This window comes from Macaca fascicularis, chromosome 5, assembly GCF_037993035.2.
Source record: "Macaca fascicularis isolate 582-1 chromosome 5, T2T-MFA8v1.1".
NCBI classification, from domain to species: Eukaryota; Metazoa; Chordata; class Mammalia; order Primates; family Cercopithecidae; genus Macaca; species Macaca fascicularis.
Window position 1 is genome coordinate 57887983 of NC_088379.1, and position 71460 is coordinate 57959442.

At 41.9% G+C, this 71460-nt stretch overlaps 2 protein-coding genes across 5 annotated transcripts in view; both read left to right on the plus strand.

Annotated features, from left to right (window-relative positions):
• The first annotated feature begins 1726 nt into the window (after positions 1-1726).
• Positions 1727-39635, plus strand: SDAD1 (SDA1 domain containing 1). Of its 3 annotated transcripts, XM_065544546.2 has the most exons (23): positions 1727-1904; positions 3661-3809; positions 10573-10677; positions 11142-11240; positions 14537-14647; positions 17292-17363; positions 17443-17543; positions 19212-19269; positions 19903-19977; positions 21565-21666; positions 22642-22711; positions 23622-23725; positions 25666-25723; positions 27170-27228; positions 27762-27838; positions 28953-29050; positions 29157-29233; positions 30067-30193; positions 31982-32079; positions 32218-32408; positions 32517-32601; positions 33792-33953; positions 38789-39635. In XM_065544546.2, the coding sequence occupies exons 2-23, from the start codon at positions 3804-3806 to the stop codon at positions 38834-38836; spliced, it is 1983 nt and encodes a 660-aa protein (XP_065400618.1). In that variant the 5' UTR covers positions 1727-1904; positions 3661-3803; the 3' UTR covers positions 38837-39635. The 3 variants fall into 3 exon arrangements, with proteins under 3 accessions (XP_065400618.1, XP_005555084.3, XP_005555080.3); XM_005555027.5 differs by lacking the exon at positions 3661-3809 and having other exon boundaries at positions 11067-11240; XM_005555023.4 differs by lacking the exon at positions 3661-3809.
• A 9002-nt stretch (positions 39636-48637) lies between these two features.
• The window catches only part of NAAA (N-acylethanolamine acid amidase), a 27136-nt gene continuing 4313 nt past the window's right edge, over positions 48638-71460 (plus strand). The window contains exons 1-9 of one of the 2 annotated variants that reach the window (XM_005555028.4): positions 48638-48907; positions 49521-49685; positions 53528-53654; positions 58794-58884; positions 63353-63429; positions 68018-68190; positions 68341-68403; positions 69479-69545; positions 70671-70699. In XM_005555028.4, coding sequence (XP_005555085.4) covers positions 48702-48907; positions 49521-49685; positions 53528-53654; positions 58794-58884; positions 63353-63429; positions 68018-68190; positions 68341-68403; positions 69479-69545; positions 70671-70699 — 998 coding nt within the window. In that variant the 5' untranslated portion in view covers positions 48638-48701. The remainder of the gene's footprint in view (positions 48908-49520; positions 49686-53527; positions 53655-58793; positions 58885-63352; positions 63430-68017; positions 68191-68340; positions 68404-69478; positions 69546-70670; positions 70700-71460) is intronic. The other variant, XM_005555030.4, reaches the window with a different exon arrangement.

Consider the following 71460-nt stretch of genomic DNA (forward strand, 5'->3'; position numbering starts at 1 on the left):
CCTTTTGCTTTGGCCTCCTGAGTAGCTTGGATCACAAGTGTGTGCCACCACGCCTGGCTGATTTTTTAATTTTTTGGTAGAGGTGGGGTCTCACTATATTGCCCAGGCTGGTCTTGAACTACCTGGCTCAAGTGGTCCTCCCACCTTGGTTTCCCAAAGTTCTGGGATTACAGGCTTGAGCTACCACATTGAGCCAGATTTTGTTTTGACAATGCTTTTTATGCCCTCACTAAATAACCTAACCAAAAATATTTAATTTAAATCTATGCTTTTTAAAAAACTTTTATTGCTTACACTTATTTCTTCACAAGTAACTGATTTGATAATTAATAAATAAGTCATTCTCCAAATGCAACTGAATAACATGGTTTGTGGAGCATTCTTTATTTTGTGTGCAGGTGTGATTACAGAGTTCTTTTATCTGGGGCTCATGTTATCATGGTCACAGATGAGGTTGGCATTCTGTAAAATTGCTTTGGTTAAGCAGAACACTATCATCTGGCTATTTTGCCAGACCAGCAACCAGCTACCAGCTGTTAGGCTATGTTTTTTCTCATGTAGTTACAATCAAGACTGCCTAGATTGAAATCTCATCTTCCCCACAGGCTATGAATTGCGGCAATCTCCCTGAGCTAGTTTCCTCTTCTGTAAAATGGAGATAACAATAGCACCTATTTTGAGGGCTGTTCTGAGGATTAAATAAGTTAATACAAGTGCTCAGAACAGTGCCTGGCACAGGGTGGGTAATTAGGTTTTTTTTTTTTTCTCTCTCTCTCTCTCTAATTGACAACACCCTACCTCATTCATTCAACCCTTATTGATTTTTCACACCTTGAGATTGTAGAAAGTATTCTCCTCTTCGAATTACCATGATCTGAATTAAAAACTCTGGCTGAGGAGTGCTTACGGAGCTTATAACGATGGTTGAACTTTAACGGATTAATTGCATTTCTTAATGGTCAACATGATCACATTTCATCCAGCACTCTTTTCCCTAAGGGTCACGCTAAATTGAAACAACCAAAACCAAATTGAGAACATATCTAAAATCATACACATTAACTTATATGACCCTCCTTTCTCTTTTTTCTCCTAAGAGGGAATAGTGCTATCTAGTTTCCATAGTTCTTTTCAGTTTTGTTTTGTTTTTTATACGGAGTTTCGCTCTTGTTGCCCAGGCTGCAGTGCAATGGCGCAATCTCGGCTCACCGCAATCTCCGCCTCCCGTATTCAAGCGATTCTCCTGACTCAGCCTCCCTAGTAGCTGGGATTACAGGCATGCGCCACCACGCCCGGCTGATTTTGTAATTTTAGTAGAGACTGGGTTTCTCCATGTTGATCAGGCCGGTCTCGAACTCCCAACCTCAGGCCCGCCTTGGCCTTCCAAACTGCTGGGATTACAGTAGTGAGTTTCTAACTTTATACAGTGGGATTAAAAACAAACTATTAATCCTCATTTTTGTGCTTCATATGGGTGTCGGGATGATGACATATGCTAATACACGTGAAAAAATTCACATTTCAGATCCTTTCAGAAACGCTGGGAAGTAGTAGTAGCATATGCCCAACGGCGAGGGGCGGGACACTGGGGGGATAGCTCTCCAATATACCACAGAGCATTTTGGCGACGAGAATAATTTTGACATTCTGAGGCTTCCGTAGCATAATTCGCTTTAGGAACCGCTACGGTGTCCCCTGCCTAGCGTCCCATGTGCTGTTTCCGGTCATACCCGGAAACACGAGTCCAAGCTGTAGCTGGCCGGCCGTCTGAATTTTATTAAAAGTGCTCGCCGCGACGCTAGTCTGCAGCCAAAATGTCCAGCAGAAACAACAACAAGCTGCCCACCAACCTGCCGCAGTTACAGAATCTGATCAAGCGAGACCCGCCGGCCTACATCGAGGAGGTGGGAGTGCGGCGCAGCAAACGCTAGAGGCCGGATGGTGGATAGTTGAGACGCCAGTGGGGGAAAGCATTAGAGTGGGGCTGGGATCCAGGCTCGCCGCCTATTCTGTTAGGTTCAGGGGTCCCTCCAGAGGAGAGAAGGGGTTGGGGAAGAGACATGCCTTACGGTTCGTTCCCCACCTCTTGAAAATCTGTTGCCCTTTGGATTTTCTACCTGCCCTGTAGACCCTGCTGCCGCTGAAACACCTTTAAAACCTCATTTTGTTTTAAGATATTTTTCTCCGACCGCACGGAGGTGGAGAGAGAGAGATGGGCCGCACCCAACCACCAACTTCCACTCGGGTTTCTCAACCTTTTTTCAGAAATCCCAAACTTGAATTAGTCGGTAACCCTTATTGAATCGTATGTTAGAATGCTTTCGATTGACGTCCGTTTCTGAGAGCCGGCTGTGTACCGTGGACTGTGCCAGGAAAGAGTGGGGGTTTCTCAAGCACAAGGGACAGACTCGGGAGCTTAGTATATGTAGTTAAGCCAGGATTCAAACTTACCGGAAACTGGCATGACTCGAATGTCAGAATTTGCTTCGGGAAAAGATTAGGTTGAAAAATTAGGCCCTCATTGTGATGGGCGTTGTACACTAACCTTATATAAGTTGTGAACATTAGGGGTGTTTGAACCCAGTACCGACAAAATGAAAGTGGTTTTGATGTATTAATCTGGCAGGTGCTTCCTTCGGACACCCATTTATCAGACAGGCATTAAACAGGTATCTCTGCTAGGTATTTACTGCAATTACATGTTTGTGCTTCTACCAGGTTGTGATTTGTTGAATGGCTAACACAATTACTCATTTTTTCATTGCCCTTCTCACTTCCCTCCTCCCCCAAATTTTCACATATAGATATTTTATGAGTGCTTTTTAACACATGGCAATCTCAGTGGCTTAGGTCACCAGTAGAGAGAGCCTCTCCAAGGATCAAGATAGTGGAAATAAAGAGTAGGAAACAAGTACAAGAAGTTAAGTAACATAGGCAAGACTTTGAGATGCTTAAAGCATTGTATAGCCATTCGCAAAGAAAGTGATAAGTTGAGAGTCCATATAATTCCGTTAGATAACTCGTCCTCCTGACTCTGTTGTTAACCAGTTGTGTAACCGAAGCGGGTTAATCGCTGAGCCTACATGGGTATTTTAATATGTAAGAAGGGGATAATAACTACCTCTTTAATTCGCTTAAGTATATATCCAAAATCACATATATAATACCTGCTGTGTGTTGTTATTCTAGGTGGGCATTGGGGTACAGTAATGAATAAGACAGGTAAGAAAGCATTCTTCTCTTGGACTTACATTCAAGTGAGGGTAGACTTACTATGGTAGAGACTATGAAGAAAGTAAAACTGGATGGGAATAGGTTAGAACTGGAGGCTGCTGGTTTAGACCCCGTAAACAGGGAAGGTGGCTCTGCAGTGATGATATTGAGCCAGGCAGGTCAAGAGCATTCTAGGTACAGGGAATAGAAAGTGCAGAAGCTACTGGTGGAAAAAAAGCAGAGAAGAAACCAGTGTAGCTAAAGTGTAGTCAGCATAGAAGAGAGCAGTGGAAGATCATGTAGGAAATGCAGGCAGGGATCAGATTATCCAGAGCCTTCTAGGCCCCGTTAACGAGTTTAGATTTCACTCTGAGTGCCTTGGGGAGTGATTGAAGAGTTTTAAGCAGGAGATTGACATGATCTGACTTATATTTATATTTTTTAAAGAGTTTACTCTGGAAGTAACATGTGGAATGGCTTGTAGAGGAACAACACTGGAAGCAGGGTAACTAATATAATGGATCTCAGAATAACCAGGCAAGGGATTGTGGTGTCACTGGAATTACGGACAAAGATTGGTGCTGTTCTACATGGAGGTAGGGCTAATAGAGCCTTCTGGTGGAGTGGATATGGGGGAAAAGGAAAAAAGATGGAATGAAGGATCACCCAAGTTTTTTATTTGTGTCTGGGTAGATGGTAGTGCCATTTACTGAAGTTCATTCATTTGACAAATGCTGTTAATCACCTGCTATATGCAAGGCATAATGCTGGGCCCTGGGACTACATAATATTGAGCTGTACCGATAAAAATTATATGCTCATTAAATGACATTCGAGTAGGGGGTGATAAACAATAACAAATAATATAGTATGTTAAATAATGAAAAGTGCTGTGAAAAAAAGACAATAGGAAAGTACTGATATATGCTGGGGGTGAGATGTTTATTGCAGTTTTAAATTGGATAGTTAGGGAGGGTCTTGAGATGGTAATCTTTGAGTGAACACCTGAAGGACATGAGGGAGAGCTGTGCATATGTGTAGGAAGAATGATCTAGGCAGAAGGAACAGAAGATATAAAGACTCTGGAGCAGGTATGCCTGGTAGGTTTCAGGAACATAAAGGCCAGTGTGGCTCCAAATGGGGAATGAGGAAAGGGGGTGAACTTGGGATTCTACCTCCCAATGAGATGGAAGCCTTTACGGGGTTTTGAGCAGAAGAATACATGAACCACCTTATATGAGAACAAGATCACTCTGACTTGAGGATAGACTGTATGTAGGAGGGCAAAGAGAGAAGCAGAGCCACCGCATAATAAGCTATTGGAATTATCCACAGCAAGAGATGATGCTGGGTTGAGTGGTGCCAGGGTGGTGGTAACAGGAGGTAGTAAGAAGGGTGATTAGATCCTGGATTGGATAGGTAGAGAAAGCCCTGGGGATTCCCAACATTTAGAGGCCAGTGAGTTTCTAAGTAACTGGGAAAAGGGACTGAGAAAGCAGCCAGTGAAGTTAGGAGGAAAACCATGAGGTGTTCTGGAAGCCGAGTATGGATGTTCCCAAGGGAGGGAGAGCCCAAGCATGTCAGATGCTGATGAGTCAAATAAGATGAATACCGAAAGTTGACCACCATTAAATTTAGCAACATGGGACCGGGCACCGTGGCTCACACCTGTAGTCTCAGCACTTTGGGAGTCCGAGGTGGGTGAATCACCTGAGGTCAGGAGTTCAAGACCGGCCTGACCAGCATGGCGAAACCTCATCTCTACTAAAAATATAAAAATTAGCTGGGTATGGTGGCGGGCACCTGTGATCCCAGCTACTGCAGAGGCTGAGGCAGGAGAATTGCTTGAACCCAGGAGGCGGAGGTTGCAGTGAGCCGAGATCGTGCTGCTGCACCCTAGCCTAGGCAACAAGAGTGAAACTCCATCTCGAAAAAACAAAACAAAAAATTAGTGACATGGATGTCATTGGCTACCCTGATATGAGCAGTTTGGGAAGAGGAATGGGTGCAAAAATCTGATTACAGAAGGTTTAAAAGCAATTGGAGTATGATTCTATGTATACGAATAGAATATGTCCAGAATAGGTGCATCTATACGGACAGAAAGTAGATTAGTGGTTGCCAGAGTTGGGGATAAGGGGTGTAGGAAATAACTGCTAATGGATTTCTTTTGGTGGTGATGAAAAACTTACGATTGTACAACTTGGCGAATATACTGAAGAACTGAATTGTACACTTTCAAAGGGTAAATTTTATGGTATATGAATTATATCTCAATTTAAAGGATTTTTTTAAAAAGGAGGGCAATTAGCCAACATATATGGATATATGGACAACTCTTTAAAGGACTTTTTCTGAAGAGAGAAATGGAGTAGAAGGTACAGAGTAAAGTGGAATCAAGAAAGGATATTTTTTTTCCAAGACAGAGTCTTGCTCTGTTGCCCAGGCCAGAGTTCAGTGGTGTGATCATGGCTCACTGCAGCTTCAACCTCCTGGGCTCAAGCAATCCTCCCACCTCAGCCTCTTGGGTAGCTGGGACCACAAGTGTGCAACCACCATTCCCAGCTGATTTTTTTTGTGGAGATGAGATCTTGCTATGTTGCCCAGGCTGGTCTCCAAGCTGAAACCATGCAGTCTTTCTGCCTCAGCCTCCGAAAGTGCTGGGATTATAGGTATGAGCCACCATGCCCAACCAAGAAAGGTTTTTTTCCGTTTTGTTTTCTTTGTTTGTTTGTTTTTAAGATGGCAGAAAGAACAGCATATCTATATACTGATGGGGCAGAACCTATTGAGGCAGGAAATGGGAAGTGGGGACTAGTGAAGCAAAGACCTTGATTGAGTGACGTTACAGGGTTTAGAATCTAATGCACAACTGGAGGGGCTAGCCTTAGATGGTGGCCTGATAGCTTTTGTAATAGGAGAGAAGGTAAAGTATATGGGCACAGGAGAAGATAGGTGGTTGAATGGAAATTATTCTCAGATTGCTTATACTCCTGGTGAAATTGGAGATAAGATCATCTGCTGAGAATGAGGACAGGGAAAAAGTGAGGTTTGAGGACAGAATGCAAACTACGAAATGGTTGTCCAGAAAAGTGGGAAAGTGAAGGGACTGGAGAAATGTAATCAGATTGCTGGAGTACATGCAGGGCTTATTTGAGGTTTGTAGTTACAAATTTATGCCTATAGGCCCAGCTAATTGGGAGGCTAGGGCAGTTGGATTGATTAAACCCAGGAGTTTGATGCTGCATTGAGCCATGATAGCACCGCTGCACAGAAACCTGGGCAACAGAGCAAGACCTTGGCTCTAAAAAAAAAAAACTAAAATGAAAAAAATGAAATGACACCAATTAGCCGATTTTCTCCAACCATGTTCAGCTCTGGGAGCGTAGCTGTAGAGAGGGAAAGCACAGGGTGGGCATTTTACCAAATGGGTATAATGATGAGAGAAATGGGCAAGTGAGTTGAAGTATATGCATTAAGGTGATTGTAGTGATTGATCATGGAATTGAAGCTGGATGAGAAGGGAAGTTGGGGTGGGGGTTAGTTAGGTGCAGTGGAAAGGTGGTAGGCTTAGTGGACTATGGATTCTGATGAGATTGAAGGATCGTTGGAGTTTGGAAAATAGGAGATGTGGTTGGAGAGGAATATACCTCTGGTTGAGATTATGGAGTTGTAATATAGTTATTGGTAATGACAACAATTAGGGTGTGACCATGGAAGTGAGTGCTAAGATACAGTAAGTTCAAGATGATTAGAGGAGGAGAAGTCAGGGTAATGAGGGACCAGGGTATTGGAAAGATCCTCCATGTGGATACGAAATCACCAAGTATTGTAACAGGAATTGTGATAGAGAGTGAGAAGACAGTGAGCAAAGAGCTGAAATGTTCAAGGAATGTGAGGATAGCCCTAGTCTTTAGATGACTACAGGGAGGAATAGTGGGTCTTGTGGCATAAGATTCAAAGCTGGGGGTGAGTACAGTTAAGGAGGAGAAAGGATGTTAATCTGGAGGGATATGAGTGCTCTGGAAGTAGCACTGATAAACGAGGATGCCTACTGACTCATCCATGCTGGGAGAAAGAAACGATATAGCAGTGTGTCAGGAGAAAACCACTGTTCCCATAGAGCATCCGAATGACTGGGCTGTTTAAAAGAGATTCAGGTGCCTTGGCCCCACCCCAAGAGTTTCAGGATTCTAGTGGTATGAGGATTAGAGTGAGGGGGATGAGGGATGGCCAGAGAATACTGGGCTCTTGTGGTGACTGATGCACATAACGGGTGTAATGAGATTAGTCCTGATCATCTCAAGGTGGGTAAATAGTGTTAGCTGGGCTATGGGTGGGGTAGGGGAAGAACTGGGGTAAGGATTTTGTCAGGAGCATGAGGAGTTCTGCAGCCCTCTCCTCACTCCTATTCAGTGGAGGTGTGGGGTCAAGAGAGAAGTGGTTCTGTCTGAAGCATGTAGGGGCTTGACTTCTGTTCTTAGCAAAAGCTAGAGGCCTGGCAGTTTTGTTGGGGAAATCAAGTTATATTTTTTGACCATGCTAAGTTTACGATGTCTGTTTAGACACCTAAACAGAGATGTCAGACGGGTGACTGGATATGTGAATTGGGAGTTCACTGGACCAGGTAGGGATGATGAGAAAGAGTGTGTGTGTGTCACATAATTTAAAGACATGGACTATGTATGGGTGGAGAGTAGTTAGCTGTAAGGCATGGAACTGTGGAACTGAGGCCTGGTGAATTCCAACATTTGATTATCACGTGGCTGGTACAACTAAACATAAGTAAATGAGTTGATGTACATGAGGAGCTTAGCACATAACAAATGCTGAATAAGTGGAAGCTATTATTATTTCCATGCGTCTACTGCTATTGGCTGTTAACACATCCTGTCTAGAACTCTAACATAAAGTTTTACTTGATACTTAAAAGGGGAGCCAGGTGCTATGCCTCACACCTGTAATCCCAGCACTTTGGGAGGCTGAGGTGAGAGGATCACTTGAGGCCAGGAGTTTTGAGTCCAGCCTGGGCAACATAAAGAGACCCCATCTCTACAAAAAATAAAAATGAAAAATCAGCCGGGCATGGTGGTGAACGTCTGTGGTCCCAGCTACTTAGGAGGCTGAGGCAAGAGGACCTCTTGAGCCCAGAAGTTTGAGGTGGCAGTGAGCTATGATTGTGCCACTGCACTCCAGCTTGGGTTACAGAGACCTCGGTTTTTTTTTGTTTTTTGTTTTTTCTTAAGGTACCAAAACAGATACATGGATCAATGGAACAGAACAGAGGCTTCAGAAATAACGCCACACATCTACAACCATCTGATCTTTGACAAACCTGACAAAAACAAGCAATGGGGAAAGGATTCCCTATTTAATAAAACGTGTTGGGAAAACTGGCTAGCCATTTGCAGAAAGCTGAAAATGAACCCCTTCCTTACACCTTATACAAAAATTAAATCAAGATGGATTAAAGACTTAAATGTAAGACCTAAAACCATAAAAACCCTAGAAGAAAACCTAGGTAGTACCATTCAGGACATAGGCACAGGCAAGACTTCATGACTAAAACACCAAAAGCAATGGCAACAAAAGTCAAAATTGACAAATGGGATCTAATTAAGCTAAAGAGCTTCTGCAAGCAAAAGAAACTATCATCAGAGTGAATAAGCAGCCTATAGAATGGGAGAAAATTTTTGCAATCTGTCCATCTGACAAAGGGCTAATATCCAGAATCTGCAAGGAACTTAAACAAATTTACAAGAAAAAAACAAACAACCCCATCAAAAAGTGGGCGAAGGATCTGAACAGACCCTTCTCAAAAGAAGACATTTATGCGGCCAACAAACACATGAAGAAAAGCTCATCAGCACTGGTCGTTAGAGAAATGCAAATCAAAACCACGATGAGATACCATCTCATGCCAGTTAGAATGACAATCATTAAAACGTCAGGAAACAGCAGATGCTGAAGAGGATGTGGAGAAATAGGAATGCTTTTACACTGTTGGTGAGAGTGTAAATTAGTTTAACCATTGTGGAAGACAGTGTGGCGATTCCTCAAGGATCTAGAACCAGAAATACCATTTGACCCAGCAATCCCATTACTGGGTATATACCCAAAGGATTATAAATCATTCTACTATAAAGACACATGCACATGTATGTTTATTGCGGCACTATTCACAATAACAAAAACTTGGAACCAACCCAAATGCCCATCAGTGATAGACTAGATAAAGAAAATGTGGCACATATACACCATGGAATACTATGCAGCCATAAAAAAGGATGAGTTCATGTCCTTTGCAGGGACGTAGATGAACTTGGAAACCATCATTCTCAGCAAAATATCACAAGGACAGAAAACCAAACACTGCATGCTCTCACTCATAAGTGGGAGTTGAACAGTGAGGATGCATGGGCACAGGGAGGGGAACATCACACATTGGGGCCTGTCAGGGTCGGGCCCTGTTTATGTTAGCATTAGGGAGGGATAGCATTAGGAGAAATACCTAATGTAGATGGCAGGTTGATGGGTGCAGCAAACCACCATGGCACATGTATACCTACGTAACAAACCTGCATGTTCTGCACATGTATCCCAGAACTTAAAAGTATAATTTTCAAAAAGGGGTTGGAGGGGATTTTGACTGGAGAGCTTCATGTACTTGAGATGTAATTTATATTTCTGACTGCTGATTTGAGTGCTCTGCATACATGGACATGGTAGTAGGGGTCATTTATTTTTATTTTTATTTTGTGAGACAGGATGTCTCTCTGTTGCCTAGGCTGGAGCGCAGTGGCATGATCATAGCTCACTGCAGTCTCAACCTCCCTGGGCTCAAGTGATTATCCCATTTCAGCCTGTTGAGTAGCTGGGATTACAGATGCACACCACCACACCCTGCTAATTTTTGTATTTTTTGTAGAGACAGGGTCTCCCTGTGTTACCCAGTTTGGTCTCGAACTCCTGGGCTCAAGTGATCCACCCACTTTGGCCTCCCAAAGTGCTGGGATTACAGGTGTGAGCCACTACACCCAGCAGTAGGGACCATTTAGATAGTAATTGGCAGAACAGGGCTACAGTCTGAATTTTGGGATTTATGTTTCTCTGTTCTTACACCGTGCTGCCTAAACTTGTAATGATAATTCTAAGGAAAGGGTCTTTAGATTATCTGTGATGTGCTCAGGTCTTTAAAAAGTGCACTTTGAAGAATGCAGATAAGGCAAAAGGAGTGTTTTTATATACTTTTGTAATATGTTTTTCTCCATGTGATTGTCAACAGTTTCTGCTAAGAATTTCTGCACTGAGAAAGTCATGTAGTAGAATGTGACAAACTTAAATTTTATTTTTCTACAGTTTCTACAGCAGTATAATCACTACAAATCCAATGTGGAGATTTTCAAATTGCAACCAAATAAACCCAGCAAAGAACTAGCAGAGCTGGTGATGTTTATGGCACAGGTAAGAATACAATTTCTTAAATAAAGACCGGTGATACACACAGTTTGCCAAATATTTTTTTCACTAATACTCAACCTTATTCCACTGTGGAATGGGAACTTAATTAAAATATGTTTCTAGCTTTCCCTTTTTGCAAATTTTATTTTCTCCCTATCATGAGTTAGAGAATGTCACTAAATCTTTTTGCAGAACTAACCAGGACAAAACTTTAAGACTGTTTTTTTTTTCTTCAAATTCTTCATAAAAGCAGGTACTAAATCATGTCATAAATATTACTAAGACTAGAGAAACTATAATAAGTGTTGGAGAAATTAACACGTAGAAGGAAAAGAAGGTTGTTTGAAACCATCTACTTCTATGAAACATAGCCTTTTACTCTCCTTTTGCAGAACATCCTAAATGTGTGCATCTGAATTATAGGAGAGAAAGAGAGAAACTTCAGAAGAGCCTTTGCTTTGTTACAGATTAGTCACTGCTACCCAGAGTATCTAAGTAATTTTCCTCAAGAGGTGAAAGATCTTCTCTCCTGCAATCATACCGTATTGGATCCAGATCTTCGAATGGTAGGACCAGTAGTTGGATGAATAAATTGTGCTGTGTTCATGTGTGCTGCGTTCATATATATTTAAATGAGAACAGCCTCTCTGCTAATTTTCTTTGGAAAATGTAAATTATTATATCGTTTCCTAAAAATCCTTCTATGGTTTCTCATTTATACTTAGAGTAGAACAGAAACTTAATAACCTGGCTCAAAGGTGCCTGCATCATCTGCTTCCTGCCTGTGTTTCTGATCTCCTATTGTTTTCAGCTACACTGTGATCTTTCTATTCTTCTAGCACACTAACCCTGCAGGATGCTCTTTAACCTTTTGAGTAGATGATTTCTTCTAGTCGTTCACATCTCATATGCATGAAGAATCCTAATTACAACTTGTCATTTTTATAATGCTTAAATTAGTAAACTTATCCATTAGACAGTCAGTTTGAGCATTTCATCATTGTCCCTTTAGTGGTTGAGGTTGAGTCCTGGCTGACATTCCCTTTACCAGGCCCGTGTACCCATTTGCCCTACTTATTGTGAATGTCAGCTACTGGTGGCCCTCAGCTGCCCTTTCTCTGAAACATTGTCCTCAGCTAAATCGGAGTCCTAGTGCCTGGGAGGTGTCCTCCTACCCCAGTAGCCCACAGCCCATTATCATGTGGTACAGAAGCCCAGTGCATTACCTCAGGGTGGCTCTGACTCCATTGCAGGTTGTGCTCCAGTGCTTTCCTGTGATGGTACTAAAGCTAGTCTCCAGTCAAGGACACATCCTTGTTTTGCTTTGCTTGTCTCTGCACTATCCTCTTTCCTTCATTTCCTTTCTGAGATCATACCCCCAACAAATCACTTGTAATAAATCAGTCTCTGATTCTAGGGAACCCAACCTAAGACATTTCCAAATTTAATATGTCTGCTTTTCAAACCTCTTTACAGCAGATAAGTACACAAATATGATCAGAAAACTTGCTAATATCCTGTAGCAAAACTTGTAGAAATGCCAAGTCTTTAGATTAATCTTTGTTTTCCATTAGATTTTCTCAGGTTTTTTATATTTCTATCATTTTTGTACTACTTTAGGATTTTAGTAATTTGATTAGGCCAAAAAGAAAAAGAATACCATCTCATACAAGCCAAGGTTGCAGGTTCTGGATTGTCAACTGATTGACACTCAAGTGGTACATGGGACCTGGCAGCACAGCCCAAGGGACTCCAAACTTGAACCCCTAGTCTAAAGGCTTTTACCAATGTCATGTTACTCTTGAAGTCCTTGTAGCTCATAGAGATTTGATATTTTGGGTATAGAGACTTAATGGCTTTCCATGTAATTAGGATTTAAGTTTTATTTTCCTGGCAGTACCCCACCAAACTGGTCTGTGGGGATTATTAAATTAATAAATGTGCCAGGTGTACCTGTAGTCCCGGCTTCTCAGGAGGCTGAGGCAGGAGGATTGCTTGAGGTCAGGAGTTTGAGCCTGAGGTGTGATATGAGCGTGCCTGTGAATAGCCACTACACTGCAGCCTAGGCAACATAACGAGACCTTGCCTCTAAATTTTTTTTAAAATGGAAAAAAATGTGTATGTATATTTCTTTATAGTGCTTTATGATGATTAGTAGGTTTTTAAAAACTAAAGGATATTTCCTTTGCCTGGAGATAAAGGATTGAGTCTGTATAGTTAGCATTGCTCTTTAGAGGAAGCGTTGAACACACTGGAAGAAGCTCTTTTTAATTGGTTATTGGGATAACCACCAATTCTTATCAAGCACTGTGCTTTCTTTCACCTGGTGTATTTGCTATTTTTCCAAGACTTTTTGAATCATTCCCAAGTTTTTGTTCACTCTGTCCTGCTTACACAGATAGAAACGTGGGATTTTTTTGGAAGAAATAAAATAGCCATGTGTGGTAATTCTTACCTACTGAAATCAACAAAAATCAAGTTATATGTATTCCTTTGACATTATAACTACCTTTTATGTACTTTAAAACTTTTTTGAGCATTATTATTTTAATTACTTTATGTTCAGATTGTCACCACCTGGCCGGGGGGAGCTTCTTAGTCCTTTTAGCAATTTCCCTGATTTTTAAAATTTATTTTTTTATATATATTTTTTTATTTTTTATTTTTAGATAGGTCTCTCACTTAGCTACCCGGGCTGGTACAATCTTAGCTCACTGCAGCCTCAAGCTTCTGGGCTCGAGCAGTCCTCCCACCTCAGCATCCCAAGTAGCTAGGACCACAAGGTGTGTGCCACCACACTCTCTTTGTAGAGACAAGGTCTCAATACATTGCCCAGGTTGGTCTTGAACTCCTGGCCTCAAGTGATTCTCCCACCTCAGCCTCCCAAAGTGCTGAGATTATGGGTGTGGGCCACCATGTCCAGCCTTGCCCCTGTTTTTGAAAGCATCCTTGAATTCTGGCAGAAATAGTTCCAAATTTATTCTTACCGTTTTTCCTGCCCCAAGACTTGGAATCAACTGTTCTTCAAGGATTGTATTTCATCTAATGAAGGAGAACATTCGAGGCCAAAATTTGGATGATAGGGCTACATGTAAGAATTGGTGTTAAGCAAGAGTGCCACTGCTGCTGGGCACTTCAGCTCATGCCTGTAATCCCAGCTACTTAGGGGGCTGAAGTAGGAGCATCATTTGAGGAGTTTCCAGGAGTTTGAAACCAGCCTAGGCAACATAATGAGACTCTATCTCTTAACAATAGAAAAAAAAATAATAATAATAGCTGAGTACCTACAGTCCTGGCTAATCAGGAGGCTGAAGCAGGATCACTTGAGCTCAAGAGTTCAAGACTAGCCTAGGCGATATAGCGAGACCCATCTCAAAAAAAAAAAAAAGGCGTGGGGGAGAAGTGCAACAACTGCTGTTGGGCCATTCTTAGTGCTGATGATACGTCAAAAGAATGCCTCATAAGGTCACAAACTCGCATTGATTATTCCAATTTAGTGTATTATGTTGTTATCCCACCTGTCTTCATGGATTCAGGGTTTTGCCATATGGTGACACGACAAAGAGATCTTACTTGACCTCCCTGTGGCCCTCCCTCAGTCACTATTTATCAATTACATAAACCTGTTTACTTCCTGCATGACACTTATTTTCTTAGATCCCACTTTTTATGTGCTTACTTGACTTGTCTGTCCTCCGTTCTGCTCTATCCCCAGTGTAAGCTCCATGAAGGCAGAGACTGTTCTGAATCCTACAATAGTATCTAGTTAGTAAAAGACATTAAGGTCTTGGGACATATATGCTCTATTTTCTCACCTTGTTAACTTTACCATTGTCTTATGGTATTTTTTTTTCTTCCCGAGACATTTTGCAAAGCTTTGATCTTGCTGAGAAATAAGAATCTCATCAATCCATCAAGCCTGCTAGAACTCTTCTTTGAACTTCTACGTTGCCATGATAAGCTTCTGCGAAAGGTAAAGAGCAAAAAAAAATTTCCCTGAATTTTCCTTGAGGCAACATAAAATTTTGTTGTCCCTTGAATTATCGATGCTTTACATTGTTGGATACAGTTAAGAATTACAATTACTTTAACAGAAAAAAAAAGCAACCATGTGTACATGCAGTATGGTGTTAATAGCCAGCATTTATTGAGTGCATACTTTGTGCCAGGCACTGCTCTCAGAGCTTTTGTGTATTTACTCATTTACTCACAAAGCCCTATGAGAGAGGGATCCTCATTATTATTATTCTTACTTTGCAGATGAAAAGGCTGAGGTTAAAGAGAGAGAGAGAGTAACTTGCCCACTCTCACACTGCTTCTTAGTGGTGGGATTGGATATAAGCCCAGGCTCTGGTTCCAGAACCCAAGCCTTTTACTGCTGCACCATACTGGCTGGCCAAATCAGGACATTGGTACTCACAGCTATAACTGGCCCACTCCCCCACACAAAACTTTTTTGTTGTTATTAACATGTTCCCACAAATTTGCATTTGGTTATATAACACTAGAAGCTGAAGATTTATGAAAGAAATTTAAGACGGAAAAACTTGGCTGGACACTGGCTCACATCTGTAATACCAGCATTTTGGGAGGCTGAGGTGGGAGAATCACTTGAGGCCAGGAGTTTGAGACCAGCCTGGGCAACATAGAAAGACCCCTTCTGTATTTAAAGAAAAAAAGGAAAGAAAAACTTAAGTTTACATTAATTAATTTAAAATTTTTTTCAAAGTATTAAGAGACTACCACTGTTTGATTTTAGCAGTCGTACTTCTTGGCCTAATGTAGGGGCCAGGCCTACAGGGTCTGTGGGTTTTTCTCCTCATGTGCGGAGACGAGATTGTAGAAATAAAGACACAAGACAAAGAGATAGAAGAAAAGCAGCTGGGCCTGGGGGACCACTACCATCAAGACATAGAGACCGGTAGTGGCCCTCGACGCCAGGCTGTGCTGATGTTTATTGGATACAAGGCAAGGGGGCAGGGTAAGGAGTGTGAGCCATCTCCAATGATAGGTAAGGTCACATGAGTCATATTTCCACTGGACAGGGAGACAGCTTACACCATTACTTCTGCATTTCAAAGACTTTTAGTACTTTCACTAATTCTGCTACTGCTATCTAAAAGGCGGAGCCAGGTGTACAGGGTGGAACATGAAAGTGGATCAGGAGCGTCACGCTAAAGCACAGCATCACAGGGGGTCAGTTAGGCCTCCGGATGACTGCAGGCGGGCCTGACTGATATCAGGCCCTCTACAAGAGGTGGCAGACCAGTCGTCTCTAACTCTCCCGGGGAAAGGGAGACTCCCTTTCCCAGTCTGCTAAGTAATGTGTGCCTTTTCTAGGCACTGACGCTACTGCGAGACCAAGGTCGGCTAGGTAACAGGCATCTTCCCAGACGCTGGTGTTACCGCTAGACCAAGGAGCCCTCTAGTGGCCCTGTCCAGGCATAACAGAAGGCTCACACTTGTCTTCTGGTCACTTCTCACCGTGTCCCTTCAGCTCCTATCTCTGTATGGCCTGGTTTTTCCTAGGTTATAATTGTAGAGCAAAGATTATTATAATACTGGAATAAAGAGTAGTGCTACAAATTAATTATTAACATTATTCATAAGTAATCATATCTATAAGCTATTTTTAGTACAACTGTTCTTATTATATATATTTTCCTCATTATACTGGAACAGCTGGTGCCCTCGGTCTCTTACCTCGGCACCAGGGTGGCTTGCCGCCCACAGTCTAATTTGTGGAATGAAAGTGGTCCATGGGAGCATGGTGTGGGCACCAGTGATATGTGCATTCACAGTATTTTCCTGCATGCAGTTAGGTGCTTAGTAAATTGGAGCATTTTTTTTAATAACACTTTTATTGAGGTATAATTTACGTAAAATTCATCCACTTAAAGTATACAATTCAGTGTTTTTTAGTGTATTGACAGAGTGGTACAACCATCACCACAATCAATTTTTGAACATTTGTCACCCCCAAAAGAAACTCTATTCCAAGTAACAGTTAATCCTGTTCCTCATCCCCTTTAGCTCTAGGTAATCACCAGTTTACTTTGGGTCACTATAGATTTGTGTGCTTTGGAAATTTTATATAAGTGGAGTCATACAATATGTGGTCTTTAGTGACTAGATTCTCTCACTTAGCATAATGTTTTCAAGTTTCATTCATATTGAATTTCAAGATTCATTCACATTGTAGCGCATATCAGTACTTTATTCCTTTTCGTTGCCAAATAATATTCCATTGTGTAGATATAACACATTTTGTTTATCCATTCATCAGTTAATGGAAACTTAAGTTATTTCACTTTTTGGCCACTGAATAAGGCTGCTATGAACGTTTGTATGAACACTGATGTTTTCATTTTCTTGGATATATACCTAGGAGAATTGTGCTGTATTACATGAAACTCCATGTTTAACCTCTTAAGGACAACTTTGCTTTGCTTTGTAGTTGCTTTTTTTGTTTTTTTGCTTGGTTTGGGTTTCTTTTGTGATATAATGAAAAATAGGTAAAATTAAGTCATCCTGTATTTTCATACTGTTCTCCAAATATGGCAAGGTTAAAAATGTTGGTTAGGTTTAATGTATATGTTTTTGTTTCTTTTCCTCAGACTTTATACACACATATTGTGACTGATATCAAGAATATAAACGCAAAACACAAGAACAATAAAGTGAATGTAGTAAGTACTCTTCTGTTTTCCATTTTTGCAGCATTGTACCATCAGTGTATTAAGTCTTCTTTCTCCTCCTTTTCTTCAGGTATTGCAAAATTTCATGTACACCATGTTAAGAGATAGCAATGCAACCGCAGCCAAGATGTCTTTAGATGTAATGATTGAACTCTACAGAAGGAACATCTGGTAGTGTATATATATTTGTCTTATGAGAAGTAGACTCTTTTTTCATTTGTAATTAATACAAAGCACATATACAAATACTTTTCTTGAGTTTGAGCTCTTTAATATACCTCTGTCATGGATTGAAGTTGGAAGTAAAAATAGAGGCAATTCAAATGACTAATAACATTGGTTATCATTTCTTGAGCATCTACTGAGGTTGGGCACTTTGACAGGACCTCACTTAGAACAGCTTGAGAACAGAAGATGTGGCTTATGTGGAATTATCCCCATTTTATAGGTAATGACATGGAAGTTCTTAGAGTTAGTAAAAGTTTAGCTGTTAAGAGGCAGAGCTGAAATTCAAACCCAGATCTAACTGACTCCAAAATCTGTGCTCTCTCTTCTGCCACTCTGAAGATTTTCAAGTCAGTTCATCCTATTTATATAAAATATCATGCCTTATATACTTCAGTTTGTTGATACAGTGTCCCCAACTCATTTCTTTTGCTTTTCTTATTGACTTATTTTACTATAAAAGTAATATTCATTACAGCAAAAAATTTGGAGAAATTTAAAAAGTGGTTTTAATCAACTACTGTTAGTATTTATGGTATTTCCACCCAGTCTTTTGTTCAATGTGAATTTTTAAATATGGTTGAAATTTTTCTATATTATAGTTTTTAATCATTTATTTTTTATTTTTTAATTAAATTGTTTTATTTATTTATTTATTTATTTATTTATTTATTTATTTATTTATGTATTTTGAGAAACTCTTGCTCTGTCACCAGGCTGGAGTGCAGTGGCATGATCTGGGCTCACTGTAACCTTTGCATCCTGGGTTCAAGCGATTTCCCTGCCTCAGCCTCCTGAGTAGCTGGGGCTACAGGCACGCACCACCACACTTGGCTAATTTTTTTTGTACTTTAGTAGAGACAGGGTTTCACCATGTTGGCCAGGATGGTCTCGATCTCCTGACCTCGTGATCCACCTGCCTTGGCCTCCCAAAGCCCTGGGATTACAGGTGTGAGCCACTGCACCCAGCCTATATATTATAGTTTTTAAATTCTCGATTATTATTGTTTTTTGTTTCTTTTTTTGAGACAAAGTCTTGCTCTGTTGCCCAGGCTGGAGTACAATGGTGTGATCTTGGCTCACTGCAACCTCTGCCTCCTGGGTTGAAGCAGTTCTCTTGCCTCAGCCTCCCAAGTAGCTGGAATTACAGGCACGCACCACCATGCCTGGCTAATTTTTTTGTATTTTTAGTAGAGATGGGGTTTCACTATGTTGATCAGGTTGGACCTGAACTCTTCCTTGGCCTCCAGTGATTCGCCTGCCTTGGCCCTCCAAAGTGCTGGGATTACAGGCACAAGCCATTGTCCCAGACCTTCTCAGTTGTTTTTTTTTTTTTTTTTCTCTTCACTTGACTAGCTTCCTACATCATTAAAAATTCTTTAAATACTCCATGTTAATGGCTGCAAATTTTGTCATAAGTCTGGGCTAAAATCTAATGAAATGTTTTACTTGTGGTTGACTAATTTAGCAACCCATATCTTTTTGAAATATGACAATTTGGGAATTCTGGTATGTCACAGACATTTGTTATATTGTTCATTTTGTGCCATTTTCTGTGCTATGAAATACAGTAGAATGAAAATTTACTTCAAAGCATTCATTGTCTTCCCCCAGGAATGATGCCAAAACTGTCAATGTTATCACAACTGCATGTTTCTCTAAGGTCACCAAGGTGAGCGCCCGTAGGGCTGTGTGTAAGCTCTGTCTGTGGGTAGTCTGCTTTCTGCACGCAGTTAGAAGAAAGCATCACTCAGCATAAACTGCATGCCTGCACACCAGGCGTGCAGTGATGTGCAGATGTGCAGTTTATGTTAAGTGATGCTTTCTTGGTTCCTATACTGCTTTCCTGGGTCATCTGAACTTTAAGAGTCAATAGAATTATGAGTTTTAAAATTGTTATGTAATAAATGATAGCCTCAGTGGTTTTTTAATGTTTTCCCTTGTGATTCTTGATTTCTATTGGGCTTAGGCACTGCTAAAAGAAATTTAAGGTCAATGTTTGACTTTTGTCTGTTAGAAGGGCTATAATGTCACTTTTCTTATAGGGGATGTAGTAATTCTTGACAGTCTTGAAGGATGACTATATACAGCCTAGCAGTGTTTATCTAGTTTTTTAAATTGACTATTTATTAGAGAAATAACATAAAAACAATTGTAATTAAGAAAAAATGAGCAAAAATCCCACCACTCTTTGAATTTGTTTTTTAGATCTTAGTTCATGCATGTGTATAAAGCATGGTCAAAAGGATTTATTCTTTGTTTTAAGCTGAATCAAGTAGCTGACTTTTTTCTCATTGGTCTTTAGATATTAGTTGCCGCTTTGACATTCTTTCTTGGGAAAGATGAAGAAGAAAAACAGGACAGTGACTCTGAATCTGAGGTTAGTTTAATCATAGCTGCTTCTGAATCTTACCTTTCATTATGGCTCGGAGTGCACATTGTAATGTCTATGACTGCTGAAGTTAGAATGGAACTTAGATGACACCTTTGCCCTTCTATTTAATTCTGCCATGCTATTTTACTCTACTTGGAATTTGTCACTTGTATTCAGTAAGATTGGTTAAATAATTAATAAAACAGATTTATTTGACCTTGATCTTAGTTCTAAAGTTATACCTATATCTCACTATGTAAATTTAGGATGAAAATTGTCACCACCATATTTTTGAGGAAGAAAAAAATCAAGATTCATGATGGCATGAAATATTAAAGTAATAATTTCTAAAAAAAAAAAATTATTCTTCCCCATTTTAGTATTTTGGTAACCAAAGTACTGGAATATGTGATAACATCTTTTAAACAGTGTATATATTTTTACTGTAAATGGCAACCTAAATAACAAAAAGAGAGAAACTCTCTAAAAGCAAATGATACTTATTTCAGAATAGGGCAGTGGGAATACATATGCCGTAGTAAACTATGTACATATTTGTAAAGGAAGAAAACAGTTTTTGTTTTGTTTTGTTTTGCTTTGTTTTTCGTTTTGGAGCCACGGACCTTCACAGTGAGTATTACAACTCTTAAAGATGGCACGGACCTAAACAGTGAGTGGTAGCAAGGTTTATTGTGAAGAACGAAAGAACAAAGCTTCCACAGCGTGGAAGGGGACCCGAGTGGGTTGCCCGACAACAGTTTTTAAAGGAAAAATGAGGGCTGGGTGCAATGGCTCACACCTGTAATCCCAGCAATTTGGGAGGTTGAGGTGGGCAGATCACTTGAGGTCAGGAGTACAAGACCATCCTGGCCAACATGGTGAAACCTGTCTCTACTAAAAATACAAAAATTTGCCAGACATGGTGGTGTGCACCTGTAATCCCAGCTACTTGGGAGGCTGAGGCAGGAGAATCGCTTTAACCTGGAAGGTGGAGGTTGCAGTGAACTGAGAGCACGCCATTGCACTCCAACCTGGGTGCCAGAATGAGACTTCATCTCAAAAAATAAAAAAAAAATTAGTGCTGCAGTGAAAATCTTTGTATGTACCTGTTTGTGCACACATAGGCATGTTTTTTCCACTGATTTTTTTTGTTTTGTTTTGTTTTGGGTTTTTTTTTTTTTTTTTTCTTTTTTTTTTATGAGACAGGCTGGAGTGCATTGGCATGATCTCAGCTCACTGTAACTTCCCGCTTCCGGGCTCAAGTGATGTTCCTCCCTCAGCCTCCTGAGTAGTTAGGATTACAGGTGTGCGCCACCAAGCCCAGCTAAGTATTTGTGTTTTTAGTAGAGACACAGTTTTGCTATGTTGGCCGGGCTGGTCTCAAACTCCTGGCCTCAAGTGATCCACCCACCTTGGCCTCCCAAAGCGCTGGGATTACAGGCATGAGCCACCGCGCCTAGCCTAAAAGTAGTATTCATTTTTAATAGCTGTGTGCAAAGAGTATAAGAACCAAGAAGGGACTGAAAGGTTTACTCTTTCATTCTATGCAGATTTTCCTTATTTACAAATTTTACAAAGTAATTTCTTCTTTAGGATGATGGACCAACAGCAAGAGACCTGCTAGTACAATATGCTACAGGGAAGAAAAGTTCCAAAAACAAGAAAAAGTTGGAAAAGGCAATGAAAGTGCTCAAGGTGGGACTTGTATCTGGAAAATGAAATAGGAGTGAAGAATATGTTGTTTTTAGCCAGAGCTTTTAAGAATTTAAAATCAGAGTACCATTTTCAGAAAACTTAGAAATGTGTGATGAATTTTTCAGCACTAATATTTTAGATGAATAAAATGTATTCAGCTCTAGCAAAATCGGTGACTTGGATAAATTAGTTTAATTAAATTCACTTTTTACTTATTCTGATCAAGGTGGCTTGTATTATGGTATCTTTTCTAGACATGTTTTGTCAGAAGAGTACATAAATGCAGTACATTCAATATTTTTGTAATGATTATTTTGAAAGTCATTAATTTTGCCCTTATGTGTTTATTAATTTTATTAGTTCGTTTTCACACTGCTATAAAGAACAGCCTGAGGCTGGGTAATTTATCAAGGAAAGAGGTTTCATTGACTCAGTTCTGCATGGTGGGGGAGGCCTCAGGAAACTTACAATCATGGCGAAAGGCAAAGGGGAAGCAAGGCTTGTCTTACATGGTTGCAGGAGAGAGAGAGTGCACTACAGGGGATCTGCCAAATACTTTTAAACCATCAGATCTTGTGAGAACTCACTATCATGAGAATAGCATGGGGAAAACTGCCCCTATGATCCAATAACCTCCCACCAGGTCCCTCCCTCCAGGTCCCTCCCTCGACATGCAGAGATTACAGTTTGAGATGAAATTTGGGTGGGGACACAGAGCCAAACCCATATTATTAATGTTTGCATTTCCTAATTCCTGTAAGTCTCATAGGTGCTAATGGTTGGAACACATTCCCCACATTTAATCTTAAAAGGCAAAAACCAACTTTAATTCTTCTAGTTGAAAATGTTTTTAGAACAAAGTTTTTTTTCTTTTTAAGGAGTCTAATGGACTTATAACAGCCTTATTAGCGCATTAAGTTCTAAGGGCATCATCACTGTAACTCAGACTGAAAATGTATTTCTTCTCCCTTTCAGAAACAAAAAAAGAAGAAAAAACCAGAGGTGTTTAACTTTTCAGCCATTCACTTGATTCATGATCCCCAAGGTATGTAATTATGACTCCCAAGATCCTTGTTGGCCTTTCCTTTGCCTATTTTATTTCCTGCCTTTGGGGTTTTCAGGGAATATAAGATCCCTGGCATTTAACAGTCAATAAATGCTTAGTTGTTACTAGTTGGTTGTAACCTACAAAATCATCTTCTAAAGCAATGATTCCCAGTCTATCACAGAACAAGAAAAATATGGAAAAACAGGTCTTTCTGAGATTCATGTTTTTAACAACACAATTGTAATAGGGTATTGTACTTGACCAAATAAACTGGCAGTCTTTTGTTGGTCCTTTTTTTAAAAAACAAACAAAAAAAAAAACGCTAGTCTGTGGAAACCAAAAATATGGGAAACCTTGTTCGAGAACACTATTTCTCAAACTAGGCCACACATTGGTCTCACCTGGCGAATTTATAAAAACTGCTGATGCTTGGGTCCTGTTATCCCCAGAGAATCTAATTTAGTTGGTATGGGGTGTAGCTGGGCATTGGGGCTCTCAGTACTCTAATGTATGGCAAGATTTGCTGACCCCTGCTGTAGATCGGTGTTTCTCAAACTTGCCTGTAGATACGGATCACCTGGGGAGGTGGGGCCTGAGCTTCTGCATTTCCAGCAAGCCTCCCAGGTGGACCAGCAGCTGCTGGTCTGTGGACTACCCCTTTAAGAAGCAAGGCTCTGGAGAACTGTTAAGTGAAGCGAGCACCTGTCAAACAGTCACTCTAAATGTTGATACTAAAAAACTTGGGAATTGTTAAGATTTAACTTTGGGCACCATTATATATATTGATATATTCACCTGTTTGTCAAACTATTCACTGATCTAACTACTGCCTTTTCTTATGCCTGTTACATAAATGTCATATAGACCATGGACTCACAATGTACTTCTTTCATCCTCTCCTTGCCAGATTTTGCAGAAAAACTACTAAAGCAGCTTGAGTGCTGTAAGGAGAGGTTTGAAGTAAAGATGATGCTCATGAACCTCATCTCCAGATTGGTGGGAATTCATGAGGTTTGAATTATATTATGTTTCTCTTGGTGAATATTTGAAGTAGAATTTACCATGGTAAAAGAAAAGCCATTAGGTAGAGCAGTGGCTTAATTTTATCCCTCATACATTTAAACACATAAAATTTACAGAAGAATAACATCTCTGAAAATGACTAATCACTTCATTTTCTTTGCAGTAATGTAGATGTTAATTTGTACATATATTCCATTTATGGACAGACTACTTTATTCTCTGTTTTGTTTTTTTTTTTTTTCTTTTTCTTTTTTTTTTTTTGAGACAGACTCTCTCTGTGTTGCCCAGGCTGGAGTGCAGTGGCACAATCTCGGCTCACTGCAACATCCACCTCCTGGGTTCAAGTGAGTCTCCTGCCTCAGCCTCCCAAGTAGCTGGGACTACAGGCGCACGCCACCACACCCGGCTAGTTTTTTTGTATTTTTAGTAGAGACAGGGTTTCACCATATTGGCCAGGCTGGTCTCGAACTCCTGACCTTGTGATCTGCCCACCTCGGCCTCCCAAAGTGCTGGGATTACAGGCGTGAGCCACTGCACCCAGCCTGTTCTGCTTTTTTACTTTCTTTTTGTTCACTTTGTTGCACATACACATTTTCTTGAGCCAGTATAATGCACATATTTTAATTGACTTACTACATCTCACTGTTTGTTTAACCCTTCTTGGCTTTCCTGACTCCCAGATCCCTCTAGTACGAAATTGTTGTGTTTGCAAATGTTAGTTGCAAGAGCTCCTTAGTGGTATATATATGGGAACTTTACATATACTGTTAGACTAGATGCCATTGTAGAAAAAGAGATACCCAGAAATTTAAGCCATGAAGAAATGACATTAAGATTTTTCCTTATCATTTTGATCTTGTGACTGGTGCTGCTCTGAACATCAATTTTAAAAAAAAACAAAAAGAAAAGAAAAACACTTCAAACAATATAGACATATATCGAGTTGAAAATGAAAGTACACGAGTGAAAGTAGTTGCGTCCTTTCTCTGAGAAAAACCTGTTAACATTTTACGACTACATTGCTTTTTCTCCATGGCTGTAGTCCCAGTGTAGGATCAGTTCTTGTTACATTTGTGCAGCAATTTCATTCAAACTGAATTTAAGCTCTATAGGAAAGCAAAAGTGATCTGTGATTTAAGCATGATTCCAGGGAAATGATACCGGAGTTTCACAACTGACTACAATTGAACATCCATGATTATGTTCAACCAAAGTCTTCCCTACAACTTCTCAGTGGCCATCCTACTTTTGCTCTGTGGCTAAAATAGAAAAAATTAGTTTATTCCCACCTAACTGATGAACCTTGAAAAAGACCAGTTTATTTCCAGTTTCTCATCTTGAAGTTAAACATTACCATTTCCTTAATAACCTTGGTCACCTTTGTTTAGATGGACTTCAGAGTGTTAATGTTTTCCCTCTGAATTATGGTGCACAGAGTAACTCCTTCCGTGTGGTTGGACTGGTGGTGTACAAGAATATAACCAGAAGTGAGCTTTGCTGATTAAATTATACTCGGTGCCATTCAGATTTGAATTCCGATCTTGTCTGTTGTTTTGGAGCCTTGGTATCAGTGCTGTTCCTTCCTATAACCCCCTCTCCTTAGAACACCAAAAAGTTAGTTTCTGCAGCCACACCGGTTTTAAAAGTAGAAGAATGTTACATTTTGTTTACCTCTCCTTCCCCTAGTTCACTCTGCATATACTTGCTTCCGCCTTTACATAATGAGGATAGCAGCATAGCCTCATTTGAGAGAGTTCCTAGCCTTGGTTAATACAGCATATTGAATCATCCTAGGGCATGATTGCTTACTGAGAAAAAAACAAAAGTGTTCACCAATTAGTTGAGCTTGGTGATATATTTGCATTGAGAAGAAATGGAACTCCATAGTGTCAGTTGCATCAGTATTAAAGTCGGTTTTCTCTCCACAGCTCTTCCTCTTCAATTTCTATCCCTTTTTGCAAAGGTTTCTGCAGCCCCACCAAAGAGGTAAGCCTCCACTTGCCATGTTTCTTTGGTGGCCTTGGTAATAGAATAAACATGCAAAGTTTTTTGTTCTGGAATCACTAAAGACAGGAGTGCAGTGTGCTCTACATTAGAGAAGTGGAGAGAAGCCCTTGTTTTCTTTCTAGAGTTTGCCATGGGTTTGTCGTTATCCTCAACTTGAAGAAACCATTGTTTTTTAAAACAACAACAACTGCCGGGCACAGTGGCTCAGGCCTATAATCCCAGCACTTCAGAAGGTCAAGGTGGGTAGATTACCTGAGGTCAGGAGTTCAAGACCAGTCTGGCCAATATGGTGAAACCTCATCTCTACTGAAAATACAAAAATTAGCCGGGTGTGGTGGCGGGCACCTGTAATCCCAGCTACTTGGGAGGCTGAGACAGGAGAATCGCTTGAACCCAGGAGGCGGAGGTTGCTGTGAGCCGAGATTGTGCCACTGCACTCCAGCCTGGGTGACAGAGCAAAATTCTGTCTCAAAAAAAATAAAAGAAAAGAAAACAACAAATTGGTTTATCAAAGCAAGACTTCTTGTAATACTGTAAATGCTCATGGAAAATTCTTTGTTAAAAAATTGACTTTTTATTGCATCTTTGTAATAGATACTAGGATTTGATCTTACTGCTCACATTGACCTCGCATGCATTCTCGATGAAAAACAACACTAAAGTAGGAAAGGAGATGATTGTACTTGTCTTTGAACCTGAACCAAAGTAGGAAGGAAACTAACATTTATTCGGCATCTAACATGGACCAAGCACTGTGCTAAGTGCCTTACATACATCATTTTGTCTAATCCTCACATTAATCCTGTGAGGTATACAAAGAAAGGGAAAAAAAAGACTACAGTCACTCAGCAAATAAATGGCAAATCAGGATTCACCTCACTTCTTTTGCCAGTGGCCTTGTTCGTTACCTATGCTATGCTGCCCCTTTGAAGAGAGAGAGAGAGAGAGAGAGAGAGAGTGTGTGTGTGTGTGTGTGTGTGTGTGCATTCATTCAGCAAGTATTTATTTAATGATTTTTATGCCAGGCACTGCATTAAGACACTATGAATTCCACAGTAATCGTAAAACAAGGTCCTTACCCTAATGGCTTATATCTGAGGGAGATGTAGACAGTGCTATATATAATATGTACAGGTAAAAATAAGTGTTTAGAAGAAGGAAAAGGAAGCAGGGTAAGGACAACAGGGAGTGTCGGGATGGGTTGTGTTTTAGATTGGTCAGGAGAGACTTTTTGATAAGGCAGCTGTTGAACAGGGACCTGAAGAAAGTGAGGGGGTGAGCCAAGCAGATATCTGGGGATTGAGTGCTCCAGTTGGAATAAGCAGCAATGCCATTTAGACTAGAACGTGCTTGCCATGTTTGCCGTGATCCTCAGAGTCAGGGTGATACACTCACCATGACCTTTCCGTTCTCTTATGTTTTCAGAAGTAACAAAGATCCTTCTGTTTGCTGCACAAGCGTCTCATCACCTAGTACCCCCAGAGGTGAGAACTTGTAACCTGACTTCTGGACCTAGGGCATGGATGATAGTGTTACTGTTAGGTACTTCAGGGTCATTTTTCCCACGAGGGTTACTGTCCCCTCTTCCCTCACTGTTTTCTTTTTTTAATAGGTACAAGAGACACTAATTCTTAAGGAGATCTATACAGAAGTTCAGTTGTACAGCTCATAAAAAGTGAAGTTTCTTTCCGACAAGTTGTTTAGAATTGTGATTTTCTTTAATAAGGAAATTTTGTATAACTAGGGGAGGTCAAGAATATTAGTAAATTTATAGAGATTATTTTTTAAAACTTGTAATTCCTTTCTTTGATTTAGTCTGAGGATAGCCAAGAAGAACACTGAATTCCTAAGTGGAGTGTTTTTATCTGTCTTCCTTAATCTTGGTTACTTCCAACTCCTAAACTGAAGGTGGAGGGCTTAGTTTTCCACTGTGAATAATCTATTGTCCTTTCATCCTCAAGTGTTTGTGTATGCAGACATTTAACCAGCACCCTTCTCTTTTTTGTTTCCAATTCAGATTATTCAGTCATTGCTTATGACTGTGGCAAACAATTTTGTTACCGACAAGAACTCTGGAGAAGTCATGACAGTAGGGTATGTAGAATCTGGTTGGAGGCAGAAGACATGTGTTTAATGGACTAGATTTGCTATAAGTTACCAAGATGTAAGATTGTAGCTGGTAGTGTCACCTCTAGAAAATTGGTTTAAAATATATTTCAGTCTTTTTGGGAGGCTTGGTAATTTTTTTATTGGTCAGAATTTTGAGAAGGGAGCCAGAGAAAAGATACTTGTCCTTCTAATTAGCATTTTTGTTTTTTAGCAGTTTTACTTGTACAGATGAATGATTGATTGGCAATCTGATCTCCCACCCTGAACTCAGTTGGTTTTGTACTGCTAATAAAAGAAATGTATTTGGCTCCTAGTTCTGGAGCTGGGAAGTCCAAGGGCATGGCACTGATGTCTGTTTGGCATCTGGTGGGGGCCTCCTTGCTGCATCATTGGGAGAGGGCACAAGGGGAAGAGAGCACAAGAGCCAACAGAGGGCCAAACTCATTTTTTTATAACTCACTGGCGATAAGGGACCTTCTCCCAAGATAACAACATTAGGCCTAATCACCTCTTAAGAGTCTGTCTTCTTAATACCATTACAGTGGCAGTTAAATTTCGACCTGAGTTTTGGGGGGAGTATTCAAACCATAGAACCCTGGAACAAGTGATTTATTATTGAAGCACTCTTTTTTCCTAGGGCAATTTAGTAGCCCTTTTGGTTAATTAATTTAAAAACATTTAATGAGTATAATCACTGGTTTAAGGATTGTCTAATCTGTCCCGATAAGTAAGTGATATGCTGAACAGCAGCTTTTTATTTTCCTTGGAAAATATTGCAGGATAATAGCCCTAAAGACCTTAACCTTTCTTATTTGAGCTAGTCGCATCTCTTATTAGAGTTAGAAAGTACATGCTGCTCTGATTTAGCGAGCCCGACACTGCTCCTTATTCCACTAATAGAGGAAATGGCAGTAACTGGAATAAAAGCCCTCTTAAGGCTGCCTACCTCACATTCTCTAACATGCTGCAGTTTTAGAGACCTAAGCTATATAAAACCCAGTGTGTTTTCCTTTTGAGTTAATCTTTTTAGGAAATCTTCCTATGTTGAATCATGAAAAAAATTGCTGTTCAGGCTTTTTTAAACTTTTTCTTTTTCTAGAATCAATGCTATAAAAGAGATAACAGCTCGATGTCCTCTGGCCATGACTGAAGAACTTCTCCAAGACCTGGCTCAGTATAAAACACACAAGGATAAGAGTAAGCTGCATGTGACTCTCTACACACCAAAGAGTACAGTGTGACTCCTTTTTACCTCATTGTACTCTTTGGGCCAGAATTTCTAATTAAAAGTATTATTTTACAGATGTAATGATGTCTGCTAGAACTTTGATTCAGCTCTTCCGAACACTGAATCCTCAGATGCTGCAGAAGAAATTCCGGGTAGGTAAAGCAGGCTTCTGTTGGTCTAAAGGTTATGGTCTCACAAACTGAGAGAAATTTCCTACAATTAGAATTTTAGTACTTATGATGCTTCTGTTATGATTACATGTTTATGATGCACACGGTTGTATTCTTTAAGCTTGGAATCAAGTACCATGGCCCTGAATATTTTGTATTTGGGACATATTCACTGATGATGACTGAGTCTTGAAGACCGAGCAGGCTGTTTCAGCTTGAAAGCTTTTAATGTTATTAACAGATTGGAATCTCAGAGATCAGTCAGTAACTGATGCCAGTATTGTGAACAGGCTATTCCACAGCCAGATACTACCTCTTTCAAGTTGGAAGGGAGGAGGGATGCATGTATGTAACAGAAAGAGAGATGACGTTTTTCAAGGCTTAAAAAATTGGAGCAGTTGCTCTCTAATAACTACCAATGTCTTGATCTGGATCAAAAAACAGCAAGAAAATAGTGGACAGATTGCTGGCTAGGGATTTATTTTGATCTGAGACATAAGCAAACTGTTTCTGTCATTTGGTTACCACCATTTTTTATAGTGTTCCCTTTTAAATTCATAATTTTGTTAGCTGGGTATGGTGGTTCGCGCCTATAGTCCCAACTACTAAGGAGGCTGAGGTGGGAGGATCCCTTGAGCCCAGGAGGCAGAGATTGTAGTGAGCTGAGATCAGACCACTGCACTCCAGTCTGGGCAACAGAGCAAGACCGTCTTCAAATAAATAAATACAATAAATTCATAATTTCAGAGACTACCTTTCATGATTAAGGTTTTATGATCTAAGTAACTTATTATAAACAATTTCTTTTCCTTTAGGGTAAGCCTACAGAGGCCTCCATGGAAGCAAGAGTGCAAGAATATGGAGAATTAGATGCTAAAGATTACATTCCAGGAGCAGAAGTTCTGGAAGTTGAGAAAGAAGAGAATGCTGAAAATGATGAAGGTTGATTTTTATTGCACCCTTGTTTTGGGCAAAACACTCCTGCAGTGTCTGTGCAGACCTTTAAATTGTATACTGTTTGAACATTCATTCAGCAGATATTTATTGAGCAATGACTATGTGCCACGCACTGTTAGAAGTATTAGGGATCAGTTGAGCATGGTTCCTCCTCTTGCAGAGCTTACGTTCTAGCATAGGAAATGCCTTTTCACGACCTTCAGGGTGGCTGCCCCTCATCCAAGGGCATGCTGTTTGGTGCTTGAGAAAGACGATGATCTTGGGTTTGTTGCCTAGAAAAAATTAAGAGGGTTAGCCCTTAGAGGAATCTTCCAAAACTCTCCTTGTTGAAGGACAATGTGTGTTAAATTTGTGGGAAAATACTCGGGAAACTCCATTCTAATTTCCAGAGTCCTTTATTCTTTGAATCATTCATTACTCAGCAAATCTTTTTTTTTTTTTTTTTTTTCCATGACGGAGTCTCACTCTTGCCCAGGCTGGAGTGCAGTGGTACGATCTCAGCTCACTGCAGCCTCCATCTCCCAGGTTCAAGCGATCCTCCTGTCTCAGCATCTTGAGTAGCTGGGATTACAGGCATGTGCAGCCATGCCTGGCTGATTTTTTAATTTTTAGTAGAGATGGGGTTTCACCATATTGGCCAGGCCCTGACCTCAAGTGATCCTCCCATGTTGGCCTCCAAAGTGCTGGGATTACAGGCGTGAGCGACTGCACCCAGCCTATTTCAGCAAAGCCTTCATTTGCTGTGAGCCAGCCACTGCCAGGGCAAAGATGAATGATATTATATCTGCTCTGGAGGGCTTCCAAAGAGCTGAAGAATGAAGTGTTAACAGGATTTATGATTGGAGTGGGTGGGGGGCATAAGGGCAGGAGAGCAGTCAGGTCCACCTCGGGAGTTTTTTTTTTTTTTTTTTTTTTAAGGGCTTTGGAGAGATGGTGACTGATGAGCCAGGTATTTGGCAAGGAATGCTAGAATAGCAGAGACTTTCCTGGCAAAGTGTGAGCAAAGTCCTGAAGGATTTAGAGAACTATTAGAATGTAGGATACAAGGTGGGACGTAGCAAGACAGGAGGCTTGAGATAGTTTGGAGACCTTTTCATACATGGTTATGTATGTGCCAGACAAAAGAGCTGGCACGTTGTCTTAAAGATCATAGGGAGTCACAGAAAGATTGCGGTGTCTGTGATTTAGAAAACTTAAAACTGTGGTGGCTCCATTAAGAAGCCTGATACCTTTTTATTGAGGTGTCTTCAATGTTCTTTAACATCCCAAATCTTCTACCTCAGTTCTCGGAATGACTGTAACTAGGATCTCATACATGGGTAACACACATAGGACAAGTTAGATGCTTGCTGCGCGGCCAAGATAAATGTACAAGTGCAGTTTTGATGGACACGGTTGGTTTAGTTGAAAGAACATGACCCTAAAGGCAGACATGATTTTCATGATTTCAGTGTAGGATGCCTTTTTAGCAGTGTGACTTGGGGCATGTTACTTAACCCTGAGCATCTGTTCCTTTTCTGTGGAGTCATGAGGGTTAGAGTGATTGTAAGGTTTTGACTCATGGTAGATACTTGGTCAGTGCATATTTCCTATTCCTTAGATTAACTAAATAAATGCATGTGGCTTATTTAACAATAAATATTGCTCAGTTGTTGGTTAATAGTGTATCTGTTCAAGGTTGATTACCTTACTTTTCTGTTGCTTGCTTGATCTCAACCTTATATTGAATATGCAACATAAAGTAGCAATAGTGAGTTTGCTTTTTTCATGCAGATGGATGGGAAAGTACCAGTCTCAGTGAGGAGGAAGAGGATGCTGATGGTGAATGGATTGATGTGCAACACTCTTCCGATGAAGAACAGCAAGAAATCGTAAGTCTGAAAATTTCATCTTACACCCTGATGTTTATTAAGATGTAATTTATTCTGGGCCTTGTTGGGAGGCTACAATTTAAATGGCTGAGCTCTCACTTGAGCTGGTAGCCATTTAAGCCCTTATGTGGTTTCAAGTCCAAGAAGCTGAATAGCATGCCCATGGAGGAGCGGAAAGCCAAAGCTGCAGCCGTCAGCACCAGCCGAGTTTTAACTCAGGAAGACTTCCAGAAAATCCGCATGGCCCAAATGAGAAAAGAACTTGATGCTGCCCCTGGGAAATCCCAGAAGAGGAAATACATTGAAATAGACAGTGATGAAGAGCCCAGGTAAAATGGCACATCCACTTTAGTACTTCAGTCAGCTCATGTGGTAATGAAAGCTTCAGGAAACAGAATTCCATTCTTGCTTCATGTGTTCTTTTTCCCTCATCCCAGGGGTGAATTACTTTCTCTTCGGGACATTGAACGCCTTCATAAAAAGCCAAAGTCTGACAAAGAGACAAGACTAGCAACTGCAATGGTGAGTGAGCATATCATTCCTAGTTTTTTAAACAGAAAGCAAATAAAATGAAACATAAGCCAGAACTTGTATAGCCACAGAATGGCAATTTTTAAAAATGTTTCAAATAAAGGTATAATTAACACAGAAATTAAAATGCACAGATATTAGGTGTTCAGTTAGATGATGGATTTTGTTTGGTTTTGTTTTTTGTTTGGTTTTGTTCGTATGTTTGTTTGTTTGTTTTTTGAGACAGAGTCTCTCTGTCTGTCACCCGGGCTGGAGTGCAGTGGCGCAGTCTCGGCTCACTGCGACCTCTGCCTCCTGGGTTCAAGCGATTCTCCTGCTTCAGCCTCCCAGGTAGCTGGGGTAACAGGTGCCCGCTACCACGCCTAGCTAATTTTTGTATTTTTAGTAGAGTCAAGGTTTTGCCATGTTGGCCAGGCTGATCTCAAACTCCTGGCCTCATGTGATCCACCCACCTCAGCCTCCCAAAGTGCTAGGAGTATAGGCATGAGCCACTGCGACCAGCCAGTTAGATGAGTTTTGACAACTGTATGTAGCCATGTAACCACCACTCAAAACAAGGTAGAGAGCACAGGAAGGCAGTATGACATGTCTGTAGTGTTGGGAAGCCACTATATTTATCAAAGCTAAGAGAAAAGTAGGAGTGTGTTTACAGTCACCAGTGAAAAGCCAGAGCCAGTTGAAGTCTGCCTGTGACTAGTGCTGTGGCTGCTCATGATTGTGTCCTGCCTATATTTCCAACATCATTTTCTGTGTCTCCACTTGTTCGAGACACCATCCCATCCTAGTTCCACCTCGTCCTCTGTCTTCCACATGTCCTTTATCCTCCACACCTTTGTGTGCACTGTCCTTTCTTCCAGAAATGCTCTGTCTTTCCCCTCCTTTCCCTTACCATGAATGCCTTCACCCTGCCAAAAAAAAAAAAAGTCTACCTGTCTCCCTTTCTAGGAAGTTCTCCTGACCTCACCAGGCTAAATTATGACTTTTCTTCCTCCGAGCTCCCCTTGCTCCGTTATAATACTGCATGGCCATTTCTTGGTCCCAAGGAGCAAAGACTGTGTCCTGTCCATTTTGTGGCCTTGGCACCTACTAGAGCTTCTGACACAGAGGAGACATTAATGTTGATTAGATGACTCCTAAAGGATGTTGCTGAAGAAGAAATATCAAACTTTTTGTTCTGGTAGGCTGGAAAGACAGACCGAAAAGAATTTGCGAGGAAGAAAACCAAAATGAATCCATTTTCTAGTTCGACAAATAAAGAGAAGAAAAAACAGAAGAACTTTATGATGATGCGGTATAGCCAGAATGTCCGGTCAAAACATAAGCGTTCCTTCCGAGAAAAACAGGTGAGTTCCACTTGAAGCTTGGGTGGCAAGAACAGTACTGTAATTCTAAGACAGCTTTACATTTGAGACGGACTTGCGCCTTCTGAAGGCTGGGCATTATTGTGTGTGCCTTGTGGTTAATGGGAGCATTGTTGGAGAGCATGGAGAGGTGAGAAGCAGTCAGGGCATGTAAGTCCCGGACCTGACTTGATTGAGACTCAGCTGTGGGACCAGAGGGGAATCCATTTTCCTCCAGTATAAGTAAAGAAATGCAAGCTAGATCATCCATGAGGTTCCTTCCCATGCTAAAATTCTCTGACATTTGATCTGTGAAATGTATCAAAATTAATTAAATAACTTTTTAGCGCCAATTTTATGCCTGGTTTTTTGAGACAGGGTCTCACTCTGCTACCCAGGCTGGAGTGCAGTGGTGCAGTCACAGCTCCCTGCAGCCTCGTGGCTCACTGCAGCCTTGACCTCCCAGGCTCCAGTGATTATTGCGGGATCTGGCCTACAGCCCGCAGTGCAGCGGGGCTCTTTCTTTCTTCCCAGGTGGATCGGCAGGTCGAGAAATAAAAGACTCACACAAGATAGTGAAAGTTGGGTCCAGGGGGTCACCGCCTTCTGGTCCTGCGATGCTGCCAATGCACTGGATATACCAGCATTTATTATTAAGTTTAGTGAGGGCGGGGGTAGGTTAGTGAGGGATTTAGGGTCATTTGATTATGAGGTGAGATAGTCACATGGGGATGATGTAATTCTTTAACATAACATCTGTATGCAGAAATGCAGTATACAGAGATAAGAATTTACAATATAGTGTGTGCGTCAGCAGTTTCTGACAGAGCCTTAAAACAGTCTATCCAGAACCTGTGTTTAGCAAGATATTAATCAGCAGTGACAGTTGCAGTAAAAGCTGGTTGCAAACAATCAATAGAAACAGTACGTGAAGCTCGACAACCAGTTAGACCACAAATTCTCAGAAGGGAGTATGCCTTAACCCTAAAGAGACCTAGAAGAGCCGAGGCAAGATAAGGGCATTTATAACCATATCTTATCCATATGAACAGGTGCCCCTCATGCGTCCGTTTATAGGCTCCCCACAAGGGTCGCATTCCATTCCCAGAGCTATGAACATCTGCTTTTCTGGGATAGGAATCTTGGTGATGTGAAACCTTCCTGACTGCACATCCGTTTATAGGCTCTCTGCAAGGGGAAGCACATCATGTACTGTTGGCTCATTCTGGCAGCCCAACCTGGCATTGTCTTTAAACAGTCCTGCATATAATTTTGTATTTACAATAATCAGGAACATTTCATCTTTTATTCCTTAGCAATAGTTTCAGGGGGTCTCCCTACAAGTGATCCTCCCACCTCAGCCCTCCAAGTAGCTGGGACTACAGGTGTCTGCCACCACACCCGGCTAATTTTTGTCTTTTTTGTAGAGATGGGATTTTTCCATGTTGCCCAGTCTGGTTTTGAACTGCTAGACTCAAGCAGTCTGCCCACCTCAGCCTCCCATAGTGCTAGGATTATAGGCGTGGGTACTTTTCAAAAACCAATAATTCTATGTGGTAATATCTCAGAAACAGTTTCAGAAAAGCATAGCAAAATAAATAGGTTTGTGTTGGCATGATCCTTCCTGTATGTGCCCTTTTGAAAGCCCTAATGTTTACAGGCTTTGAGATTACATTTTATCCATTCATGGCCTTTGAATGGTAATCCCCATGCTGCTTAGGCAGCTTGTTTATTTCAGTAATTCATTGTGATAAAATAAGTTTATACTTTTGTATCTTTCTCTCCTGGCAGTTAGCAGTGTATCTAAATGTCATTCTGAAAAATTGCCAGGATATCAGCTCTGGGTAAACTGTCATATTGTGAACCAGTGTTCCTAAATAGCTAGCCAAGGATCAGCCTGCCAGCACTGAATATAACCACCAGCCCTCTAGGGCAGTGCTGTATCTGTGGGTTCCAAGTCAGTATTCACTGAATTAAGGTACCATTTAGCTCTCCCTGTTGACTCTAGTTCTAAATTGTGCTCAGCAACATCATATAAATAATGACAGCATTTTTCATAGAAGCTGTTGAAATTGAGGTGAAAGGAAAGGTGCCACTTAGGATTTTAAGTACTCTAAATTTTGCCACATTCTCCTAAAATTATAATAGGATTGACTTAAATCCATTAGTCTGTCCTTCACTGGCCCTTACTAACATTTCAGGGTTGAGGAAATATTAATTACCCTGTTGGTAGGCTGTGTTTCATTATGAGGTTTCTGTGAGCTTGTTACATTTTAGTTAGGACTGCCCCCACCCCAACTTCCTTTGTTTTTTAGCATGCCTTTTCTGGCATGATGGGGAAGCCCAGCTTTGTTCCTTGCAAGCATCTCAAGTCATAAAATAACTCTCAAAGACTGAAGAATATTTTTGAGAGTAAATTAAGATTTCATTGGACATATGCACCTGTTGGTTCAAGAATGTTTTTTCTTGTTCTCCAATTTTCTTGCCATTTGGAACCTGATATTAATCAGAATTTCTTTGTGTGTTTCTTTGCCCTGTATTTTCTTCAAGATCTCTTCAATATAAACATAACTTTAAGTTCCTGATTTTCTCTGTTCTCTCCTTTAGACCAGTACTGTTCAATAGAAATATAATATGAACCACATATATCACTTAAAAATAAAAAAGTAAAAAAGAGGAAATTGTAACAATATATCTTATTTAACCCAGTATATCTAAAATGGTATCGTTTCAACATGTAGTTCAACATATAAAAATTATGAGTGCAATATTTTACATTTTTGTTTTTGAGCTAATTGAAATCAGCATGTCTTTTACGCTGCAGCACATCTCAATTTGGACTAGCCAATTTCAAATGCTCAGTAGTCACATGCAGTTAGTGGCTACCCTATTGGACAGAACAGTTACAGAGCATCCCCAAAGCTGCCCGTGACCCCAAGGGCCCTGTGAGAAAGGAGCATCACACTTCACACCTCGCCCTCTATCCCTTGGTGATATTTCAGTGTCTTAAATAAAGGGATCTTACATGGCTTGAAAGTGTACGTGAGGTCTTACTGTAAATTGTTAGAATATGAAGAGGTGACTGGGATGAGACTAGAAGAGGGAAGTAAAGCATAGGATAGGGAAGGAGAGGAGGATCTTGCAGTAAAGCCTGTAGAAAGATAAAAGAAGAAAAGGGGGGTATACCTTTCCTTTTCTTCAATTGGTGGCATTTGAAGGGGAAGGAACTGAAATATGTGTGAGAGTAGACTGTGCTTTGCCACAAAGCTTAATGAGTGGGCATAAATTCCCATAACCAACATTAGCTAACACATTTAGTTCTTAGCATGAGACTTCACTGTTCCAGGGTTTTCCATTTATTAACTTGTTTAATCAGTGTACAATAGTATCTGCAGTTACTGTGATTAAACCAATTTTGCAGATGAGAAAAATAAGACACAGTTAGATGAATCTGGAAAATACCTCCTTAGCCAAATTAAGTTGAAATGAACTTACAGATTTTTGTTCTGCCTTAAGTATCCCAGCTATTCTGCTTTTCTGCAAAGACATACCAAGACCCAGGTGTGAGCTAAAGGCAAGGAGTCAACTGGAAATCATAAAATCCAAAAAGTTTGAACATTTGTATGTAGAGCTAGGTAACTTCTACCCCAAAACTGTTTTAGGTTTATCTTGTTAAAATTTAAGCTAGAATTTTAAAATAAAAATTAAATAAAAGCTAGAGATTTTTAAAAGTTTCTAGGACAAAGAATAGTGCTTGGGAATTAATGGAATAGTATCCATCACAAACTTAAGATGTATACATTCGTCTTGGTTAACTTTAATTTTGGTTTATTTTTGATCATCTTTAATATTATATTTGTTTTCTTTTGGGAAATGTAAAACTTTATAAGGACTTTTGTAGGTTCGCTTCAGACACTGATCCTTCAGTCTTCTTTTTCTCTAGATCTTAAATTCTTCACCTTCTAGTTCTACCCTGGGGATCTTGAAGAACCCAACCTCTTTGGTTAGAGACGAACTCCAGGGGATGAAAGCCTAGATTGAGTCTCATACAGTTCACTGCTTTCATTCTTCATGTTCAGTTTACATACTTCCAACACAAAATAATTAAGTTAAAAATTAGAACCTGTATTAACTAGAATATTTTGCCATAAGCTACAGTTGTCAGGGCTTCAATTTCTGAGTTATTATCTTCATGTTTGAACCATTATAAAGGGTTAGTGTTAGCATTTACTTAGAACATTTTCTTTGTTTATTGCATAAAACAAACCCATTTGAAAATCAGTAAATAAGGTAACACTTTTCTTTGTTTCAGATTGTATATTGATAGAGTTATCATAAATCTGCACAAGTGCTAAATGCCATTTTAAAGTCTTTGAATGATCCATACATGCCATATGCCATCTTTAGTGGAATATATGTGGAATTGGAAAAGGTGATTGATTATGAAGAAAAATCTGTCTTCCTGTTACTTTTAATTTAGACAATGTATCCCATCCACAACTCCAAAATATTAAGAGCCATATAGACCAAATAAGTATTATTTATTATCCCTGAAGACAGGGATACTGTAGTCTCTGCATTCGGTAGCTGCTCCTGTTTTGAGTTTATGCCTCCATGAGTTGGGAACAGCAGTCAAGAGCTTTGCATATTTCCTAGCAGTAATATGCCCCATCCTCAGTATATATAGATTTGATCTGTTTTGGAATTTTTTTTCATTTATAGTTTTTCAGGATGGTGTATTGACTTGGTGATTCCTTTTTAGTAAACTTTCATGTAACCAAATTTGTGTAATGGGGTTCCCAAGAGTTATAATGTTTCAATACTTTTTTATTTTACAGTTGGCACTAAGAGATGCACTTTTGAAAAAGAGGAAAAGAATGAAGTAACTTCCCAGCAAGTTTTCCATTCCAAGAAGAATGCTAAGTTTGTGTTATTACTCTGAAAATTGGTAAATCAAGCATGTTTGTTTACATTAAAAAGTCCAGACTCACTGTATTGTGAAAACTGCTGAATATGTGGCAGCAATTTGGTGTTTTTACTTTGGAGACGGCTAATGGTGGGAATGTTAATGTAAATAGTGGTGGTAATGTAAAATCATTTCATTTATCATTCATGCAAAAAAAAAGTATCGAGTGCCTATTAATTGTCACCGTAGATATAAAACGAATGAGCTGTAACCCCTTCATTTAAGGCATTGACAGCTTAGCTGTGGGGGTGGACACACATATGTGTATTTACAGTGCAGTGTAAATAGTTTCTAGTAGCTCCATATTTTTATGAGGTCACTGAGGCCTTATGGACGAACTCTGTGGAGATAGGAGTTATATATTCTTATAAAATAAAACAAAACAGGACAATGTTACAAGAGTAAGAGGTTCTTACTTGTACATAGGCTTTCCTGTGAAAACAGGCCCCTGCTGTACAGACTTTGGTACATAATTTAGCTCTTTTAGTCAATCCAAAAGATTTAAGTGACCCCCTCTTTGTTTTTGAATGCTGTGTAAAGGCTTTTTGGTTAAGACCTCACTTTTAAAACTGCCTTAAGTATAAATAGTACCTTTGGAATGTATTTAGTTCATCATTTCAGCTGCCTTCATACTGGTTTCCTCAGCCTGCCTTCAGCCTGTAGTATTTTCAGCCCACTGTTTACCTTGTCTCAATAAAAGGTTTCTAATGCCAAATAGGTACCATTGTGTGTGGAGTGGTGTGTGGTGTTCTACGTTCCACAGGCATGCTGCATCCACTTCAGGGGACAGTCTGTTTGCATGCAAATTTTTGCATTTGGAAATAGTTTGGTGCCTTTTGTTTCAGATTTCTTAGATAATGTTGTGGTAGATGTTACCTCGAGTTAGAGTAAAGGGCAATTTTCTGCACTCCGAAAGCAATTTCGTTTTTTTTTTTTTTTTTTCCGAGACAGAGTTTCTACTCTTGTTGCCAAGGCTGGAGTGCAATGGCACAATCTCGGCTCACCGCAACCTCCGCCTCCCGGGTTCAAGCGATTCTCCTGCCTCAGCCTCCCGAGCAGCGGGATTATAGGCATGCACCGCCATGCCCAGCTAATTTTGTATTTTTGTTTTAGTAGAGACAGGATTTCTTCCAACCTGAGGTGATCCACCCGCCTCGGCCTCCCAAAGTGCTGGGATTACAGGTGTGAGCCACTGCGCCCGGCCTAGAAAGCGATTTCTAAAACCGGTGTTTTTATTTCCTTTCCAGTTTCTTCTGTTCACTTTCTGCATTCAACTTCAGTTTTATTTCAATGAGACTTAAAGACTGTCCCTAAAATGCCCCAGATTGCTGTTGAGAGATTAGTCAAGCCACCAGAGTCAAGCCCCAGCAACTTCAGTGTTTCTCGGGAAGTATTTGATGCAAATTTGTATGTTTTAGACCTGAAACTGCTCCTTCTTCTTTTTGCATTTTTGAACTGGGTGTCTCCTCGTGTGTGTGGATCCAGAAAGTGAAAAAAATTCGAAATAGCAGCAAGTTTTCACAGCTTTATTGTGTGAATTGTGATGGTGCCTGGAAGTTTCATCCTTCCTCTAGATTTTCCCACTCAACTTAGATACCAAGAGGCCAAAGTCCATTCTGTATTGTGACTTCTGTTCTTCTACTGTGCACTCACCCTCTTAACTAGCCTTTCTTACATGCAAGACAGAAAGATGTAGTATGTGGTTTATAAACGCGTGTTCTGAACTTTTATTTCTTTAATCCCATAGTATCTTATTTCTATCTGATTCCTTTTATTATTTTCCAAATCTTCTCTTGAGAATATTTTGTTTGCTACCTGTTTGAAGATGAGATTCTCAGAAGGGTGAATGCGTCAGCAGAGCGTAGGTGAGCTTGCAAGGTGACTTCTACTTTGAAGAAGTCATCAGTGTCTGAACGTGAGCTATTTAGTCTCAAATTTTGTCAACATAGAGAATGAAGCCATTCAGGGATGAACTTAACTTTGTCCAGGCTCATAATGTATAAAAGTGGTATATAAATCCAGAATGGTGATATATTAGCTATGTGATCTCAGCAAGTGACCATGGTTAATATAAATGTTATTTCTTCATAGTCTAGTCCTTTGAAAATGCACTCTATATAGACTTGCATTGCAACTCCATTTTAACTAGAATGTTTACTCAGAATATTCTGTTCTTTAAGCTATTTTAGATAACACCTTTTAAAACTGTATATAGATAATATAGTTCTACCAAGTGATAGTCTTTCATGAATTGCTTATGTTCTTTTGAAATGTACTTTATGAGATTTTTTAAAAGATCTTAAATATTAATAAGAAGGTAGGACAATGACTTGTAGCTTTGTCTCTTACAAGGTCATGGCTCTAGAAATAACCTTTCCAGTCCTAGCAGAGTCTTTGGTCTGCACGTGTTTACAAATGCAAATAAGAGCAGAGAGCACAGCTAATTCTGTACTCCTTAAATAGCATAAGCTTATATTTGTATAGACCATTTCTTATGTAGTAAACTTATTTCCTTCTGCAGATTCTGCTTTCATGTTTTGTCAGTCCAATCCCAGTGTGAAGATGGTTGAATAAAACTATCATTTATCCACATGAGAGTATTATGCAGCCATTATTATAATAAGCATTTCCCATTGTAAACATTTCCAGTGTTTACAGTGTTTTTTGTTCTTTTCAAAACAGGCTGTTGCTGTTCTTTTCTGCCAAGGCGGGCAGATCACCTTGTTCTTTTCTAGCCCAGGCTGGAGAGTACTGGCGCAGTCTCAGCTCACTGCACCCTCTGCCTCCTGGGTTCAAGCAATTCTCCTGCCTCAGCCTCCTGAGTAGCTGGGATTACAGGGGCCCGCCACCACACCCAGCTAATTTTTGCATTTTTAGTAGAGACAGGGTTTCACCATGTTGACCAGGCTGGTCTCAAACTCCTCACCTCAAGTGATCCACCCTTCTCAGCCTCCCAAAGTGCTGGGATTGTAGGCATGAGCCACTGTGCCTGGCCACTATTATTTTCAAAAGCAGAGTATAAAATGATAAAGAAGCCTGTGCAAAATGGTGAGACCTTGTAAAAATTAGCCAGGTGTGATGGTGCATGCTTGCCATACCAGCTACTCAGGAGGCTGAAGCAGGAGGATCGCTTGAGCCCTGGAGGTGAAGGCTGCATTGAGTAAAGTTCAAGCCACTGTAGTTTAGCCTGGGTGACAGCGTGAGACCCTGTCTCTAAATAAATAAAATGATCAAATGGTTTTAAGACAATTTCTTTACACTTTTAATCTCTAAAATTGAGATATGTTTAAAAATGTTTGCAGCCAGACAACAACAGTCTTGATGTAGTTGTCATTGCCTGCACATTCACAAACCTGGTCTGATATTTTCAGTTGACATCTGCTAACATGAAGCAGGGACTAACATCAAAACTTGCAGAATGGGAATTAGTAGTCTCTACGAAAATTCCAGAAAAAAAAAACTGGAATTTTAAAAAAATTCCAAACTCTTTATCGACATATAAAGATGAGTACAAGTACCATCAAGTGTACTTAAACTCAGTGAATTTTCACAAGCTGAATACATTCCTGTAACCAGCACTTAGATTAAGAAACATTACAAACACCTTGAAACCTCCTTTGTGAGTGGAGAACTTTTAAGAAATGCAGCATCACTAAGACTTTTATTTTTTTCTTTTAGAGACAGGGTTTTGCTCTGTCACCTAGGCCAGAGTGCAGTGGTACAGTCAGAACCCACTGCAGCATTGAACTCTTAGGCTCGAGATCCTCCACAGGCCCAGGCCGGTATGCCTGGCTCTTAATCATTTCTAAAAATTTATTTTTAATAGAGGCAGGGTCTCGCTATGTTGCCCAGGCTGGTCTCAAACTTTTGACCTCAAGTGATCCTCCCACCTTGGCTTCCCAAAGTGCAGAGATTACAGGTGGGAGCCACCGTGTCTGGCCAGCAGTAGGATTCTCTTTTTTTTTTTTTTTTTTGATACGGAGTCTCACTCTGTCACCCAGGCTGGAGTGCAGTGACACGATCTCAGGTCACTGCAACCTCCGCCTCCCAGGTTCAAGTGATTCTCATGCCTCAGTCTCCCAAGTAGCTGAGATTACAGGCACACACCACCACGCCCAGCTAGTTTTTTGTATTTTTAGTAGAGACAGGGTTTCACCATGTTGGCCAGGCTAGTCTCGAACTCCTGACCTCTAGTGATCCACCCTCCTTGGCCTCCCAAAGTGCTGGGATTACAGGCGCGAGCCACCGCATCAGCCAAGATTCTTAATGGCACAGAAAAGTGGTATGGTGTGGGAAAACATGGGGATCTGTAGTCAAACAGTGATTCGGGAGAATCTAATACTGAATGCAAAGAAGCTTAAGCAATACTTTAATTTATTTCACTTTTTAAAAACGTACAAGAGTAGATACATGATTTTCAAATAATTTTGACAAAAAACTTAAGAAAACTCTTTCAATACATATACATTTTTAAATTCTGGTAAGAAAGCATTGTATCATAATTTAAATGGCAGTGAATTTTTCTTCAAGGTACGTAAAATAATGGTGCTTCATATAACTACAATTTCATAAATAAAATATGCATATGAAAGTAGTTGCTAGGTTTGGGGTATGGGAATATAACTGATTGGATTTTTTCCTTTACATTTAAAAAAATTTTTTTACAGCTCCTCATGGCCATGAACTCCTTTACATTTTAAATATTTTGTAATGTTGCTTATCAAACATTTCTACTAAGAATTTTTTAATATCTCAAATACTTCTAGTTCCATCTTAGTAAGATCCAATTTTGGTATACTTGATATTCCTAATATCTAAGTTACTATCAGAGATGTTTTTAAAAGAAATTTGGCCAAAGAGGAAAAGAAAATTAAGAACAAAATGGAAAGCCTAATTCTGGGAAATGTTACAAAAGGGGAAGTTGAAAAGAATTACATGGAAACTAAGAATAAATGGTGTTCAACAGAACATCTTGTTTTAAGGATACTTAAATCTTTTAAATATTTTATCATTTTGTGATTTTTAAAAAACATACAGAAAATATAGAAAATAATGAAACATGTTCATCTCCCAGTTTTATTCAGTGTTAATATTTTGCTTTTTTTAAAAAAAAAAACTAGAATATTAAGAGTATAACTATGTCTCAGCCATTTCCCCCCCTCTTCTCAGGGATAACCCTTATCTAGAAGTTGATGAACATTAAGAATATAACTATGTCCCACTCAGCCATTTCCCACCCCCTTCTCAGGGATAATCCTTATCTAGAAGTTGATGCCTATCATTCCTGTAGTTATTTTTCCTTTCACATGTGTATTTGTGTGTGTATATAAATTTTTACATAAGCAGTATCATTGTATAAATTATTTTGCTATGTAACATTAGATTCTTGATAGATGAAGATTCATTTCAATTGTATAGTTTCCATTGTTTATTCATACATCCACAATTTATCATTCCACCAAAAAACAGGTTGTTTTCCACTTTTTTGCTATTTAAAAACCTTGCAGGCTGGGTGCAGTGGCTCACGCCTATATCTCAACACTTTGGGAGGCTGAGGGAGGCAGATCACCTGAGGTCAAGAGTTTGAGATCAGCCTGGCCAACATGGTGAAACCCTGTCTCTACTAAGAAATACAAAAATTAACCAGGCATGGTGGCACATGCCTATAGCACATCCCAGATACTTGGGAGGCTGAGGCAGGAGAATCACTTGAAGGCAGGAGGGGGAGGTTGCAGTGAGCTGAGATCGTGCCACTGCACTCCAGCCTGGGTGACAGAGTGAGACTCACTCTCAAAAAAATTAACTAATTAATTAATTTAATTAAAACCTTGCTGCAGTAAGCATCTTTGAACATGTCTTCTAGGGTTCATGGTCTTAGAGTTTTTTCTTTAAACAAAGTTTAGATAGAAAACTGAAAATGGGCTGGGCGCAGTGGCTCACACCTGTAATCGCAGCACTTTGGGAGGCCGAGGCAGATGGGTCGGTCACTTGAGGTCAGGAGTTTGAGACCAGCCTGGCCAACATGGTGAAACCCTGTCTCTACTAAAAATGCAAAAAAATTAGCCAGGTGTGGCAGTGCACACCTGTAATCCCAGCTTCTCAGGAGGCTGAGGCTGGAGAATTGCTTGAACTTGGGAGGCAGAGGTTGAGTGAGCCGAGATCGCGCCATGGCACTCCAGCCTGGGCGATAGCAAGATTTTGTCTCAAAAAAAAAAAGTAAAAAGAAATTCAGAAAACTGAAAATGAAATCACTGGGTTTGCAGGGTCTGCAATTCTTCAGCTTTACTAGGCAATACTGAATTACACTATATTCTCATCAGTAACTCATGTAAGTTTGTATTTTACTACATCCATGTCAACAAGATGTTAGACTTTGAAACTTCAGACAGTCTTTATGAAATGGTATCATGGTTTAATTTGCATTTCATTGATTACTAGAGAGGTTGAAGTAACTTCACATTTTGATGTTCATTTGGGTTTTCCTCTTTTTATAGCCTTTTGTTTCCCTTTTTTTTAGTAATAAAAACATAGGAGATCTTTATATGTCCTAGCTACTAATTCTTTATCAATTACCTATGTTGCAGATATCTCCACATATAAACAATGCCACATCGATGATAAACTAAGTTCCCATGTATACTTTGGGCCTAGGATTTTCAAAACCATTTCTGGATCCTTTTTAACAGTCCTTGCTCTAGCTTCTATCTTTCCTCTCATATTTTACTATAAGCAGCAAGAAGCCAGGTAGCAACTTCGACATTTTGCTTGGAGACCTAGCTAGAGTACCTAGTTCCTTAGGTACATTTTTCTGTGTTCTTCATTACTCTAGGTGATCATGTTTAACATTCTGGCACTACATAACAAAGGAACCTCTTACTTCCAGTTTCCAATAACATTCTCACTTCTGAAGTGGCAATGGCTACTGCTGGCAGTCTCCTTCAAGACCATCAGACTTTTTTTCTCAGGATGGTTTGTTTCTCGAGGGACCATCAGACTTCTACTAATAGTCTGTTAAGAACTTTAGGCTCTCACTAACATTCTGCTCAAAATTATTACAGTTTCCCCCTACTACCAGTTCCAAAGCAATACATTTTTAGGCATGTGTTATGGTAGCACTACACTTACGTTCCCAAACAAATCTATATTAATGATCTATTTGCCACATACCAAATTACCTCAAAACTTAGTGGCATAAAGCAATAAAAATTATTTCACAGTTTCTTTTTTTTGTTTGTTTGGGTTTTGTTTTTTTGAGACAGAGTCTCACTCTGTCACCCAGGCTGGAGTACAGTGGTGCGATCTTGGCTCACTGCAACCTCCCATCTCCTGAGTTCAAGCAATTCTCCTGCCTCAGCCTCTCGAGTAGCTGGGATTACAGGCGCCCGCCACCACACCCAGCTAATTTTTATATTTTTAGTAGAGACAGAGTTTCACCACGTTGGCCAGGCTGGTCTCGAACTCCTGACCTCCAGTGATCTGCCCGCCTCAGCCTCCCAAAGTGCTGGGATTACAGATGTGAGCCACCATGCCCAGCTAACTTCACAGTTTCTATGGGTTAGGAATTTGGGGGTGGCTTAGCTGGGGCAGGAAAATCCACTCCCACCATGGCTCACTCAGACGACTTGACAACAAGCCTCAGTTCCTCTCTGGCTCTTGGTAGAAGATCTCAGTTCCTCAACAAAGGAACTGAGGAACTGTTTTTTCTTTTTTTCAGCTTTATTTACTCCTTTTTTGGAGACAGGATTTCACATTGTCACTCAGGCTGGAGTACAGTGGCATGATCATAGGTCACTGCAGCCTCAAACTCCTGGGCTCAAGTAATCCTCCTACTTCAGCCTCCCAAGTAGCTGGGACTACAGATATGTGCCACCATGCCCGGCTAATTTATTTATTTATTTTTTTGTAGAGATGGGGTCCCACTGTTGTCCAGGCTGGTCTCCAACTCCTGGGCTCAAGCAGTCCTCCTACCTCAGACTCTCCAAGTGCTGATATTTGTCCAACCACAAAGGGACATTTTCATAGGGCTTCCTCAGGACGTGACAGTGGGCTTCCTATAGTGAGCAATTCAGGAGAGCAAGGAGAAACCCACAGTGTCTTTTGTGACCTAGTTTTGGAAGTCAGCCACCACCAATTCTGATTCTATTCATTAGAACCAAGTGACCTCAGATGATTCGCTAGCCAAAGTGCTGGGATGACAGGCATGAACCACCATGCCTGGCAAGAAATTTTGTAATTTCTTTAAGTGTCATCCTTAAAAACAAGTGATTGATTATAAAAGTTGTCTTTCTTTGTCCTAAAATTGGTTTTAAAAAATTGTGTTTAATTTCTACTATTCATTTAGTTGTTTTTTTCTTTTTTTGAGACGAAGTTTTGCTCTTGTTGCTCAGGCTAGAGTGCAATGGCACAATCTTGGCTCACTGCAACCTCTGCCTCCTGGGTTCAAGCAATTCTGTCTCAGCCTCCCAAGTAGCTGGGATTACAGGTGCCCACCACCACACCGGACTAATTTTTGTATTTTTAGTAGAGACAGGGTTTCACCATGTTGGCCAGGCTGGTCTCAAACTTCTGACCTCAGGTGATCCACCTGCCTCAGCCCCCTCAAAGTGCTGGGATTGCAAGCATAAGCCACCATGCCTGGCCCTTTCATTTCGTTTCTACTATTCATGTACACATGTACCGTGTTTTACCCACAGACAGCTGTGCTAACCGTTAAGATTGTCCCAGCCTTACTAAGATTTTCCTAAGACAGGTTTGTCTCCCAGACATTGGGAACTCAAAGGTGAGGAAACTTAGGTGTGAAGGTGGATTGTGGATTCAGACCTTCTGACTTGGAGGCCACTGCAGAGACACACCAAGAGTGACCTCGGGCACATGGCTTCACCTCTCCAAGCCTCACGCTCCTCATCAGTAAAGCAAGGGTTAGGGGAACCTACCTGTTGGCTTGTTTTGATAATTAAATGAGATAATGTTTGCAAAAAATATTTGGCAGGTAAATGTTAACTAAATTTTGAGCTTTTAAAAAAATGTTTTACCAGCTGGGCGAGGTGGCTCACGCCTGTAATCCCAGTACTTTGGGAGGCCGAGGAGGGTGGATCACCTTAGGTCAGGAATTCGAGACTAGCCTCGCCAACATGGTGAAACTATGTCCCTACTAAAAATACAAAAATTAGCCGGGTATGGTGGTGGACGCCTGTAATCCCAGCTACTTGAGATGCTGAGCCAGGAGAATCTCTTGAACCCAGGAGGCGGAGTTTGTAGTGAGCCGAGATCACACCACTGCACTCCAGCCTGGGCAATAGAGTGAGACTACGTCTCAAACAAAGTTTAACTGAAAAGGCTTTCCTGACACCTTTTCGCTGCTGAAAATCGTAAAGCCTCTCCCGACCGCATCCTACACTCTTCCGGCCCAAGCAAGTGCGCTGGAACCGGGAGTTGGTGAGAAGCCGGCTGCCGGCAGCCTCAGCCCTTAGCGGCCCCGCGGTCGGGGACGTCGAGGCCTGACGGAGAGGCTGGGCTATCACGCCTGTAATCCCAGCACTTTGGCTATCAAGCCTGTAATCCCAGCACGCGGCGTCGGGGCGGGCCAGTGGATGCGCTGCCAGTGGATGCGCTGCGGGGACGGGAGGTGTCGCTTCTCCGGCTCGCCGGTGACAGGGGCGGGCGGGTCGTGCGCGGGCCCCACCTCCAGCGATTGCGGCCCCGCCCCAGGTCCTCCTCCTCCACGGCTTACCCGGGCTCCGACAGCGGCTGCAGCTCTCCGAGTTGCGGCCGCAGGAGCCGGAGCCATGCGGACAGTAGACCCGGAGGCGCGCCCGGGGCTTCTGCCCCTGCTGCTGCTGCTGCTGGCCGAGGCCGGACTGTCCGCCGCCTCGCCCCCAGCAGCACCGCGCTTCAACGTGAGCCTGGATGCGGCCCCGGAGCTGCGCTGGCTGCCGGTGCTGCGGCACTACGACTTGGACTTGGTACGCGCAGCGATGGCGCAAGTCATCGGGTGAGCTGGGGCCCTGGACAGGGTCTGCGGGTACGCCGGCGGTGCGGTTCGGAGTCAAACGCGCGCTGCTCAGAGTGCTTTAAACCGGGACGCTTTACTCCCCGCCACCCTTGGAGAACTGGCTTTGGCTGCCGCCCTGAGCAGTGTCGGGGTTGGGGAGAATCCAGCGCGGCAGGTTTGGCTTTCAAGTTCGGTGTCACCCGTGGCATGCCAGTCCTTGAGCCATTCTGGGTCAGCGTGGGGCGCGAGTTGTCGCCCGGGCTGCATTGCTACCGAAGAGGGGCAACCGCGCCTTCCTTGCGGGCCTCACGGGCCTTCCAAGCTTGGCCCTTTGGGACCAGCCTCACTCGCCCTCCCCATCTCCGAGTTTTCTTCCCCGCCGCCTCCCCTCCCTGCCCCCCGCCCAGCTTCCACCCTCTGCCCCTCCTCGCCCCCCCGCCCCCACCCTCGGGAGGCTGCAGATTGAGTGGCGCGGCGCCTGGGCGGTCCACTGTCTGGGTAGCCGTGGCACTGACAGTTCACGCCCTAAGGATGTAGCCCCGCTCGCAGTGCACACGAAGTCACGCCGCCGACCTCTGAGCGGGTGAGACGCCCTCGTGCTCTTCTTTTCTAGGGATAGAGTCCCCAAGTGGGTGCACGTGTTGATCGGAAAAGTGGTCCTGGAGCTGGAGCGCTTCCTGCCCCAGCCCTTCACCGGCGAGATCCGCGGCATGTGTGACTTCCTGAACGTCAGCCTGGCGGACTGCCTCCTGGTCAACCTGGCCTACGAGTCCTCCGCGTGAGTGCCCCAAGCCGGTGCGGAGTAACGCGGGACTTGCTGGGGCCTCCTGACACAGGCTAGCGGCAGGAAACATGTTTTCCGTGTGATAAAAACAGGGTGGTGCCTGCTTGCCCAGAAACTTACAGTGCTTCCGCGTTGCCTCTCTGGGTAAATCTGAGCTGCAGATCGTAGGCTTCGAGAGGGAAAGCAACTTCTCCGAGTCAGCATTGAACTTTCCCTCTACCAGTAGCCCGGGGTTTTCTCTCTCCCAATCCAGGTAGCATCCTACTTTTAAAATTCTGCTCAAAGGCCAGGCGAGGTGGCTCACGCGTGTAATCCCAGCACTTTGGGAGGCCAAGGTGGGCAGATCACGAGGTTAGGAGTTCAAGACCAGCCTGGCCAACATAGTAAAACCCCGTCTACGAAAAACACAAAAAATTAGCCAGGCGTGGTGGCGGGCGCCTGTAATCCTAGCTACTTAGGAGGTTGAGGCAGGAAAATCACTTGAATCCGGGAGGCAGAGGTTGCAGCAAGCCGCGATCGCACCACTGCACACCAGCCCTGGCAACAGTGGGAGACTCTGTCTCAAAAAAAAAAAAAAAAAAAACTTCTGCTCAAAACGTACTTTTCCGGGAAGTTTTTGAAACTAAGCCTCCTCTTATCTGGACCCTTTAGTTAACTCAGTGGCCTTCCATCTCTATACTGGCAGTGGCTCATCTCTGCCTGTATTTGTCGCCCTGCATTTCTCCTTTCATGTGTGTCATGGCTGAAGTGTCTGTGTCCACCAGGGCTGGGGCGACAGGGAACACTGCTCTAATAGGGCCAGCCAGTGTTTGGACCAGGAAGTGGGCATGATAAAATGTGCACCCAGGCTGGGCGTGGTGGCTCACGCCTGTAATCCCAGCACTTTGGGAGGCTGAGGCAGGTGAATCACCTGAGGTCAGGAGTTCAAGACCAGCTTGGCCAACATGGTGAAACCTTGTCTCTACTATTAATACAAAAAACTTACCCAAGCGTGGTGACGGGCACCTGGGAATCCCAGCTACTCGGGAGGCTCAGGCAGGAGAATCACTTGAACCCAGGAGGCAGAGGTTACAGTGAGCTGAGATAGCGCCATTGCACTTCAGCCTGGGTGACAAAGCAGGATTCTGTATCAAAAAGAAAAAAGTGCACCCAGAAGTGAAAGCAACATGGAGTGTGTGGTTGATCCCAGGCAAAGTGCAGGGGACCACTAAAGGTTTATGGGCTCAGCAACAGGTTCTGGAATAAAGGGAGGTTTTGACTTGGTTTCTCCCTTTAATACTTATTATTTTGCCACCAGACTAGCTTCATCTCGTAACCTCTTGTACATACTTAGAGCTTCTTGCTGCCTAAAGATGATGGGGGTAGAAAAGATCTTGGAATAATGAAACTTTACTGGCCCAGGCATTGTCCCAGAACACCTAGGCAGAGTAAGCTAAAAAGCACTGGGACTGCCTTCCTCTTCAGGAAATGCTTTCAGGCACAGAAAAGACACAGGCCTGCTAAATAACATGCCTTTCAGTTGAACTAAGTTATTATAATTTTACCACCTCCCTCTCCTACCTCCAACTTTTTCCTATTTTTAACTTACGGCTTTCTCAATGAAAAATCACGAATCATTTTTACCCTCATCTGTTGGAGTCACCATATTCAAACAGATTAAAGCAAAAGTTCCAGTAAAAACATTCTAACTTTTGGATTTGATACTAAGGTATTTATAGAATTGCCTAATAGAAAGCACCATTCAATTCCACTAGCATTAACAAAGGAAATGCTTTCTTCTCATGTTGGAAGTAAGCCTTCTTGAATTAGAATAATACTAGCTACCCTTTATTGAGCCTACTGGGTGCCAGGTACTTCATGAACACAGCCCCGTGGGGAAGATGGTATCATCTGTTTTGTGATGTGGAAACCAAGCCTCAGAGGGGCCACCTTGCTGGAAGTCAGGTGGCTGGTGAGTGCTAGAAGCATGGGAATCTCCAGTTCGCTGCAGTGCCTCTCAAAGCAGAGTCTGTTTCCTCATTTGTCTCCCGTGCTTGTGCACTGCTACATCACACCACAACATTTGGGCCTGATACGAAAGTATTGTTATCTTGCCAATTTTGAAAAATCGCCTTTGAGGGAGATTCTACAAACTCTGCTTTAGTACTTCCCATGTCTTACCAGTTCTCTCCCTGACCTGAACTCTTTGAAGTTAAACTCAGAAACGTTGGAGGGAGGCTGGGCACAGTGGCTCATGCCTGCATTCCCAGCATTTTGGGAGGGTGAGGTGGATGGATCTCTTGAGCCCAGGAGTTCGATACCAGGATCTGTTGAGCCCAGGAGTTTGATACCAGCCTGGGCAACATGGTAAAACCTTGTCTCTACAAAAAATACCACAAAATTAGCCAGATGTGGTGGCTTGTACCTGTGGTCCCAGTACGCAGGAAGCTGAAGTGGGAGGATCACTTGAGCCTGGGAAGTCAAGGCTGCAGTGAGCTGAGATTGTACCACTGCATTCCAGCCTGGGTGACAGAGACTCAAAAAAATAATAATAATAAAATAAATAAATAAATAAATAACAGAAACCTTGGAGGGAATTAAAACTGACCAAGGTTCCATCTTTATTTTATTTTATTTTGTTTATTTTTGAGATGGAGTCTCACTCTGTTGCTCAGGCTGGAGTGCAGTGGCGCGATCTTGGCTCACCACAACCTCTGCCTCCCGGGTTCAAGTGATTCTGCTCCCTCAGCCTCCCAAGTAGCTGGGACTACAGGCACGCGCCACCATGCCCGGCTAATTTTTATATTTTTAGTAGAGACGGGATTTCACTATGTTGGCCAGGCTGGTCTCAAACTCGTGACCACATAATCCACCCACCTTGGCCTCCCAAAGTGCTGGGATTACAGGCCTGAGTCACCCTTCTGGTGCCTGGCCCAAGTTTCCACCTTTAAACAAACAAACAAAAAGTAACACTTTTCCCCCCAATTATAAAAGTAACATGTAATCATTGTAGAAAATCAGTAAATGTAGAAAAGTAAAAAAACAAAGCTAACCACCATCCTGTTATTTAAAAATGACCAGAAAAACCCTCCAGGATATTTTCTCTCAGTTTTGTTCATGTGGATATACATATTTTTTCCCCTGGTGTTGGACACACTGTATATAAATATTTTATAAATATTTATTATAAATACATAATATTTTTTCATGTACCGTTAAGTATTCTCAGAAAATATGGATACTTAACAAGCCTCCTCTTCTTTTTTTCTCTATGAACTTCTGTTCATAGAGATTCCCCCTTTTTAAAAATTATGATATCTGTGCAAGGAGCTGGGAGACAGGAAAAGTGCCAAGTCCCTTAAGAGCCAGCCATTTTCCCAAGGGGACAAAATGAAACATTTGTGAAACAATGGTTTAGTGTTACTTTATTTGCTCTGAGGAATTAATATGTGGAGAGGTGAGCTTGAGCTGGCTTTGAATCATGTGTTAAATAGAATACATGCTGCCAAGCAGAGGAAAAAGCAGAGTTCACAGGTCTCCTGAGCCCAGGATGGGTTAGTTTCACTGCAGATTTAGACTGAGGATGAAATTCTCACTCACTATGCTTATGATGCCCTGCATGTGTGCTAAGGGCAAACACCCGAGAAACACTGAATGAGCACAGATAAGTTGTATCCAGTTGTGTTTTTCATCTTGAATTGTTAATCTATATTCTTACAAGCATTATAGCACATATGTCAGTCATAAGGAAGAAAAACTGTTTTACTTTGAGGATTTGTTTTACAAATGAAAAACTCCTTTTCCTTTTTTTTCTTATTTGTCTTATTCATTCATGTTGGACTTTTCCCTTTTCTCAGATTCTGCACCAGTATTGTGGCTCAAGACTCCAGAGGCCACATTTACCATGGTCGGAATCTGGATTATCCTTTTGGGAATGTCTTACGCAAGTTGACTGTGGATGTGCAATTCTTAAAGAATGGGCAGGTATAGTACATACTGTATAAGATAAGAAATCAGAAAGATTTGCAAACTCAAGTTAGCAGTCATTTGGATGGCCTGCTAACTTACGTGTGTTATCAGTATGAGACACAGAAAAATCACACCTCTGGAAAAACAAAGGCAGAAGAGAGGTTTACATCAATTATGCTTATAGGAAGGACGGTCATTTATTATTTATTATTGAGTGTCTACTTAAAGAGGTCACCTAGTTTTCCATAGGGAAATCTCTTTTAGAGAGTGATCAATCATCCACTTAGGCAGAGTCAGCTCTTTCCTCTGCTTTCCCATGCCCAGGCTGCTTCTGGAATATGGAGGGGCTGGGTAGCGCAATAACTAGGAACACTCAACTTTGGGATCTGACAGTACCAGGTTTGAATGTTGATTCTATCAATTACTGTACTTCCTTTGTGAACCTGAGAAATTACTCATTCCCTAATTTTGCCGACTACAACTCATGGAGGTGCGTAACTACTTTACTGAGATAGTTATAAATGTTAAATGAAGTAGTCTGTGTAAAGTTGTAGCCAAATAATAAATGGTCCTTCATTCTGCAAGTATGATTGACCCACACCACTTTCTTGTGTATGATCTTTAAAAAATTATACTTTGATTTTTTGTTTATAGCATGATCCCTTTAAAACTATAATCTACTGTATATTGTTGTCACTGTGTAAACATTTAGAGAGACAGAATTAATCAATGCTCATTGAGTACACAAAGCATGTTTTGCCGTAAAACAGAATACAGTGTGCAAGAGCCAGATTTTGGCTGTAAGGACAAGGACTGTATTCCCTTTGTTCTTTGCATTTAGGGGTTGATTCACAAATACTAAAAACTCATTTACTAACTACTCAGTCATCTGCTTTTACAAACACTTTTTTTCATAAAAAATTCAAACAGTACAGAAATATTTAAAGTAAAAGTTTCTCCTTTCCAGTCCCATTTCTTTACTTCACCACTATTAATAATTTGGTTTCTAGCTGAATTAGTTTGAAAATGATTTTAAGTGGTAACGATACTATAAATGCATAATAAATTCTCAAAGGAAATCTGCTAAATATTGTTTTATTACTGAATGATGGGATATTTATTATTTATTATTTATTTATTATTTATTCATGTTTTTTTCTCCATTATTCTATAATGAGCTAATACTCTTATAAAGAGATAAAGGAATAAATGCAATGAAAATAAATTATTTTAGCTGTTCTGAAACTCATTCTAATAGTTGTTTCTTCTTTTGTTTTTGTTTTTCCTGGAGTTCCCATGAAATAATCTGTAGAGAAATATTCTGTAGAGGTAGCTTTACCGTCAGTACTCAGGTGACTGTTACTGAATGTAGACAGTTTACTCTTGGGTATTGCTTTTCTATGGAGGACTCATGGCCAAGAAATTGTTTTATGAAATTAAGAACAGGTTATCCACAAAATAATTCATCTCTCATTCTTGTCTAGTGTTTGTAATCTTAGAAGTATTTTTGGCCGGGCACAGTGGCTCACGCCTGTAATCCCAACACTTTGGGAGGCCAAGGCGGGCGAATCACTAGGTCAGGAGTTCAAGACCAGCCTGGCCAATGTGGTGAAACCCTGTCTCTACTAAAACTACAAAAAAAAAAAATTAGCTGGGCATTTTGGTGGGTACCTGTAATCCCAGCTACTTAGGAGGCTGAGGCAGGGGAATCGCTTGAACCTGGGAGGCGGAGGTTGCAGTGAGCTGAGATCGCACCACTGCACTCTAGCCCAGTGACAGAGTGAGACTCATCTCAACAACAACAACAACAACAAAAGTATTGTCATACACAGGACCTCATTTGATCCCCCCAGCAGCCCTGCGAAGCAGGCATCAGTCAACATTTTTATCTTTACTTTCTAGATGAGGGGGCCTAACTTCGTAGAGACTGACTTGCCCCAAATCACAAGGCAGAGACATGGCAGAGGTAGGGCCAGAACCCAGGCATTGGGCCTACTGATAGTTTTCATTGTCAAAGCTCAGCCTTAATTAGACTATAAATTATTATTATTGTTATTATTATTATTATTTTTACTGTTTTTATTTTTGAGACAGAGTCTCACTCTATCGCCCAGGCTGGAGTGCAGTGGCGCAATCTTGGCTCACTGCAACCTCTGCCTCCGGGGTTCAAGCAATTCTCCTGCCTCAGCCTCCCAAATAGCTGGGACTACAGAGGGTGCTACCACACCCGGCTAATTTTTGTATTTTTAGTAGAGATGGGGTTTCACTATGTTGGCTAGTCTTGAACTCCTGAGCTCAGATAATCCGCCCGTCTTGGCCTCCCAAAATGCTGAGATTACAGGTTTGAGCCACTGCACCAGGCAATTAGGCTGTAACTTAAAATAACTTAAAATTCCCTGCTAAGGGTTTGTTTATGTCAACTGACTAGGCAGAAACAATTGGGAAGTACAAACAGAAGTAAAGACAGATTTTCAGAGCTGCAAGATAAAATATCTTACAAATTATATCTCGAAATTATTTATCATTGTGTATGGTAATTGAGAACTATGATGTGATTTTTGATCTCATAACTTCAATTTTCTCAGCCCTTCAAGAGTGACCCTCAGGGTCACAGTGTCATGCAAATGAGGTGGCCATATAATTACTTTTTATTTTCCACGTAATTACATTTGTAAGGGCTTGAGTAGTAAGGTAGACTTATTTCTGCTTTACCACCATCCGTGGAGATGAGGCACTCATGGAGGCCCTCAGTAAGTCTGAGGGCTGAGGTCATTTATAAAACTAAGGCCACTGCATTCTCCCTTGTAATTCAGCCACCTTAAATTATTTTTATAAGCAAATAAGGTAAAAATAAATAATTAAATGAAAAACATTACTGACCTAATTTTTCTAAGGAAAATATCAATCTAGGACTATTTATTTCTTAAAACATAACAGTATTAGTTAACTTTTATCAAACAGTATGAGTCAGATACTGTTTTAAGTACTTTTTTTTTTTTTTTTGAGACAGAATCTTGCTCTGTCACAAGCTGGAGTGCAATGGTGCCATCTCAGCTCGCAGCCTCTACCTCCTGGGTTCAAGCGATTCTCCTGACTTAGCCTCCCGAGTAGCTGGGACCACAGGTGCACACCACCACAGCCAGCTAATTTTTGTATTTTTGGTAGAGATGGGGTTTTGCCATGTTGGCCAGGCTGGTCTCAAATTCCTGGCCTCAAGTGATCTGCCTGCCTCAGCCTCCCAAAGTGCTGGGATTACAGGCGTGAGCCACCACACCTGGCCAAAGTACTTCTTTGAAAAATAAAATTTGGTATCAGAAATAACTGATAATGGCTAGCTGTGGTGGCTCATACCTGTAATCCCAGCACTTTGAGAAGCCAATACAGAAGGATTGCTTGAGCCCCTGAGTTTGAGACCAGCCTGGGCCACATAGGGAGACCCTGTTTCTAGGAAAACCAAAAAAAAAAAAAAAGTATATATGTGTGTGTGTGTGTGTGTGTGTATATATATATGTCAGGTTTGGTGGCATGCGCCTGTGGTCCCAGCTACTTGGAAAACTGAGGTAGGAGGATCGCTTGAGCCCAGGAGGTTGAGGCTGCAGTGAATTGTGATTGCACCATTGCACTCCAGCCTCGGTGACATATAGAGTTTGATTTTTCTCCTGCAGGTTACATAGTGGTATCTTGCAATCACTGGAGCTCGTGACCTTAATTTAAAGTGGGGGTGATGCCTATAATTAATGGGATAGTTGTGAGGATTAAATGAAAGAGCTATGTAAAAGGATTTTTAAATATTTAAAATTCAAACGTGATTATTATTGGTGAACAGTCCCACTTGTTTCTCCTAACGTCACAGAGCTTATAAAATATGTGATATTTATCTCTTATAATCAAATCAAAACAAGTTTTATTTTATTTTATTTTGAGACAGAGTTTTGCTCTTGTTGCCCAGGCTGGAGTGCGATGGCGCTATTTCGGTTCACTGCAACCTCCATCTCCCAGGTTCAAGCGATTCCCCTGCCTCAGCCACTCTAGTAGCTGGGATTGCAGGCATGCCCCACCACGCCCGGCTAATTTTGTATTTTTAGTAGGGTCAGGGTTTCTCCATGTTGGTCAGGCTGGTCTTGAACTCCCGACCTCAGGTGTTCCACCCACCTCGGCCTCCAAAAGTGCTGGGATTACAGGTGTGAGCCGCTGCACCCAGCTTCAAAACAAGTTTTTTTTTTTTTTTTTTTTTTTTTTTTTTGAGGCGGAGTCTCGCTCTGTCGCCCAGGCTGGAGTGCAGTGGCGCGATCTCAGCTCACTGCAAGCTCCGCCTCCCGGGTTCCCGCCATTCTCCTGCCTCAGCCTCCCGAGTAGCTGGGACTACAGGCGCCGCCACCACGCCCGGCTAATTTTTTTGTATTTTTAGTGGAGACGGGGTTTCATTGTGTTAGCCAGGATGGTCTCGATCTCCTGACCTCGTGATCCGCCCATCTCGGCCTCCCAAAGTGCTGGGATTACAGGCTTGAGCCACCGCGCCCGGCCCAAAACAAGTTTTAAAGTAAAACTCCACTTGCTACTTCTAGGATGGGGCTTCTTAACCTGCTTTGTGCACCCCTTTGGTGAATAATGTTTTATAAATACATAGTAAATGTGTGTGATTACAAAGAAAATCAGTTGTGTTGAAAACAGCCATTTCAATGTTATACTTTTTCTTAACACATTAAATAGTAAGGTTTAGCAGTGGGTCTAATAATTACCATGATTTCAAAGTAGTAAATTATGGACAGTGTTTCAAAATATCTGCAGCCAACATTGTGTATGTGAAAAACCCTGTGATTTCTACTAGTGACAAAATTATAGGCACCACTATGATTGCGTGATTTGTTGCATGCGTTCATTACAGAAGGAATTAAATTTCAGTTGGAGGTTAGTGAAGATAAAGATGCATCTTTTTTTTTTCCCATCCAAGGTCACAAATCTACTAAAATCTATGAACCACGCCCCCCACCCCTGCTTAAGGTTAAGAACCTCTGTCTTAGAAGGCTATTTCAGAGTTTTATTCTATTTTGTTGGAATTATTTTTTAAAAATCCAGAAAACTGTGGGGCAAAACAGATAATTTCAGTGTATTTGATTGGAATGGTGGAATGATCCATGTATCTCTTGATTTCAGATTGCATTCACAGGAACTACTTTTATTGGCTATGTAGGATTATGGACCGGCCAGAGCCCACACAAGTTTACAGTTTCTGGTGATGAACGAGGTAATCAAAACAAACTCCTGTGTAATTTTAGCTACATTATTGTTCAGTTCTATCCAAGCACTTCCTTCACTCGCCCAACAGAACATACAGAACACCCACTATGTGGCAGGGACTTCCATCCTAGTGGGGGAAAATAGACAGTATGCGTGGAAGCAATGAAGATGATTTCAGGTAGCAATAAGTGTTGCAAAGAAAGCAAAATAGGAAGCTGTGATAGAGAGTGAAGGAGGAGGTGGAGTGGTTAGTACAGGTCAGAGGGTCAGAGAAGGCCTGATCCATGTGATCCAGGAGCTAGTTCTACAGAAGCCAGGGGAAGACCATTTCTGGTGGACTTACCGCAAGGACGAAGGCCGTAGGTAGTAATAATAAGCTTGGTGGATTTCAGAAGCCGAAGAAAGTCAGTGTGGTTATAGCGTGGAGTAAGTGGGTAGTGACATTAGAAGTGAAGAAGAGGCTGAGGGCATGGTGCAGGGCCACAGTGAAGAGTATGGATTTTAAGCATAATGGAAGCTGTAGGGGGATTGTAGGCCAGGGAGTGAACAGATGTGATTTATATTTTTAACTGGTACTTTTGCTGCTCTGTAGAGATTGGATTGTGTTAGGTTAAGATGGAAGCAGAAGACCATTTGGAAACTACTGTGATAATCTAGGGGATATATGATGCTGTTATACAAGCAACATTTGTAAAGCACTTTCTGGTTTACCATGCACATCTTCACATGTCTTCTTCTTAGACCCTCACAACAGTCCTGTTAGGCAAGGCTGTTATTTTTAACTCCATTCGTTAAGCAGAGAAGGACATAGGCTGTGAGATGAAATGACAGCTAGTGTTGGGAGAGGAAGTTCTCAGATTGCTCTCCTGAGTCCTGACCCAATTGCTCTGTTCATTGACATTCCCACTGCCATGCCCCAGATCTCAGGGGAACACCATTTAGTTCCACAGTATGTGGGAAACCTAGAGATAAGTGAGCCCTGTGTCTGTCCTCAGTGTGCAGCTGAATCAAGGAGAAGGATATATACAAGGAGTATCTTAAAGTTTAGTGTTGCTCCTCTGATGAACCCTGATTGACTTCATGGTGTTGTTTTTTTGGGTTTTTGTCTGGTTTGGTTTGGTTTGGTTTTTGTTTTTGTTTTTGAGACAGTCTTGCCCTGTCGCCCAGGCTAGAGTGCAGTGGGCGATCTTGGCTCACTGCAACCTCTGCCTTCCGGGCTCAAGCGATTCTTGTGCCTCAGCTTCCTGAGTAGCTAGGATTATAAGACGTGCCACCATGCCCAGCTAATTTTTGTATTTTTGGTAGAGATGGGTTTTCACCATGTTGGCCAGGCTGATCTCAAACTCCGAACCTCAGGTGATCCACCCATCTTGGCCTCCCAAAGTGCTGGGATTACAGGTGTGAACCACAGCTCCCAGCCAGTGTGGTTGTTTATTCTTCTCTGCTTTACCGGGAAGATGATGATTGAGTATATATCAGTGTCCACAGTAAACAGTTATTTATCCTAATGTATTTCTTCCACATTTTCTCACTCCCTAAGTCTTATCAGCTCTGACAGCAGAACTAGACTATACCTGTCCATTCTCTCTGCCTCCACTGTTGAGCTAGCCCCTGTCACACCTGTACTGCCTGATCAACCCACCCGATCTCCTTGCTACTATTTTTACCTTCCTATAATTCTTTCCCTACCCAGCAACTAGAATGGTCAGGTTGTTCCCCTGCGTAAAACCTATTGTGACAGATATCGCATGATTTCACTTATATGTGGAATCTCCAAGTTTGAACTCATAGAAGCAGAGAGTAGAATGGTAGTTGCTATGCACTGGGGAAAAAGGGAAATGGTCAAAGGGTACAAAGTTTCAGTTAGACAGGAGGAATAAGTTCTGGTGATCCACACAGCAAGGTGACTACAGTTAACAATCATGTATTATTGGCCGGGCGCGGTGGCTCAAGCCTGTAATCCCAGCACTTTGGGAGGCCGAGGCGGGCGGATCACAAGGTCAGGAGATCGAGACCACAGTGAAACCCCGTCTCTACTAAAAATACAAAAAATTAGCCGGGCGCGGTGGCGGGCGCCTGTAGTCCCAGCTACTCAGGAGGCTGAGGCAGGAGAATGGCGGGAACCCGGGAGGCGGAGCTTGCAGTGAGCCGAGATTGCGCCACTACACTCCAGCCTGGGCAACAGCGTGAGACTCCGTCTCAAAAAAAAAAAAAAAAAAAAAAAAAAAAAAAACAATCATGTATTACATATTTCAAAATTGCTAGAGTGGGTTTTTAAAAAATTAATTTTGTTATTGATACACATTACATGTGCGTATTTTGGGAGCACATGTGATAATGTGTTAAATTCATATCACAGAGAAATGCAAATCACATTTTTATTTCTCTTAATGATTAATGATATAGAATATCTTCATGTGCTTTCTGGCCATGTCTATATCTTCTTTGGAGAAATGTCTATTCAAGTACTTTGCCCAGTTTTTTGTTTATTTGTTTGTTTGGTTTGAGACAGAGTCTCACTGTCTCAAATCACACATTCATAAACGCACGATCATGTATGCATGATCTGATTGTGATATGTGTTACTTTAAATATTTGTCTTTTCTTTACACTAGAAACAGTCAAATTCTAGCTATTTTTTGGCGGGGGGGTCGTTAAAAAATTTAAAAAAAAAAATTTTTTTTTTTTAGTAGAAACAAAGTCACACTATATTACCCAGGCTGGTCTCAAACTCCTGAGCTCATGCAGTCCTCCTGCCTCGGCTTCTCAAAGTGCTGGGATTACAGGAATGAGCCACTGCACAAGGCCTGTTTTTGTTTTTGTTTTTTTTCTTTTTCTTTGTTTTCTTAAGACAGAGTCTCACTCTATTACCCAGGCTGGAGTACAGTGGTGGGATCTCGGATGACTGATCTCAATCTCCTAGGCTCAAGTTATCCTCCCACCTCAGCCTTCTGAGTAGCTGGGACTACAGGCATGTGGCATCATGCCTGGCTAATTTTTATAATTTTTGTAGAGGTAGGGTTTTGCCATGTTGCCCAGGCTGGTCTAAAACTCCTGGGCACAAGTGATCTGCCCACCTTGGTCTCCCAAAGTGCTGGGATTACAGGCATAAGCCACTATACCTGGCCAATAGTAGCCTTCTTAATGGGTGTGAGGTGGCATCTCATTGTAGTTTTCATTGCATTTCTCTAATGATTAATGATACGGAATATCTTTTCACGTGCTTACTGGCCATTTGTATATCTTCTTTGGAGAAATGTCTATTCAAGTCCTTTGCCCATATTTTTTGGTTTTGAGACAGTCTCACTCTGTCACTCAGGCTGAAGTGCAGTGACTCAATCACAGCTCACTGCAGCCTTGACCAACAGCGCTCAAGCAATCCTCCTGCCTCAGCCTCCCCAGAAGCTGGGACTACAGGCATGTGCCACCATGCCTGGCAATTTTTAAATTTTTTGTAGAGATGGGTTTCATTATTTTCCCCAGGCTGGTCTAAAACTCCCAGGCTCAAGCACTTCTCCCACCTGGTCCTCCCAAAGTGTTGGGATTATAGGCGTGAGCCAACACATCTGGTCCTTTGCCCATTTTTTAATTGGAATGTTTGTTTTGTTGAGTTTTAGGAGTTCTCTAAATACTCTGGATATTAATCCCTTATTGTTGCAAATATTTTCTCTCAATCTGTGAATTGCCTTTTACTCTGTTGATACCGTCTTTTTTTTTTTTTTGAGACAAGAGCCTCCCTCTGTCACCCAGGTTGGAGTGCAGTGGCCCGATCTTGGCTCACTGCAACCTCTGCCTCCCGGGTTCAAGCAATTCTCCTGCCTCAGCCTCCCGAGTAGCTGGGATTACAGGCTCCTGCCACCATGCTCGGCTAATTTTTGTATTTTTAGTAGAGACAAGGTATCACCATGTTGGTGAGGCTGGTCTTGAACTCCTGACCTCAGGAGATTCGCCCACCTCGGCCTCCCAAAGTGCTGGGATTACAGGCATGAGTCACCACGCCTGGCTGATACTGTCTTTTAATGCACAGAATTTTAAAAATTTTTTGTGAAATTCAATTTGTCCATTTTTTTCTCGTATTGCCATTACTTATCTTTGAATGAAAACTTTTGTTTGGCAATGAATCCCCTAACAGACTTTTAAAAGTTGTCCAAAAGTAATTTTGGGAAATGATTGCAAATTTGTATTTTTTTTAAATGTGAGCACAAATCACAGGTGTGGAAGATTCAAGTTCTCTATGTTCTTCCTAATATTTATTAAGACACTACCCTTGACAGCTACGTAATTTTATTTTGTCTGGTATAATTAGTAGAATTATTTCCTTTAACATAATTACCATTGTATCCTGGTACAAAAGATTCTGCTTTCAAAACTTGAGTCAATATCTCTCTATATTCCCTTGCTAAAATGACATATCTGTTGCATGTGTGTATATATACACACACACACATATATAACATATATACTCAACTTGGCAGATAAAGGCTGGTGGTGGGAGAATGCTATCGCTGCCCTGTTTCAGAGACACATTCCGGTCAGCTGGCTGATCCGCGCTGTGAGTATATTTAATGTGTAGCCCTCCTTAACTCCACTTCCACCTTCTAAACCGTTCTGTGTCATTTAACAATGTTGCTTTTAATGTAAGGAACTCCTTAAAAGAAGAAGCATCTAACTAAATGTTTGCAAAGTGCATATAAACCTTTTTGATAAATGCCAAAGATAAAGCCAGACACTAGTTAAAGTGGTAAGGACAGATTGTAATCAGTATAAGCTATTGCAGTAAGGAAGAGTCCAGTGTGAACTGAGTTCAACTTTGGTTTGTGCAGAGGTGATGGGTATTTTAAAAGGAGGTGAGGGAACAGGAGCTTAGGAGAATCAGAAAAGTGAAAAGTGGAAAGGAGGGGTTGGTTCATGTGAAACCAATTTGAGTTTGCTAACTAGAACTTAGAAGTTACGCTCCAGGCCGGGCACGGTGGCTCGCACCTGTAATCCCAGCACTTTGGGAGGCCGAGGCGGGCAGATCTTGAGGTGAGAAGATCGAGACCATCCTGGCTAACACAGTGAAACCCTGTCTCTACTTAAAATACAAAAAATTAGCCAGGCGTGGTGGAGGGCGCCTGTAGTCCCAGCTACTCGGGAGGCTGAGGCAGGAGAATGGCATGAACCTGGGAGGTGGAGCTTGCAGTGAGCCGAGATCGCGCCACTGCACTCCAGCCTGGTCAATAAGAGCAAAACTCCGTCTCAAAAAAAAAAAAAGGAAAAGAAGTTTTGCTCCTACCCTCCCACAGAGCCAGGGAGACAGGGGCCCTACCTTCAGGTGTTGGCTGGAACAAATGTCAAATTCTTTTGATAGCCTGAAGTTTTCTCAGACAGGCACTTTAAGAGGGCTGTCATCTGAGAGACGTGGCCTTGAGCTGTTAGAAACTATTAGTATTTGTTCGAGTCTTTATAAGCCAGGGTCAAGGTGTAATAGAGAAGAGGACTCAGAGGAGCCTGGCTAGAGTTTGGTCAAGGAGAGAATCTTTGTCATAGGCCAGAGTTTTCCACAATAGCTGATTGAGATAGGAGATAATATTTTGCTCTTCTACAGAGACAGATGTACTTTCCTTTTAAAATCTCCATTTGCAAATATCCAAACTAGCAAAGCAAATGCATTAGAAGGTAGCTGTGCACACAATAAAAGGAACATCTGCTCTACAAGAACCTATTAAAATGTGCTGGGTTCCAGGCCACATCTACAGTACTCTCCCCTTATTCTTGGTTTCTGTTACCCACAGTCAACTGTGGTCCAGAAATATGAAATGGAAAATTCCAGAAATAATTCATCGTTTTTAAATTGCACAATATTCTGAATAGTGGGATGAAATCAGTCACCTAGTAACTGTCTCAACTATCAGACTGTCACCGCATCTCAGTGCTTGTGTTTAAGGAACCCTTATCGTACTGCATAATTTGCCACAAAGTGCAAGAATAGAGATGCCGGCAACTTGGGTATGACAAAAAGAAGCTGTAAGGTACTTCCTTTAAGTGAAAATGAAATGGCATCTTTGTCCGGGGTGATACCTGAGATTTGTTGTCTCAGGGCCACAGAAAACTAGAATGCGGACACACCAGAGTGAGGTTAAGAGTGGAAGTTTAATAGGCGAAAGAAAGAGAAGAGCTCTCTGTAGCAAGAGAGGTCCCAAAAAAATGAGTTGCCGCTTCCACGGGGAAATGCAGGAGGTTTTATGGATGAGCTTGAGGAGGCAGTGTCTGATTTACATAGGGCAGGAAAGATTGGTTGGACCAGATGTGCCATTTGCATAGGGCACGAAAAGCTGTCTGCCCCCACCCTAATCTTTTATTATGCAGATGGATTCTCTACCTGGCTGGTGCCATGTTGCCTGCTTCCTTACTGTACACATGGTGACAAAGAAAAGGGAAGATGGGCCGGGTGCGGTGGCTCACACCCATAATCCCAGCACTTTAAGAGGCCGAGGCGGGTGGATCACCTGAGGTCAGGAGTTGGTGAAACCCCGTCTCTACTAAAAATACAAAAATTAGCCGGGTGTAGTGGCGGGTGCCTGTAATCCCAGCCCCTTGGGTGGCTGAGGCAGGAGAATCACTTGAATTCAGGAGGCAGAGGTTGCAGTGAGCCGAGATCGCACCACTGCACTCCAGCCTGGGCAACACAGCAAGACTCTGTCTCAAAAAAAAGAAAAAGAAAAAAGCAGGGAAGATGGAGCCTCCATGTTGAACATGCCTGGCCCCCAGGTAGCCCTTTTCTGTTGGCACAGCTGCCGGCATCCACCTGTGCAAGCTTCCAGCTTGCTTATGTCTATGTTTGCAGCTCCACTTTTCAGGCTGCTCTTTGTTAGAAAAAAAGAACTTCTTGGGCTACTTTTTGTTAGAAAGGAAGCCTTGCCAAGGACTCTTTTACCCTATCTACCTAAATAATTTATTTCTATCTCCTGTATCAAAAACGTAAAAGTTCTTGGTAAGGAAACAGAAAAAAATCGTTATGCTGAGGTTGCCGTGTTCTCTGGTAAGGACGAATCTGCTGGGTGTGATGGTGCTCGCCTGCAGTCCCAGACACTCAGGAGGCTGAGGCGGGAGGATCCCTTCTGCCCAGGAGTTCAGGTCCAACAGACAACATATTGAGACCCCATGTCTGAAAAGAAGTAAATAAATAAAATAACAAAAGAAACCTCTGGGACCTAGACTAAAAAAAAAAAAAAAAAAAAAAGGAAAGAAAGAAGAAAGAACCCCCCTGTCTATTAGCAGTCACTGCCCATTTCCTCCATTTCCTGAGATGGATGAGGCATTTGCACTCCCTGACTTTGTCACCTGGGTAAAATAAGTCACCACTGCCTTCATTATTTTTTATGATGTTCTTTTGCTTTGTTGTCACAGGTTAGAGGCAATGAATTTTATGGTAGTTGGGGGATGCTTTAGGCAACATAAGCAAACTAATATTTCATCACTCCTATTACCTCTGCAAAGGCCTGGGGAAAATTTCCTCTTTGCCCTCTGAAGGTTCACTGAAAAGTCAACTCACAAAAGGCAGATTAATTGGAGAAAAGGCATACAAATTTATTTAACATGTACATGACATAGGAGTCTTCAGAATGAAGACCCAGAGATACAGGGGACATTGTCCAGTTTTATGCTTAGGTTTAACAAAGTATGGAATGCCATGTAGAAATATGATTAGACAAAAAGGTAGATCCAGGGCTAATAAATGGAGTGGGGAAACCCAGCTAGGCCTGTCTGTCTAGATTCTTCTTGGCCTCTCTGACCATACATTTCCTTCTTCTGGGTACAGGGCAGGATCCTCTCTGGAAAGGGATCATATGACCTACAGTCAAACAAGTTAGGACAGATCATTTCTTTCTTTTTTTTTTTTTTTTTTTTGAGACAGGGTCTCACTCTGTCGCCCAGGCTGGAGTGCAGCGGCGCAATCTCGGCTCGCTGCAACCTTCACTTCCTGGGTTCAAGCAATTCTCCCACCTCAGCTCCCTGAGTAGCTAAGTATAAGGCAATAAAACTCTACAAAGCCCTGCCATGGGTTTTGTAGAGTTTTCTTGCCTTATACTTATTGCTGTTAGGGTTTATGGTACTGAATGATGGAGCGTTTGCAGACACCAATATCTTGAATTGTTCTTTTGTTTGACTCTATCACCACCTCCACCCTTGACAATGTGCCCTGGCAATATCCAGGATGGGTGAGCATACAATGTACTTCCTTTAAAACATGGCAGCAGAATGGTTGTGAAGGTGGAGACAGAAAGAGCAGGCCCTCCACCGAAGGATATTCTTGAGCAGATCAGCTCTGGGAAGGAGCCCATATGGAATCTGAAGATTTGGGGAGTGATCCCCTTAAGTATCCTTGCCACAGGCCTTTGGAAGTCTTCCTAGGCCCTCGGGGTGTCTGAACACCTATTAAGCTCAGGGCCCTAATGTAGCGCATGCTCTTTCATCCCCAAGCCTTTGCCAGTCTAGTCCATCGAACTAGAACCCTCCTCCCCACTGCCACTCCTCACCCTGCAACCACCACTTTCACCACTCACTTGTGTTTGTCTCTTTGGCTTCAATTCATGTGATGCTTCCCTGCAGTACTTCTTCCACTGCCTTTGGTGAGGATGGGTCCCCTACAGTGACATCCATAGCATCTTCTCCTATGTGAACACTCATTACACTGTCACCACTGGCTGTTGACTTTTCTGTCTTCCTCAGAGGTTTAGGGAGAATAGGACCTGTGGACTCATTCACTGCTCTATCCCCACACCAGCACAGTGCCTGGCACAGAGTAGGTATTCAAGAAAACTCTGTTGAAATAATAAATGAATGAAGAAGTGTGAGGAGTCCTTTGTGAGGGCGATCTGCCTGGAGAGCACACAGCCCGTGTTTGCTGAGCCAGGCCTAGGACTTGTCAATAGTTCTCTCCTCCTGTCAGAAATTCCTGCTGCTCCTGGCACCCCCTTTGAAGCTGACATTTCTTCCATCTTAGGAGCTCTGATGACAAGAGGATAAGGTCAGAGCAGATCAAGGTGATAGTCATGACACAGCATATCAGGAGAATGTGCTTTGGATCATTTTTGCATCATCTGGTGCGGACCCAGCTGCAGGTGAGGTTGCTCATGCAAGTTCTTCTTTTTGTTCAGACCCTGAATGAGTCAGAAAACTTCGAAGCAGCTGTTGGCAAGTTGGCCAAGACTCCCCTCATTGCTGATGTTTATTACATTGTTGGTGGCACGTCCCCCCAGGAGGGGGTGGTCATCACGAGGAACAGAGATGGCCCAGCAGACATTTGGCCTCTAGATCCTTTGAATGGAGCGTAAGTAGAACCGAAAGTTCTGGTCATTCTGTATCAAATAATCATGTTTTCAAATTGGTGGAATGAAGGGTATTTAAAATTTGTTCATATGTCTCCTTTGCTATGTCGTAAATTGTTGTGGATAAGACAAGATGATGTGCTCTGTTGTAGGTGGTTCCGAGTTGAGACAAATTACGACCACTGGAAGCCAGCACCCAAGCGAGATGACCGGAGGTAGGCTGCTACGTGCTTTCTGGTTTGCAGTGTTTTCTTGTGGTCAGGAGAATATGCCCATTCTGTCACAGGAACCTGCAAGACCTACGGGTGCCATCCTCTCCCAGAAAATGTACCTGGGCCCCTTCACCAGTGTCTTGGCCGGGAAGGGAGTGTTGTGTGGAGGAAAGCAATGGGCAGAGCCTCTCAGCAGCTGGGCGGGTGTTGGGAGGGTCTCAGGGTCAGGAGCCCTAGAGCCCACCACCAGCTCTGCTAATGACTCACTGGGTGGCTCTCGGGCCTCTGTTTACCCATCTGTAAAATGAAAGCAAAGGCCGGGCGCGGTGGCTCAAGCCTGTAATCCCAGCACTTTGGGAGGCCGAGACGGGCGGATCACGAGGTCAGGAGATCGAGACCATCCTGGCTAACACCGTGAAACCCCGTCTCTACTAAAAATACAAAAAACTAGCCAGGCGAGGTGGCGGGCGCCTGTAGTCCCAGCTACTCGGGAGGCTGAGGCAGGAGAATGGCCTAAACCTGGGAGGCGGAGCTTGCAGTGAGCTGAGATCCGGCCACTGCACTCCAGCCCGGGCTACAGAGCAAGACTCCGTCTCAAAAAAAAAAAAAAAAAAAAAAAAAATGAAAGCAAAGGGCCAGGTTCATGGTCTTCTAGGCAAGATATTTTTAGAAGGAAATTATTTCCCTTATTTAAATAATAAACCAGTCAAGGGTTTTTATTGTCCCTTCAAGTTGTAAACATTCTATAATTATAAGTCAGCACAGTTCCAAAGTGCAGGTAGCTGTATAGGTTGCCTTGGCTTTACTGCCCCACAAGTTTGGCCACTGTTCAGTTCTGCAGCCACACATTTTCATCATCCCAGCTTTCTTGAGCAGATGGTGCCAACCGTCCCAGCTGCTGGATGAATTCCACCGTGGTGAACTGGGCCTCAGCAGGAAACAGGCTTGGGGCCAGAATCTGTTTTGGAGAAAGGGAGATAATGAGACTAGAGCTTGCATTGTGCCTCATAAAAATGACAGCTGATGGGCTTCAGTGCTTGTTGAAGTGCCAAGTGACCTTCGACCATTGTCCTTACAGAACACCTGCCATCAAGGCCCTTAATGCTACGGGACAAGCAAACCTCAGCCTGGAGGCACTTTTCCAGGTAACTTGTGTCACAGTGTCGCGCTTACCCAGGATGTTTGGTGTTTTGTTAATAGTGAATATGAAAAGCTCCGTGAAATCCTCTGGTAGGTGAAAATGTTAGGGTAAAAATTTTATTTGGTTGAAATCATTTATTAAAAGTGGTGGCTCTCGCCTGTAATCCCAGCACTTTGGGAGGCCAAGGCGGGCAGATCACGAGGTCAGGAGATCGAGACCATCCTGGCTAACACGGTAAAACCCCATCTCTACTAAAAATACAAAAAATTAGCCAGGTGTGGTGGCAGGCACCTGTGGTCCCAGCTACTCAGGAGGCTGTGGCAGGAGAATGGTGTGAACTTGGGAGGCAGAGCTTGCAGTGAGCCGAGATCGCGCCACTGCACTCCAGCCTGGGTGACAGAGCAAGACTCCGTCTCCAAAAAAAAAAGTTATATGCCATTTTCTGAACTTGCTTCTATATAAGTTAAAATGTCCATCTTCACCAAAGTTTTTCTTTATGTTAAAAAGAAAAAGGCATAGTTGTAATATATGTTCATTGTTTAAAAGAAAAAAAGAGAAAGAATTAAAAAGTCAGGCCGGGTGCAGTGGCTCACACCTATAATCCCAGCAGTTTGGGAGGTCAAGACAGGAGGATCACTTGAGGTCAGGACTTGGAGACCAGCCTGGCCAACATGGTGAAACCCTGTCTCTACTAAAAATGTAGAAATTAGCCAGGCATGGTAGTGTGTGCCTGTAATCCCAGCTACTCAGAAGGCTGAGGCAGGAGAATCGGTTGAACCCGGAGGTGGAGGTTGCAATGAGCCAAGATCATGCCACTGCACTCTAGCCTGGGTGAAACAGCAAGACTCTGTCTCAAAAAAATAGTCTATAACTATCACCTCAAGATACACTAAAGAGTGGTTATGTTCTTTCTACAGACATCTTTTTTTTTCTTTTTTAGTAGAGACAGGGTCTCTCTATGTTGCCCCGGCTGGTCTTGAACTCCTGGGCTTGAACAGTCCTCCCACATCAGCTTCCCAAAGTGCTGGGATTACAGGCCTGAGCCACTGCACCTGGCCCTCCGTAGATATTCTTTGTGTATTTCTTCTACCATGTAATCTTCTCTATAATATGACCTTTTCCTATGCAGGTTTTGTCGGTGGTTCCAGTTTATAACAAGTAAGTGACTTGTTAAACATGTCTGTTCACACATCACTCCAGAACAGTGAACTCACTCACGCACTCTTTGGCTCAGCAAGGATCTGAGGGCTCCTGTCACCAGGCTGTGGGGGCGCTCCTGTGGGTACAGCAGCGAGCAAAACAAAGTCTCTGCTCTCATGGGACTACTATGGGTGGGGTGGGGGTGGGGGGTGATCAACAAATATGTATCAGGTGAGAAGTCCATGAAGCAATCCAAAGGTAAAGAGAATAGAGTTACCCTGAAGGAGGCTCTGGGAATTTTTTTTTTTTTTTTTTTTTTTTTTAGTCTCCTGTGTCCCCCAGGCTGGAGCGCAGTGGCTCAATCTCAGCTCACTACAAGCTCTGCCTCCTGGGTTCACACCATTCTCCTGCCTCGGCCTCCCGAGTAGCTGGGAGTGCAGATGCCCGCCACCACGCCCGGCTAATTTTTTGTATTTTTTTAGTAGAGACAGGGTTTCACCGTGTTAGCCAGGATGGTCTCAATCTCCTGACCTCATTATCTGCCTGCCTCGGCCTCCCAAAGTGCTGGGATTACAGGCATGAGCCACCATGCCCGGCCAGCTCTGGGAATTTTAAATTCACACTTGGCCTGCCATAGTGTTGTCAAACTAGGAGGAAAAACACTTTGACTGGCTGACCTCTTGACTCCTACATTTGAAATATGCTGGCAGTGAGGTGTTCCTCCTAACTCAGTCAGGTAGCTGTGGACAGCCTTCACCCATTAGGAGCTCCTTAGAAAT

Coding starts and splice junctions, on each gene's coding strand:
- SDAD1 (XM_005555023.4), top strand. CDS start 1,815: ATGTCCAGCAGAAACAACAACAAGCTGCCCACCAACCTGCCGCAGTTA. Junction 32,409..32,516: donor GACAGTGATGAAGAGCCCAG/GTAAAATGGCAC, acceptor CCCTCATCCCAG/GGGTGAATTACTTTCTCTTC. Junction 33,954..38,788: donor GTTCCTTCCGAGAAAAACAG/GTGAGTTCCACT, acceptor TTTATTTTACAG/TTGGCACTAAGAGATGCACT.